The sequence below is a fragment of the Microcaecilia unicolor genome, chromosome 2 (genome assembly GCF_901765095.1).
Source record: "Microcaecilia unicolor chromosome 2, aMicUni1.1, whole genome shotgun sequence".
Lineage (NCBI taxonomy): Eukaryota > Metazoa > Chordata > Amphibia > Gymnophiona > Siphonopidae > Microcaecilia > Microcaecilia unicolor.
In genome coordinates this window covers 307,472,451-307,544,539 of record NC_044032.1, presented here as the reverse complement: position 1 = coordinate 307,544,539, position 72,089 = coordinate 307,472,451, and the positions used below count along the sequence as shown (strand labels likewise).

Sequence of the window (72,089 nt, the reverse complement as noted above, 5' to 3'; positions counted from 1 at the left end):
GCTACACCTGCTACCAAATACTTTTAGGATTTGCGAAACAGCTGCTATTAAGCAGCACTCAACTGGAGGTATTAGAGGGGTTTCCCCCTTAATCCCCTAGTGGGTTTTGTCCCCTCAAATCCAACAGGAAAGGGAAACCAGTCATTATCACAGCATCAGGATAATAACTGGTTATGTTTCTAAGATCACAAAAATAACCAGTTATATGCCAGCTTGGAAAACATCAGAATATTTCTAAACCAGACATTTTTTCTTCCTGCATTCGGTGCATAAAGCCTATTTCTCTGTATTTTAGAACAGTCTCTACATCTGCAGATTCTGTTCTAAACTAGTACTGAAACTTTGGATGTCCTAACCTGGATGTCTCAGTTCTGACTTGAAGATCCTTTCTAAACTAGGGCTGATTGTGTGAGGTGGCCCATGGGCACTTGGCTGCCCAGGTCATTGCTATCAGGGGCCATCTACATACTGTACATATGTAGATGTTTACCACTTCAGCCAAAGCCTGTATGGATAGCACTGTACAGATAACACTGGGACCTTTACGGTTAGTGCTATACATATAGCACTACATGTTTAGTGCCGCTGCTAGAACCTTGCTTGTTTTTTTCCCATTCAGGCACTAGATAGGCATCTTCCATGGTGAGGGGACTATGCAGATGCTAATTAGTACATATGTAGGGGCAGGCATGCATGTGTTTGCACGTGCAGAACTGGTTTCTATGCAATAGTCAACCTTTAAGAAAATTCTAGTATTCCATGTTTACCATTGAGATCGATGTTTATCTCCAATACATTTTTTCAAAACTTTTTTTAGACGTCTTGGTGTATATAGATGGATGAGGGGTGGTTCAGATCCACTGATTTTGCTATATGCTTATGCATATAGCCCTGGTAATCTAAAATGTGTTACAGACTCAGCACGTTTTCACTAAAACATCTAAATTGTAACATCCATGACTTGTCTAAAATGGTGCTGCACATGTTTTATTTTTGTCTATTTGGGAGTGAAGTCTGAGACCTTATTCAAGATGGGAAAAATTGCAGGAAGACCTTAAGAAATTGAAGACTGGGTATCCAAATGGCAGATGAAATTTAATATGGGTAAATGCAAAGTAATGCACATGGGGAAGAATAATCCAAATCATATACTCACAGGGTCCACCTTGGGTGTCTTTGTAGACAATATGCTGAAATCTTCAGCCTTGTGTGTGGCAGCAGCCAAAAAAGCAAACAGGATGCTAAGAATTATTAAGAAAGGGATGCAAAATAATACCAAGAATATTATAATGTCTCTGTATCGCTCCATAGTGTGACCTCACCTTGAGTATTGTGTTGAATTCTGGTCGACGTATCTCAAAAAATATATAGTGGAAATAGAAAAGGGTCAAAGAAGGGCTACCAAAATGATAAAGGGGATGGAACTCCTCCCATAAGAGGAAAGGCTAAAGAGGTTAGTCCTCTACAGCTTGGAAAAGAGACAGCTAAGGCAGGATATGATTGAGGTCTAAAAAAACTTAGTGGAGTACAACGGGTAAAAGTTAATTGATTTTTTTACTCTTTAAAAAAGTACAAAGACCAGGGGACACTCAATGAAATTACATGGACATTTTTTATTATTTATTTCTGTATTTGTGCCCCACACTTTCCTACCTAATGATAGGTTCAATGTGGCTTACAGTTATCTAAAAGTAAAGAGGGTATGATTATTTGTTACATTTGCATCCCACATTTTCCCACCCATTTGTAGGCTCAATGTGGCTTACATAGTACTGGAGAGGCTTTTTTTTAAAATTTTTTATTTGTACCCTGTGCTTTCCCACTCATGGCAGGCTCAATGTGGCTTAGATACTTATTTGTACCTGGGGTGATGGAGGGTTAAGTGACTTGCCCAGAGTCACAAGGAGCTGCCTGTACCTGCAGTGGGAATTGAACCCAATTCCCCAGGACCAAAGTCCACCACTTTAATCACTAGGCCACTCCTCCACTTTGCAGGCTCCAGTGTGAACAAATATAGGGTGATGTTGTGGTAAGATCAAGTTCATGTGGCACAGCCACATTAGGGAATCGGAGAACAGAAGAGTTGTGTTATGTCCATTACGTGCTGTAGTTTGGTTGTGTTGCAGAGATTAGGCATTTAAGTTGGATCTGTGGGGTATGCCTTTTTAAACAGGGTAGTTTTTAGTGATTTCCTGAAGTTCAGGTGGTCGTACATCATTTTCAAGGCTTTCAGTAGTGCGTTCCACAGTTGTGTGCTTATGTAGGAAAAACTAGATTTATTTATTTATTGCATTTGTATCCCACATTTTCCCACCTCTTTGCATGCTCAAAGTGGCTTACAATACATCATGAGTAGTGGAAGATTGCTAGAAAATAAACATTTAGTATTACAGAAGGATCTTGGTCAGCATGATGATAATAAAACAAAGTAATAGTATACAAGCAGATATTATGAAACAGTTCTGAATATAAATGGGCGAGTTGTGCGTATTCACATTGGTTGATCTTTATGCTACGCTTTATTAAAGAGATGGCTCTTCAGTAGTATGCAGAAGTTCGTTCTTTCGTAGATCGATTTCAAGATGCGCGGCAATGCGTTCCATAATTGTGTGCTCAGGTAGGTAAAGTTTGACGCATGCATTAGTTTGTATTTTATACCTTTGCAGTTGGGGAAGTGCAAATCAAGGAATGTGCGGGATGATCTTTTGGCATTCCTAGGTGGTAGGTCTATCAGGTCTGACATATAAGCTGGTGCGTCACCATGGATAATTTTGTGAACTAGTGAGCAGTTCCTTGTCATCAAGCAGATGAAGCCATTACGTATGGGTTGTGTCCATCAACCAGCTGGGGGAGATAGAGAGCACTCAACTTTTCACAGTGCCTCTTGGCCAGTCAGCTCCACTGCCTCTTCAGTATTCTCTATCTCCCCAAGCAGGGTGGCTGCAGCTTCTTTGAGCTCCATCAAAAATCTGCCTGGGGGTGGCTCCTGGCTTGCCAGTTGTTAGCTGGGGTGTTAGAGGCTATAGCAGCTTCACTTTGAAGGCACATAAGTTAGCCCTTTCCCTGCCTTACCCATGCTCCCGTGGATGTGGACATATTAGCTTGTTTTTCCCTGTCCTTTCCCACTCATTGGATGCAGGCACATTGGTTCGCCTTTCCCTGCCTTTCCCACTCATCTGAGCCTCCGGAGTTCTTATTACCTCTGCTTTCCTCACAGCGTTAAAAAAAAAAATGGAACAAAGGTTTTCCTTTGATTCTTCTATGGGACCGGAGCTGTGATACTCGGTCCGGTGAGGTAAGAGTGTTTTCTAACTCCTCTGGGGTGGGCCCGCAATCGGGGCGTTTTTGGCGCGAAACTGCCATTTTGAATTTTCCCGCCGTTTTCGGCGATGGCTGCAGAGAATGTAAAGCGCTGTTCCCGGTGTGGCAAGCGCAAATCAGCAGCGGGGCTCTATGAATCGTGCTGTACAGGTGTAAGAGCCGGCCCGAGCATGGCGAGCGATGATTCTTCCCGCTCAGAGCTGGCAGCGGACGCCATTTTGAATTCTCCGCATGGCGTGGCCTCCATAGAGACGGAGAGCCCTGATTCCGGGGGGGGGGGGGGGGGACCTCGAATTGAGGCTATTCAGGGAGCGGCTAGCCCCGGACTGGATCTGGGTGCCAAGGGCGAGTTTTTCTCCCCTGATTTTGTGTTATTATTGCATAAAGCATACATGCTGAAAAGAGCTCTCCCTCAAGGGTCGTCTGAGGCCCCTTCTATTGTCCCCCCCCCCCCCCCCCCGGTGGATTCTGGCCTGGGACTGCCCGCTGAGGCTATTTTCCCTGATAATTGGCATAAAGAAAAGCATAGAAGGGCTAATTCCCCTTCAGATTGTGGTGCACCTCCCCCCCCCCCCCCCCCCCCCGGTGGTCGGGCTGTGAGGATTCGGAGAGTTCTGGCAGGCCTTCGTGGCCTGAGGAGCCAGAGTCAGGTGCAGAATTACCACAGGATCTGGATGATCCCTCTGCGGTGAGGATTTTCCACCGTGATGAGTTGCCAGTGCTTATTTCAGATGCCCTACAGGTCCTTTCTATTGAAGAGCCTGACAGTGGCACGGCCTCCTCTGTGAATCCTAGGATGGCTAGTACCAAAAAGCCTGCTCGAGCCTTTCCTTTGCATGACTTCATCCAAGAGCTTATTTCCGCTCAGTGGGCTGACCCCGAGGGACCTTTGAAAGTTTCCAGGGCTATGGGGCAATTATACCCTCTGCGTGAAGAGCATTTGGCTCGCTTTGCAATGCCTAAAGTAGATGCCCTAGTCACTGCGTTGACAAAGAGAACTACCCTCCCTGTGGAAGGAGGAGTTGCCCTGAAGGATATACAAGACCGTAGGCTGGAAGCAGCACTTAAACGGTCCTTTGAAATTGCAGGTCTTACTATTCGGGCGTCTGCATGCAGTTGCTATGCTGCTAGAGCCTGCAACAGGCAGTGGAACAGCCCGGAGATGGAGCGAAGCCCTTCTCGGATGTGGCTCCGCGGCTGGAGTCGGCCTTGTCCTTTTTGGCTGATGCCCTTTATGATATTGTCAGAGCTTCGGCTAAACAAATGGCAGTAGCAGTGGCGGCTTGCCGTCTTATTTGGCTACAACATTGGGCAGTGGACATGGCCTCTAAGCAAAGGTTGGTGAAGTTGCCCTTTCAAGGCCTTCTCCTATTTGGTGAGGAGTTGGAAAAAAATTGTTAAAGGCCTGGGAGATCCTAAACCCCAGCGCTTGCCCGAAGATAGGCCAAGGCCTTCCTCCAAGGGCCAGGCGGTCCACTCCTCTTATAGACCTCGCTTCCGTGAAGCTAGAAGGTACCGCCCGGGGCGTTCTGCTGGGTTCACTGCTCGTGCCCGTTTTTCAGCAGAGGAACTCCTTTCGCTCAGACAAGTGTTCCGCAGACACCGGCTCTAGGCCTGGAGTTCAGGGGCGACCCTCTCAATGATGGTGTGCCGGCCCCCTCCTCGCTTCCTGTCATCAGAGGACGTCTTTCCCTCTTTGCCGAGGAGTGGGCCAATATTTCCTCAGACCAGTGGGTTCTGGACCTGATCAGAGATGGCTACAGAATAGAATTCAATGCCCCAGTAAGAGACGTGTTTGTGGAGTCCCGATGCGGTTCTGCCGCCAAATGGGCGGCGGTAGAGGAGACTTTGCAAGGTCCGATTCAGTTAGGGGCCGTGTCCCCGGTACTTCCCGCCGAACACGGCTAAGGCCGATACTCCATCTACTTTGTGGTGCCGCGAAAAGGTGGGTCTTTTCGCCCTATTCTGGACTTAAAAAGAATTAAACAAGTCCCTGAGAGTGCGGCATTTCCACATGGAAACCCTGTGCTCCATCATTGCTGTGGTACAGCCAGGAGAGTTTCTCACGTCTCTAGACCTGAAAGAAGCTTACTTGCACATACCAATTTGGCCCCCGCACCAGACGTTTCTGAGCTTTGCAGTGTTGGGAAAACATTTCCAGTTCTGGGCCTTGCCTTTTGGCCTCGCCACAGCTCCCCGAACCGTTTCGAAGGTAATGGTGGTAGTAGCTGCTTTGCTCAGGCGAGAAGGTATCAGGGTTCACCCGTACCTAGACGACTGGCTCATCAGAGCAGACTCTGTAACAGAGAGCTATCAAGCTACAGCCAGAGTGGTCTCAGTACTTCAATCTCTAGGCTGGGTCGTCAATATGGCCAAAAGTCACCTGACTCCCTCGCAATCTCTAGAATATTTGGGTGCCAGGTTCGACACAGACTTGGGCTATGTGTACCTACCCGAGCTAAGGCAGTGCAAGCTTCAGAATCAGGTCCGTCTGCTCTTGAGGATGCCCCGCCCGCGAGCTTGGGACATTGTCCAGCTGCTGGGATCGATGACAGCCACATTGGAAATGGTGCCCTGGGCAAGAGCGCACCTGAGACCTCTACAGTATTCCCTACTTCAAAGATGGTCTCCAGTTTCTCAGGATTATCAATGCAGACTTTCTTGGCTCCCTGCGGCCCAACTCAGCATGGAGTGGTGGCTCTCAGACAGCATGCTGCGGCGAGGAATGCCGCTGGCACTCCCCGATTGGTGTCTAGTAGTGACAGTTGCCAGCCTGAAGGGCTGGGGCGCACATTGCAAGGGGAAGCATGCCCAGGGTCTATGGACACCAGAGGAGTCGGAGTGGTCCATCAATCGCCTGGAGTTGAAAGCGGTGTTTCAGGCGCTTCTGGCCTTTCAAGTGACCCTGGAAGGATTGGCTGTCAGAGTGATGTCGGACAACACAACAGCAGTGGCCTACATAAATCGACAAGGCGGCACTCAGTGCAGAGCACTGGCCACGCAGGCCGAACAGATTTGCCACTGGGCCGAGCTGCATCTTCAGTTTCTGTCGGCAGCTCACATTGCAGGTCAGAGCAACGTGCAAGCCGATTATCTAAGCAGGCATCAGATCGATCCAGCAGAATGGGAACTAGCAGACAAAGTATTCCTGCAGATATGTGCCAAATGGGGCAAGCCCGTGATGGATCTTATGGCGACAAGTTCAAATGCCAAAGTCCCGTGCTTCTTTAGCAGACGGAGAGATCCTTGCTCGGCAGGGTTGGATGCCTTGACTCAGCCCTGGCCTCAGGGCCTACTATATGTGTTCCCTCCGTGGCCCTTGATAGGGTGCGTGCTCCTGCGGATTCGGCTGCACCCAGGAGAAGTGGTCCTCATCGCCCCGGATTGGCCCAGGAGGCCTTGGTATGCGGACCTCCGACAGATGCTAGTGGAGGCTCCCCTTCCTTTACCTCTGGTACCGAACCTGTTGTCACAGGGCCCGGTAGCCATGGAGGACGCCTGCCGCTTTGGTCTTATGGCATGGCGATTGAGAGAGCGCAATTGAGGGACAAAGGCTAATCAAACACAGTCATTTCCACTCTCCTGCAGGCCCGCAAGCGTTCCACTTCCGTGGCTTATGCCAGGATTTGGCGCCAGTTTGAGTCTTGGTGTGCTTCAAAAGCGATCACACCCATGTGGGCTCCTGTCTCGCCGATTCTGGACTTTTTGAAGGATGGTGTACAAATAGGCTTGGCCTATAATTCCCTGCGGGTGCAAATGGCAGAGTTGGCCTCCCTTCATGGTAAGGTTGAAGGTGTGTCTTTAGCTGCTCATCCAGATGTGGCACGGTTTCTTAGTGGGGTGCTTCGGCTCCGGCCGTCCGTGCGAGCACCCTGTGTCCAGCTTGGAACCTGGGGCTAGTTTTGAAGGCCCTGCAGGCTTCTCCTTTTGAGCCGCTTCGGCGAGCATCGGAGAAAGATTTGACACTAAAGGCCATTTTTCTTGTGGCCATTACTTCGGCGAGACGGGTGTCAGACCTCCAGGCGCTGTCCTGTAGAGACCCATTTCTGCAATTCTCAGAGTCCGGGGTCACGGTTCGGACCGTGCCTTCCTTCATGCCTAAGGTGGTTTCAGCATTTCACCTAAACCAGCCTATTTTCTTGCCCTCCTTTGATAAGGAGGAGTTTCCAGAATCTTTTGGGCAGTTGCACCTGTTGGATGTGCGCAGGACTCTATTGCAGTATCTGCGAGTTACTATCTCTTTCAGGATCTATGATCATCTGTTTGTTTTGCTATCAGGTCCTCGCAGAGGGTCTCCAGCATCTAAAGCCACTATTGCCCGCTGGCTCAAAGAAACTATCTTTTCAGCTTATCTGCTTGCCGGCCGGTCTCTGCCTGTAGCCTTTAAGGCGCATTCTACCAGAGCGATTTCTTCCTCTTGGGCTGAAACTGGAGCACTCTCTCGTCAAGAGATATGCAGTGCAGCAACATGGGCTTCTAAGCTCTCTTTTGCCCGACATTACAGGCTGGATGTGGCTGCTAGGAGGGATGCGCGTTTTGGAGCACAAGTGCTAGCGCGTGGTGTGACTTGTTCCCACCCTATATAGGGATTGCTTTGTTACATCCCATACGTAATGGCTTCATCTGCTTGATGACAAGGAAGGGAAAATTAGGTTCTTACCTTGGTAATTTTCTTTCCTTTAGTCATAGCAGATGAAGCCATGAGCCGTCCCTGTATGATTGTCTGTATGCTGTGAATCTGTTTCAGGTTCTGTTCTTGTTTCCTGAAGTTCCTTCCTTGGGAGAAAGTTGGAAAACAGTCTTCAGGATTTATGTTCACTTATAGGAGGATGAGTCCATTCCCTCCAGTTTATGTTTTGGAGGATGAGTTTATTCCCTCCAGGAGGTTGCGTGTATCCCCTCCAGTTATACAATAAGGAGGACGAGTTTATTCCCTCTAGATGTGTTCATTCCCTCCTTTTGAGTTCATGCCCTTGTTAAGGGGTCATCGTTCGCTGTGAGGAAAGTTCATGTTATTCCCATTGCGGTTTGCCATACTGCTTTGGAAGCTTCAAATACTGAAGAGGCAGTGGAGCTGGCTGGCCATGAGGCACTGTGAAAAGTTGAGTGCTCTCTATCTCCCCCTGCTGGTTGATGGACACAACCCATACGTAATGGCTTCATCTGCTATGACTAAAGGAAAGAAAATTACCAAGGTAAGAACCTAATTTTCCCATTTTGAACATGATGCGTTCCTTAAGTGGGAGCCAGTGTAATTTTACTCGTAAGGGCTTAGCACTTTCAAATTTTGTTTTGCCAAATATGAGTCTAGCTGCAGTGTTCTGGGCTGTTTGAAGTTTCTTGATTATTTGTTCTTTGCAGCCGGCATATAATGCGTTACAATAGTCTAAATGACTGAGCACTATTGATTGTACCAGGTTGCGGAAAAAGCTCCTTAGGAAAAAAAGTCTTATTCTTTTTAATTTCCACATTGAGTGGAACATCTTCTTGGTTGTGTTTTTCACGTGGTTCTCTAGTGTTAGGTGTCGATCAATGGTGACTCCAAGAATTTTTAGGGTTTCTGAAATAGGAAGGTTTAGAGTTGGTGTGTTATTGGTGTGAATTCTTTCTTGTTGTGTTGAGAGGTGAGTATTAGGCACTGGGTGTTTTCTGCATTGAGTTTCAATCAAAATGCGTCCGCCCAAGAATGCATGATATGGAGACTTTGGTTGATGTCATTGGAAATTTCTTTTAGGTCTTGTTTGAATGGGATGTAGATTGTTACGTCATCTGCATATATGTATGGCTTAAGTGGAGTGGAGGAGTGGTCTAGTGGTTAGGGTGGTGGACTCTGGTCCTGAGGAACTGAGTTCAATTCCCACTTCAGGCACAGCTCCTTGTGACTGTGGGCAAGTCACTTAACCCTCCATTGCCCCAGGTACAAATAAGTACCTGTATATGTAAGCCACATTGAGCCTGCCATGAGTGGGAAAGCACAGGGTACAAATGTAACTAAAATAAAAATTAAGGATTTGATAGTAAGTTGTTTTGTATTTAAGTCCTTTGCAGCTTGGGTAGTGCAGATTTAGATAGGACCGTGTTGATTCGGATGTATTTCTAACTGGTAAGTCAATCAAGTCTGTCATGTAACTCGGGGCTTCTCATAGATGATTTTGTGAACCAGGGTGCAGATTTTGAAGGTGATGTGTTCTTTGATTGGGAGCCAGTGTAGTTTTTCGTGGAAGGGTTTTACGCTTTCAAATCGCGTTTTACCAAATATAAGCCTAGCTGCAGTGTTTTGAGGCTTCATCTTTAAGGTTTGTTCTTTATATCCCACATATATTCCATTGCAGTAATCTAAGTGGCTTCAGTGAGGTATACAGTTCTCTTAGACTAAGTAGGTTATGGTTATGAAGGCTCAATGAAGTATACAGTTTTCTTAGGTTTAACATTTATCTTTAACATTTATCTTTAGGTAGGCTGATTATGTATAATAGTGCCATTTGAGGTGACTCAAGCTTGATTCAGTTCTATTCATTGTCATGATTGTGGAGTGTTTTCCAGTGATGTGCTTTGCTATGCGGGTTCATCGGAAAGGAATTTTCTGAATAAGTGGGCTTTCAAGTGTTTTTTGGAATATTAGGTAATTTTTCATGAATTTTAGGTCTCTTGGTAGTGTGTTCCAGAGTTTGGTGTAAATGTATGAGAAGCTGGTAGCTTATGTAGATTTATATTTTAGGCTTTGACATCTAGGGAAGTGAAGGTTTAGTTATATTGCAGATTGGTAGGTCTAATAGGCTGATCATGTAGCCTGGTGAGAGGCTGAAGATTATTCTGTAAGCTAGTGAACAGATCTTGTAGGCTATGCACGCTTTGATAGGTAGCCAGTGTAATTTTTGGAGTAAAGGTCTAAAGCTTTTGAATCATTTTTTTTCCGAATATGAGTCTTACTGCTGTATTTTGTGCTGTTTGAAATTTCTTTAAGACTTGTTCCTTACATCCTGTGTAGATTCCATTGCAATAGTCAGCGTGGGCAAGTATCATTGTTTGGACAAGTTTTCAGAATACATGTCTTGGAAAGTAGTGTTTATATGTTTGAGTTTCCACATTGTGTGGAACATTTTCTTTTCAGTGTCTGCTGCCTGGTAGTTGAGGGATAAGTCGTGATCTATAGTGATTACTAGGATTTTCAGTTTGTCTGCTACTGGGAGAGATGATCCCATGGTGTTGATGGTTGTGAAACGTTTTGTATTGTGTGGAGATGAGATTATCAGGCAATGTGTTTTTTCCCCATTCAGTTTCAGCTTGAATGCTAATGTCCAGGTTTCCATGATGTTTCTGCTGTTTGTGATTTTGGATATAATTTCAGATAGATCATAAGTACATAAGTACATAAGTAGTGCCATACTGGGAAAGACCAAAGGTCCATCTAGCCCAGCATCCTGTCACCGACAGTGGCCAATCCAGGTCAAGGGCACCTGGCACGCTCCCCAAACGTAAAAACATTCCAGACAAGTTATACCTAAAAATGAGGAATTTTTCCAGTCCATTTAATAGCGGTCTATGGACTTGTCCTTTAGGAATCTATCTAACCCCTTTTTAAACTCCGTCAAGCTAACCGCCCGTACCACGTTCTCCGGCAATGAATTCCAGAGTCTAATTACACGTTGGGTGAAGAAGAATTTTCTCCGATTCGTTTTAAATTTACCACACTGTAGCTTCAACTCATGCCCTCTAGTCCTAGTATTTTTGGATAGCGTGAACAGTCGCTTCACATCCACCCGATCCATTCCACTCATTATTTTATACACTTCTATCATATCTCCCCTCAGCCGTCTCTTCTCCAAGCTGAAAAGCCCTAGCCTTCTCAGCCTCTCTTCATAGGAAAGTCGTCCCATCCCCACTATCATTTTCGTCGCCCTTCGCTGTACCTTTTCCAATTCTACTATATCTTTTTTGAGATACGGAGACCAGTACTGAACACAATACTCCAGGTGCGGTCGCACCATGGAGCGATACAACGGCATTATAACATCCGCACACCTGGACTCCATACCCTTCTTAATAACACCCAACATTCCATTCGCTTTCCTAGCCGCAGCAGCACACTGAGCAGAAGGTTTCAGCGTATCATCGACGACGACACCCAGATCCCTTTCTGATCCGTAACTCCTAACGCGGAACCTTGCAAGACGTAGCTATAATTCGGGTTCCTCTTACCCACATGCATCACTTTGCACTTGTCAACATTGAACTTCATCTGCCACTTGCACGCCCATTCTCCCAGTCTCGCAAGGTCCTCCTGTAATCGTTCACATTCCTCCTGCGACTTGACGACCCTGAATAATTTTGTGTCATCGGCGAATTTAATTACCTCACTAGTTATTCCCATCTCTAGGTCATTTATAAATACATTAAAAAGCAACGGACCCAGCACAGACCCCTGCGGGACCCCACTAACTACCCTCCTCCACTGAGAATACTGGCCACGCAATCCTACTCTCTGCTTCCTATCTTTCAACCAGTTCTTAATCCATAATAATACCCTACCTCCGATTCCATGACTCTGCAATTTCTTCAGGAGTCTTTCGTGCGGCACTTTGTCAAACGCCTTCTGAAAATCCAGATATACAATATCAACCGGCTCCCCATTGTCCACATGTTTGCTTACCCCCTCAAAAAAATGCATTAGATTGGTGAGGCAAGACTTCCCTTCACTAAATCCGTGCTGACTTTGTCTCATCAGTCCATGTTTTTGTATATGCTCTGCAATTTTATTCTTAATAATAGCCTCCACCATCTTGCCCGGCACCGACGTCAGACTCACCGGTCTATAATTTCCCGGATCTCCTCTGGAACCTTTCTTAAAAATCGGAGTAACATTGGCTACCCTCCAGTCTTCCGGTATTACACTCGATTTTAGGGACAGATTGCATATTTCTAACAGTAGCTCCGCAAGTTCATTTTTTAGTTCTATTAATACTCTGGGATGAATACCATCAGGTCCCGGTGATTTACTACTCTTCAGCTTGCTGAACTGACCCATTACATCCTCCAAGGTTACAGAGAATTTGTTTAGTTTCTCCGACTCCCCCGCTTCAAATATTCTTTCCGGCACCGGTGTCCCCCCCAAATCCTCCTCGGTGAAGACCGAAGCAAAGAATTCATTTAATTTCTCCGCTACGGCTTTGTCCTCCTTGATCGCCCCTTTATCATTCTTGAAGGGGATGAAGATAGATACATTATCAGCGTAAATGAAGGGGTTGAGACCTTGTTTGGATAGAGACTTGGCTAGGGATACCATCTTTAGGTTAAAATAGTATTGGAGAGAGAGGTGAGCCTGGGTGACTTTGCACTCTGCTTTTCATGGGGGAGAGATTTCTGAGTTTGCCTTCACTTGATAAGATCTGGTGGTCAGGAAACCCATGAACCATGCAAGTACCTTCCCTCCAATTCCAGATTTGTTTAGAATTCTATGTAGGATTTGGTGGTCAACCATGTCAAATGTACTAGACATGTCAAACTGAAGGAGGATGTTTTTACCTATTGAGATTTCCTGTTTGAATTTAACCAAAAGTGTAGTCAGCACCATTTCTGTGCTGTGGTGGGTCCTAAAGCCTGATTGGGATTCATATATTATGGAGAATTTGTTGATGTAGTCAGTTGGCCACAATGCCTTCCATTATTTTTATCGTTAGTGGTATGGATGATACTAGCCTATAGTTTGAGATATCTTTGGTATTTTTCTTGATGTCTCTTGGGATTGGTGTGAGCAGTATGTTAACCTTATCCATTGGGAATCAACCTTCCCGGAACATAAAGTTCATGTGAGATGTGAGTTGGTCAATGAAGTGATTAGGGGGGCTTTCATGATGTAATTGGGGCATGTGTCTACAATGCAGTATGCAGTGGAGAAGTTACTTAGCACTTGCGCTACTATTTCATTGGTGAGCTGGGCAAAAGTTGTCCATGACCTGTCTGCTTAGGATTCTTCTGGGGTTTAATCAAGTTTGTTTATAAAGGTTTAAAATTAGTGTCATTCTAGGGTATGCTTTTCTGTAAGTTGATGATCTTCTCTTCAAAATATCTGGCCAGTTTCATTGCTGGTGGGGGATCATCGTTTGTTGTCAATGATTTTGTATCAAGTAGGTTGTTTACAAGCGTTATAGTTTGTTCATTTCTAGCTTAAAATGGTCAGACCAAGGCGTTTCTGTCCATCTCTGATTCTGTATTTTTAAAGTTCTGGTTCAGAATTCAAAATGGCTGCCGAGTAGAGCAGACGTGTTACAGGAGCTTCTGCAAAATTTTCTTTTTTAAAGGGCTTTTCGTAATAGCCATACCTTAAACATGCCTAAGAGAAGGGTGAAAGCTGCTGCCGCAGCCTCCCAGCGGCTTAGTACCCCAACTCAAAGTGGCCCAATTGATTCCTTTTTGCAGCGGGTTCTGGACGCTAGAACGCCGGTGAGCGGCTCACTGTTGTCTCCTGTGTTGGTTGAAGGAACGCAGGAGACCTTAGAGCTGGAAGTTTCTCTAAGCCCCGATGCGCGAACACCTCCTCCTCCTCCAACGCCGTGCGAGATCGGAGCTCAAGGAATGGTGTCCCCGATTCTAACCCCGGAAAGGGAGACAGATGAAGGACGATGGGGGGGTGAATAAAGACCATGAGGGAGCTGGGCTGACCGCACAGACCGGAATATCGATGGAGGAGCAAAATGTCTCGACTATGGAAGGAATTTCCTTACAACAACAAACGGGGGTAGGAGCCTTTTCACTTGCAGTTTTTCAAGTTAAACCTCCCAAAGTTACGTTAGACTGTCTGTGGACACTTAATGCTGATTTGGGTAAAGCATTAATTCCTCAGATTCAAAAAGTTAAACAGGATGTTGACTGTGTAGAAGAGAAGGTAAAGCAACTGAAAGTAAAAGTTGAGAAACAAGATAAAGAAATACAGCAACTGCAAGAAGTTCAAAATACTATGGTAAAAGATTTAATTAATCTAAGAAGAAAGGCAGAGATAATGGAAAATTTTTCAAAAAATAACAACTTGCGATTTATAAATTTTCCTCAGTTGAGTACCACGGCTCCTAGAGAGATGTTAAAAATATACTTTAAAGACATTCTTCAGATAAATGAGGAAAATATACCCCCATTTGCACAAGTCTTAGTAATACCAGCCACATTGGTGGCTACAGTTGCTTTGTCCCTGGACAAACTTTGGATATTAAAATTATTTTATAAAAATCGTGAAAAACTTTTCAAGGGTTTAAAAATCAGTGTATATCCTGATGTATCGAAAGACACACAGGTGCGCCGGAAAAGATTTCTTCAGAAGAAGCAGGAAACGATTCAATTGGGAGCAACTTTCTTTTTAAAGTTTCCATGCAACTGTTTAGTCACCTACCAGTCCGAAATAAATTGTGTTTTATGACCCATCCCAACTCGAAGCATTTATTACATCTAGAAGGACAGTTGGAATAGCTACTCAATGTTGTTTGAAATTGAAATATAGTGCCCTCTGTACACCTCTCCTACTCTTTTGAAATTATGTTTGTTTCCTAGTAATAATCTTCAATTATGTTGAATTTTGAACTTCCCTTGTGGACTTGTATTGGTTTTGAGGAAAGTTTATAAATGATATATTTCTTTAAAAAAAAGTTCTGGTTCGTTGCGAATCTGTATGCTAGTAGGTCTAGTGCATGACATTTTATGTGGGTTTTGTTTACTGATGGCTGTTGGAAGTCCCATAGTTGAAGGAATTTGTGGCACCTTCTGGTGCTTTCTGTGCTTTGATCTTCTAAATGCTGATAAATATCTCATATTATCATCATGTTTGCGTTTGATATACTCTCCAGTTTCATGGGGGTCTGTAGAATAGAATGCAGCATAGGTAGCGGTGCAGGGATTTATCCTTTATTCTAAATGAGGTGATTTCCAGTTGTGGTGTTATGGGTTCCACAATGGTTTCCGCTGCAAAGAAGGATCTGTAGATTAATGCAATACACCCTCCCATTTCTGGTCCAGTGCAGAATTTAATAGACTGGAGGACAGAGGTCTGAGATTATAAGGTCTTATTTGTCATGGATCCGTTTCATTAAGGAAGACCGGTCCCAGGTCTTTGTCCACTATCCAGTCTTTCGGTTTTATTTACTGCTGATCTAGCATTGATGTATTCCACTGGTATCGGTAGATAGTTGTCCTCTGTTAGCGAGACTTTGGGTATTTTGCACTATTTGACGCTTGCTTGGCTTTTTCAGTTGGTTTGTTCTTTTTTTTTTTTGTCTGCTGTGTTTGGACCATCGGTGAGTCTCTTCGCCTGTTTGATCAGGTTCTTGTGTGCATGTGATTATTGTGTTCTTGTCTTTTTGTATTTTTTACTGTGACAAAAGAAGATTTGCAGTCTTTGTGTGCCTCTTTGGTTGTTTAGGTGACATGGTTGTTTTTTTATAAGTTGTATTGATTTTGCTATATTGATTGTGTGGGATAGTAGATCTTGTGGGTGAAGGCATTAGGGATATTTATCTATGTGGTTTTTTTTTCTTTCTCTTTCTCCTCTGCTAGTGGAAGGATTTGTTTTACCTGAAGTGCTGTTCCCCAATCAGGATTCCACGTATGTTGGATTATCTCATCTAGTTTTTATGTATATTCGGGTTGCGAGGAAGATAATTCTCTGATCATCTGCAGAGATGTTGGGTTGGAAGTGCCAGTGCCTGAAGCCTCTCTCCTCTGCCTACTGGGCAATTGTCCTCCTTGGTTCTGCGCTGTTCTCAGTGCCTGGATAGGCTCTCCTCAGTCTGGGGTGCAGTTGGCCTCCATTGTGCTTGCCAGTCTCAGCAAGTCATTCCAGGTCAGACATCTGGAAGGGCATAGAGTGGACATGGGCATCACTATTTCTTGGGTTGGTCTGACCATCCACCGGTGCTGTCCGGCAGAATGCCCTGATTCTGCAGATTGGCCCAGTCCTTTGGTTTCCTTCCTCCCTTTGGCAACCTCCAGCACCGCTTCACATGCAGTCTGGATGTCTACACAATTCACAGCACTCAGGAGGCAGTCCAACCACACCGTTGGCAAGCTGGGGCTCCTCCAATGGTGACCGAAGGAGGCCAAGTGGGAGCTCACCTTGGTCGGGGCTCTGCTCCTGCTCCAAAGTTTGCGCCATCTGGTGTGAACCGGTGCAGTGGCTCCCCGGACAGTGCTGAGTACGGCTATAAGGGAGTTACCTCACGATCTGATTCCAGACCAATTCCTGTGAGTTGACCTGCATGGTCCATCTCCAGCTTGAAGAGGCTGCGGCACTTCCCCCTACCCTGTTCCTACCCTGTTGCGTATCCAAAGAGAGCCAGGTCTTTGGGTATTTTCTTACTGATGGGTTCTTGTTCATGGAAATACTTTAAAAACAAATAGGAGGAAATATTTTTTCACTCAAAGAATAAATAAGCTCTGAAACTCGTTGCCAGCGGATGTGGTAATAGCATTTAGTGTATCTGGGTTAAAAAAAGGTTTGGACAACTTCATGGAGGAAACGTCCATAGTCTGCTATTGAGATGAATATGGGGAAGCTACTGCTTGCCCCAGGATTGGTAGCATGGAATGCTGCTACTAATTGGGTTTCCACCAGGCACTTGTGATAATAATGAACCTGTCTGGGCCTTCTATGAACCAAACTCCTGAGGCCTAAAGCTGTTTGCTTGTTCTAGAAATCATGTCCTATATCTGACCCAGAAATGGGTTTTTGTGACAAGCTAGCTTTGCTGCTTGCAGAAAGAGGAACCTAGTGCAAAAATGTTCCAGCCAGGGGTGGAGGACAGAATGTATATGGGGGCTTTGTAAATTATCTGTATATACAGGCGATGGAAACATGAGATAGCAGGTAGCTGGTGAAGTGGACCATGAAGCAAGAAATAAACATTGTTATCGGTATCATGTTGCTTTGGACCACCCAAAATAATCTTGATCAGCTTTTGTAGAAAAGAGGAAGATAAAAAGGCAGGACTAGTGACACGTCTCCCATACACTCAATGTTAAGTTTTCCATATATAAGTGACTGAAACTCCTGCTTCTATGGAGATGTACTTAGAGACTGCACTTTGCAGCTTGTGTGCACTCCAATGAGAAAAGCATTGTAGACTTATTGGCTGTCTGTTTTTCTAACTTGGTAAGTTAATAAAAGTTCAGTATTTTCTCATATATTTGTGGCGTCCATTCTGTTTCTCTTTAGCCACAGGAGTGTGTGGAGCATTCCTCTGGGTTGGGAAGAAATAAATAAATAAACACTTGTTACCTGGGTTGGCCACCATTGGAAGAAGGATACTGGGCTAGATGGACCATTGGTCTGACCCAGTATGGCTATTCTTATGTTATTATGTTCCACATAAACCCTTCAAATCCAGTTCTGTTAACATAATCCTCACTCACAGAAACTGCCCCAGTTGTTGAAGCAGAACTAGTATGGTTTCCATTATTACTCAGCAGTCACAAGAACGAAGTTAGTCAAAAGAAGGAGGAGTCACCAGAGATCATGCAGCAACAGTATATTGAGGGATGACCCAACCTGGCCAAATTTCAGCTAAAAAGCCCACATCAGGGTTTTTTTTCAGTTTTAGGTCAGAAGTTGCTTTGCAGGGGTGCAGAGGATTTATAAGGAGTGACAAATGTTTTCTGCCTGGATCATGTAATTTTGAATGCCATAGAAATCTGGACAACCCCTGATGCAGTCTGTTTAGATGAAACTTAGCCAGGTTGTGTCATCTCTGAATAAACATTTGCTGCATGATCTCTGGTGTCTCACCCTTCCTTTGTCTGCCTTTGTTCTTGTGACTGCTTTATGCTCTGCAGAGGTTTTCTCCTTCCCGTATTACTCTCCATACAAAACAAAATTGCAATTCCTATTTCACCTCTGTAATAATGCTACATACTCTCTTCCCTTTTAGGCAACCTTGCAGAAAAAGAAGCTTTATAGCAAACCTGATACATCTAAACAGTGCCAACTGCCAGAATTCTAACAACAATACTCAAATATATGAAAAGTATTTCAAGAGGGGTGCATTGATGTTATTACACCTCTTGAAATATTTTTTTCCTAAGAGTAAGCAACATAAAGATTTCTTCACAAAACTGATATACTAGCAAAATCCCTCAAGTCTCATATACAATTTTTAAGACTATGCGGGCAGGGAAATAATTTGTATATCTAAATGTAAACCAGAACAAAACACAGAGGGAATTACCAAACATGACAAAGTGGGTGATCCAGAATAAAAATGTCCTTTAAAAAGTGATATAGCACATCAATATTCAATGGTTGAGTAACATAGTAGATGTTGGTAGATAAAGACCTGTATGGTCCATCCAGTCTGCTGGATAAGATAAACTCATAGCATAAGGTATAATGTGCTACTACATATGCATACTTGATCTTGATTTGTCCTTCAATTTTCAGGGCACAGACCATAGAAGTCTGCTTGGCATTAGCCTTGTTCTCCAACTACTGAAGTTGTCATCGAAGCCCCACTCCAGTCCATCCAAATCTGTCCCACCACAATCAGGGTACAGACCATATAAGTCTGCCCGGTACTGGCTTTGCTGCCCAATTACTGGAGTTGCCATCTAATCATCGCTAAGTTTGTTTGGTCCCATTCTTTCCATACAGAATTCCTTTGTGTTTATCCCACACATTTTTGAATTCCATTACCGTTTTCAGCTCCACAACTTCCTGTGGGAAAGCATTCTAGGTATCTACCACCCTTTCCATGAAAAAGTACTTCCTGATGATATTCCTGAGTCTGCTCCCCTGCAATCTTAATTCATGTCCTCTAGTTCTACCACCTTCCCAGACTCTCGACACAGGCTTTGTTTAACCACTAATGCCTGCATCAGGAGTCCATAAAAATTGTGATGATATGATCCTATGCACATCTGCAGCATGCATCATACACAATATTTTATGCCAAAGGTGGGAAAATGTGGGATACAAATGCAATAAATAAATAATAAAATAAATAAAGCGCTGATAAGGAATGCAGAGAGAGACTTTGAAAAGAAGATGGTGTTGGAGGCAAAAACATATAGTAAAAACCTTTTTTTAGGTATATTAAAAGCAAAAGAATCTGTTGTACCTCTAGATGACAGAGGGGTAAAATGGGGCACTCAGGGAAGACAAGCCATAGTGGAGAGATTAAATGAATTCTTTGCTTCATTCTTCACCGCGGAATATGTAGGAGAGATACCTGTGCCATATATGGTATTCAGTGCTGATGAGTCAGACAAATTGAATCAAATCTCTGTAAACCTGGAAGATGTAATGGGGCAATTTGACAAATTGAAGAGTAGAAAATCGACTGGACCGAATGAACTTGCAGAACTATTGTTTACTCTTTTCAAAAATACTAGGGGCACGCAATGAAGCTACTAAGTAGTAAATTTAAAACAAATCAGAGAAAATGTTTCTTCACATGGTGTGTAATTAAACTCTGGAATTTGTTGCCAGAAAATGTAGTAAAAGCAGTTAGCTTAGCAGGGTTTCAGAAAGGTTTGGATAATTTCCTAAAAAAAAAAAAAAAAGTTTCATGGACTTAGGAAAGCAGCATAAACTGTTTTACTCTTTTGGGATCTTGCCAAGTACTTGTGACCTAGATTGGCCACTGTTGGAAACAAGATACTGGACTTGTCTATCCCAGCATGGCTTTGCTTATGTTTTTATGTTATATATTTTCTAATATAGAAAAAAAAACCTCAACACCTACCACTATAGCAGAACCCTACTGGGATCAACCCCCTCTGGTTCTCAGAGTCCAGGCTCTCTGCCCTCCCAATGGGTCTGAACCTGGCACTTGCAGGGGTAACTTCTCAGGTGGTAGCTTCAGTACGTGCCAGCAGACTAGGTGTTAACACTACACCAGCTACCAGTCTACCACAGAAACAGCTGCACTTTCACACCAGCTCTGCTCCATGCTTTTTTTAAAGACACTGGTGCTACTGAAGCTGCAGCTCCTGCGTGCTGCAAACATGTGACTTTCAGAACATTGAGTCCGTCAGCATGTGCACTAGTGTTTCGGCCTTCTGATTCTCTCAATGTGGCCAACTTGGCAGACAGTGCAAACATTCAAAAAAAGCAAGTCCGACAGCATCCATACGCACAATAAAACGTCTCCTTCCCTTAAAGCCACCGCATATTCAGAGTAGGAGCACAAGAAGTCGCTCGAAAGACCACCTCCAGCAGGCCCCATAGCTTCCACAGTAGAACATGAGAAACTCAAGTTCATTGCGCTCACCCCATACCTATTTTGCAACCATAAACATCCCTTCCTGCACCAACCTTCACGAGGCATTCTCAATCAGTTGTACTGCAACTCTGTCAGGTACAACTTGTGGAGAGTTCATCCTTATCCTTATTACAGAACTCCTCTGACCCTCAAAACACTTCCCTAATATCTCAAGAACCTTAACAGGAGGTGATGTCCAGTTAAGGACCAGACAGCTCTTGAGGAGCTCCCGTGCTGCTAACCACAAACTGCTTAAAAAACTGAGTCAGGGCCAGATTTTAGACTGCATTTTGTTTATACAGTCTTCACAGATAAGACTGGAGGCTAAAAAGCTGTTAGATGTACAGCATCAGCAGCTAAAACAGGAAAAACAATCTAGCAATAAACCATGGCTGAGTGCATGGGATCCTAAGATACTGGGAGGCAGCTGGCCACATCCTTGCTGGCAAACTCAAGTACGGCTCTCCCTGGTGAGATGAAACCCCCTTCTCCAAAAGTACATCAGATGACATCGACTGATAATGAAGATGATTCTGTCCACCATAGTAGAAGGTATGGTGCTGTTACAGGGTTCTCTCGTCCAGATACAGGCAGACCTTAGGGGAGCTCATGCTGAGATAAGGAACGCTTTTGAAAGCATTGAGAAAGTGGAACAAAAAATATCTGTGGCAGAAAATGATATAACAACTCTTCGACAAGAAACATTGTCGCAAAGGACAATGCTACAAAGATTTATAAGTAACATTCATGACTTAGAGAATAGATCATGTAGGTCAAATATAAGAATTGTGGGCCTACCGGAAGGAGTAGAAAATATCACCCAAAGGCATTTTTGAAATTCATGTTTAAAAACTTGTTCACAGCTGCTGCCCCTCTGACAGACCTGTTAGTCGATAGGGCTGATAGAGTTCCAAGGTAACCTCCACCAGTGAGTGCTGGACTGTGCCCATTGCTAGCAAAAGTTTTAATTTATAAGCACAAAAGGTTATTGCTACAGATGACAAAAAAGAATGGGCCCTTGAAATATAGACACACCAATATATACTTGTTCAGGAATACAACACAGAATACAACACAGAACTGGACGGAAAAGATGTTCTACTCCATGTGGAAACTCAAAAGAGTAAAACCGTTCTTCCCGAGACACATCTTCCGTACCCTGGTACAGTCAATGGTAATAAGTCTTCTGGACTACTGCAACGCACTGTACGCTGGCTGTAAAGAACAGACTATCAAAAAACTCCAAACTGCCCAGAATACTGCCACCAGACTCATATTTGGAAAAACCAAATATGAAAGTGCAAAACCCTTAAGAGAGAAACTTCACTGGCTCCCACTTAAGGAACGAATTGCATTCAAGGTCTGCACGATTGTACACAAAATCATTCACGCAGACGCCCCAATATACATGCTAAACCTCGTGGACCTACCTCCCAGAAACGCCATAAGATTATCCCGCAAATTTCTCAACCTGCACTTCCCCAGCTGTAAAGGACTAAAATACAAGCTGATGCATGCCACTACCTTCTCTTACATGAGCACGCAGTTATGGAATGCACTACCTACAGACCTGAAAACAATCAATGAAATAACCATCTTTCGCAAAGCCCTGAAGACATACTTCTTCAACAAAGCCTACAATGAGAACCGATAACTTCACTAATCCACCTCACCAACCTACTCAGTTATGAAAACCCACCTTCTATAACTACCCTAATCACTCCCTTCCTCTTCTCTCTTCCCTACTTAATCTCAGCTAAATACTAACTGTATCTGATACCCTAGAATGACAATGTTATTAAAACTATGTAAGCCACATTGAGCCTGCAAATAGGTGGGAAAATGTGGGATACAAATGCAATAAATAAATAAAAATAAATGCCCTGAAATCTGTTTCTGTTATTCTGCTGCAGATTCACCTGTTTTCTGAGCTTACACCTGGGGCCCCAGGTGCCTTCTAAAGAGGAAGTGGTAAGTGCTCCATTAGCACAGGCCAGAAATAAAACAAATAGGAAAAGGCCCACTAGAAATGTGCTTAGTGTGTGGGAAAGGCCTGTGTAAGGATACGCTAAGTCTATGTCTTAGTGCAGCTTAGTAAAAGAGTCCCCATAGGCAGTTAAGTGCTGAATATCGACATTTAACTACATAAGTGCTGAGTGGAGGAGTAGCCTAGTGGTTAGTGTAGTGGACTTTGATCCTGGGGAACTGGGTTCAATTCCTACTACAGTGCCTTGTGACACAGGGCAAGTCACTTAACCCTCCATTCCCCCAAGTACAAATAAGTACCTATATAAACCACTTTGAATATAGGTGCAAAAACCACAGAAAGGTGGTATATCAAGTTCCATTCCCTTTCCCCTTCACCTCCCCTCCCTGCTGAATATCAGTGTATAGCCCTGCATGAGCAATTTAACTAGCTAGGAGCCTCTCCTGGCTGGTTAAGGGGCCCTTTTACTAAAGTTTAGCATGCGCTAACATTTATTAGCTTGAGCTAAGTACTACATGACATATAAGTATAACATATGATACACAACATTTAGGATACATTAATGTCCATTAGGGCACACTAAGCTTTATTAAAAGGGTCTCCAAGGGTACTTTTACTAAGGTGTGCTGAAAAATGGCTTGCGGTAGTGTAGGCACGGGTTTTGGGCTTGTGCCAATCCATTTTTCAGCACGCCTGTAAAGACCTTTTTTATATTTGCTGAAAATGAACATGCGGCAAAATCAAAATTGCTGCGCCTCCATTTTAGGTCTGTGACCTTACCGCCAGCCATTGAACTAGCGGTAAAGTCTTATGCAGTAATGGGTTGTAATGACCTACACGTGCCAAATGGCACTTGGTGCACGTCCGAAAATGAAAATTATTTTTCTGCCGCGAGTATTGGATGCATGCTAAAAATGAAATTACTGCAAGAGCCATGCAGTAGCCGTGCAGTAAGTCCATTTTGGCATGTGTTGGGCCCCTTAATTGCTTTGAATATTGATATATACCCCCTAGTGGTGGAGTAGAGAATTACTATAAATAAATAGTTTGATAGAAATGTCACAGTTTCTGGTAGGGTTACCAAATAAACTTCACACAACCATGGGATTTGACAAGAAAAATGTTTAGATATTTTATTAGGTAGCAATAAATGGAAGCACTTGGATATGTTTCTTTAAGTTGGTACCACTTGTTAAAGTTTAATGGTATTAAAGAAAATGCTTTGCAATAAATTACAAAAGCAATAAGATGTTCAAGTTTGCAATTAAAGTTACCACAATTTCAATGTAACTTCTGTAATAACATAAAATATCCCAAATGTTCACACAAAACTTAGTTGTTGCTTTGTTCCCTCAGTACCTCAGCTACTGGAACTCAGTAACTCGGCAACCAGCAGCTTTCAAGGACCACAGCATCAAATTAGCACATAGAGGGGCATAATCAAATGGGGCTGCCCATCTATAAGGGCGACCATCTCTAATGACGGCCCCGTAAAGCGGCATACCCGACTGTATTGTCGAAACAAGATGGCCGGCCATCTTTCATTTCGATAATACGGTCGGGGCCAGCCAAATCTCAACATTTGGGCCGCCCTTAGAGATCGCCGGTGATAGAGATGGCCGCCATTGGTTTTCACTGATAATGGAAACTAATGGCAGCCATCTCAAACCCGGCCAAATCCAAACTATTTGGTCATGGAAGGAGCCAGCATTTGTAGTGCACAGGTCCCCCTCACATGCCAAGACACCAACCGGGCACCCTAGGGGGCACTGCAGTAGACTTCACAAATTGATCCCAGGTGCATAGCTCCCTTACCTTATGTGCTGAGCCCCCCAAACCCCCCCAAAACCCACTACTCATAACTGTACAACACTACCAAAGCCCTAAAGGGTAACAGGGGGCACCTAGATGTGGGTACAGTGGGTTTCAGGTGGGTTTTGGAGGGCTCACATTTACCACCACAAGTGTAACAGGTAGGGGGGGGTGGGCCTGGGTCTGCCTGCCTGAAGTGCACTGCAGTACCCACTAAATCTGCTTCAGGGACCTGCATAGTGCTGTGATGGAGCTGGGTATGACATTTGAGGCTAGCATAGAGGCTGGCAAAAAAATGTGTTTTAATTTTTTTTTGGGGGGGGGTGAGAGGGGGTTGGTGACCACTGGGGGAGTAAGGGGAGGTGATCCCTGATTCCCTCCGGTGGTCATCTGGTCAGTTCGGGCACCTTTTCGAGGCTTGGTCGTGAACAAAAAGGGACCAAGTAAAGTCAGCCAAATGCTCGTCGGAGCCGACCTTCTTTTTTCCATTATCGGCAGAGGCCGGCCATCTCTTAACCACGCCCCTGTCCCGCCTTCGGTACACTACCGACACGCCCCCTTGAACTTTGGCTGGCCCTGCGACAGAAAGCAGTTGAAGCCGGCCAAAATCGGCTTTCGATTATACTGATTTGGCCAGCATTAGGAGAAGGCCGGCCATCTCCCGATTTGTGTTGGAAGATGGCTGCCCTTCTCCTTCGAAAATAAATAGGAAAGCTACATTTTTGCCTTTACATAATTTTAATTCTATCCACAAGGAACCAAATTCTTTGTTCTGAAGTCTAAATTTTCCTTTACAGGTTTCAGCAGATTCATATACACCCCAATCTCCCTCAGGCAAATATTTTATGGAGAATGTGAACTGGTAGTTAGTATACTCAGATCTGAGATATTTTTATTGAAATAAATTCATGGGCACACAATGATATTATATTAAGTTTTCGCTAGCATTGCAGCTGACTTGTGGTGAGTACCTTAGGTGTCACCAAATCCACATCTCCTCAGGTATCAATGTCAGCTCACTGGCTCAGGAACTCCAGGGTACATATTATGCTACTCAAAAAACACTCAAAAAGAGTAAACCCTGACTCCCTGTTCTCAATGTATCCACCCTAACCTCAGTCACTATCTTCTTTGACAACAGAGCCTTGTGAACTAACTGAATTTAAATAAAAGGATAAGCGAGAGGAATTCCTATCTAACTCTCCCAGCACATACCCTCTTTTTCCACCCGTTTTATATAGGTGGGGGGGGGGTTGGGGTCAGGTCAGTGGGTGGGGGGGTCAGCAGGGGGTTCAGGTCAGGTCATGTCTATGCTGATCTACAGCAGTGTCAACTGCATTTCACAGCTCCGAGTTGCAAACAGCGACTGATGCACAAAGGGGGATCCGTGCATTGGCCCCTGAGTTGTAGAATCAATTTATAGCAGGATAACAGAATATTCTGGAGGGAATTAAATATCTGGCACTTTCTTACACAAGTTGAGAATGGTAGGTTAGAATTAGATCTTTTACTGATGTAAGCTTTTTTTTTTATTTCTTTTTCTGTCTGTGGATAATGGAAGGGAGAACAAAGCTGTGAATACTGACTGTTTAGGTTTTAAGTTTAGGCTTAATTTTAGTATGGTATATTTGATAATTTTTATAATGCTGCATACTACTTTTGACATTTTTGGAAAGTGGGATAGGTGTTTTTAAATAAGTAAGTTCCAATCTTTCCCGTCTCCATACAGGGAATAGAACGAGAGCGAGAGAGAGAGAGAGAGAGAGAGAGTGTAAAGTTACCGAATTAATGTATAACACTAACACTCCATTATGTTTATTTGCCCTGTCATTTTGAAATAATTTGTACTCTGGTATCACAATGTTCCATTAATTATCCCTGTGTGTATCTTATCCTTATCACTGTCAACACACCTCTACCACTTACCTCTATTCTTCTGCTCCTTCTTCTCTCACATTATTTTCAAATTCTGTTTAAGAGGCAACCTTGTGTCTAAAAATCCTTAGGCCCTTTTACTACAGTCCTTAGAATCTAAGCTCAGCATGTCTTAATGCCAGACTTTCCTGCAAGCTATGACCAGATTTAATGTAGCAGGATGTAGGGCTTATTTTTTTATTTATTTATTTTTGCATGTCCTGTGCTAATCTTTGTGCTAGTACAAGGTACTTGCAAAACATTAATGCTGGATGACTCACTTTAAGTGCTCCTGTATTGACTCAGTGTTAGTTAGTTAGTGCATGCTAATGCGAATGCACTAGCTGGTTAATGGTTCCACACCCATTCTCCACCCATGGTATGCTCCCTTCCATAAATATATGAAAAAAATAGCATGCATTTAGCACACAGAAAAGGGGATTACTGCAAACTATTTCAATGCATTTTGTGGTAAGTGTTTTCTCAAATGTAAGTCCACATTAGGGCTAATTAGTAAACGGGCCCCAATTTATTTTCTATCTGATCAACAGTGCATTCATTTCATTTTGATTAAATCGCCTCATGGAAATTCACCCTAATCAATAGACAATTTTTCATAGGGTCTGTAAGCAAAAGATCCTGAAATATATGTCAAGAATGTTTTATTTTCTAGAGAGGAAGTAGTCACAGTACAGAAAAATACATGGACAGTAAATTCATAAGAGGATTCCTAAAACTTTCCAAAACAGAGACTAGTTTATAAAGGTATATATATGTGATCTCAAAGGTAGCCACAGTAGCGTGCAATACCCCTACACAAATTTATACCCCCATTAAGGAAATATGTGCATGTATATTATCCCCTGGATTCTATAATCAGTGACTAAAGTTGCACATGCAAATCAGCACACGTAGCTGATTTTTGAGCGCAACTTAATTGCTTAACAAGCTAATCAGCGCCAGTAATTGGCCACTAAGAACCAATTATTGGCATTAATTGGCACTAATTAGAATTTATGTGCACCACTTTCTAAGCTTATTCTCTGAAGTGGTGCACATAAATTCTAATGCATGGACCGCAAAAACGGGACGTGGCCATGGGAAGGGCATAGGCGAGTCATAGGTGTTGATGAAAATTATGCACACTGTTAGAATATACCTGATCTGTGCCTAATTATGCATGGGCATTTATACCAGGTTTTAGTTGGTGTAAATGGTCATGCCTACATTTTAGTCATGGGGACAGGCACTACACACATTCTATAAACTGCTCCTAACTATATATGAGGTTTACAGAATAGCACTAAGCGTGTTTCTTTTCGGCACCAATTTTTTTGGCACCATATATAGAATCTAGCCCTATGCATGTACGTGTATATCTTATAAAATAAAAAGTTCAAAAACAATATTCCACAGAATAAATAAAGTTTAATCTAATGGTCTCAGTAGTGCTGCTTTCAGTATCTCTATTATATACCAAAAGTCTTATTACACCTGACTCGTCAGTGACCAATAGATCAACATTAATAAATTTACTTTTCTCTCTATATAAAGCAATTTAAACCATTTTTGAAAATTAATTAGTACTCATCTGAAAGATGAAATTCAATTGTTGAATCGGAGACATTGGATCTTCACCCCTGCTCCTTTCAAACTGTGTTCCTGAGAATTCCAATTCATGGTATACACAATTACATGGAAAGCTCACATTTTTTTACACATTCAGCAGCACAATTTTATCAAAGCCCTTTTCTATATACATAGTAACATAGTAGATGACGGCAGAAAAAGACCTGCATGGTCCATCCAGTCTGCCCAACAAGACAAACTCACATGTGCCACTCCCTGTGTATACCCTACCCTGATCTGTACCTGTCCTTTCCAGGGCACAGACCGCACAAGTCTGCCCAGCACTATCCCCGCCTCCCAACCACCAGCCCCGCCTCCCACCACCGGATCTTGCACAGACCGTATAAGTCTGCCCAGCACCATCCCCACCTCCCAACCATCAGTCCCGCCTCCCACCACCGGCTCTGGCACAGACCATACAAGTCTGCCCAGCACCATCCCTGCCTCCCTCCACCGGCTCCGCCACCCAATCTCGGCCAAGCTCCTTAGGATCCATTCCTTCTGAACAGGATTCCTTTATGTTTATCCCACGCATGTTTGAATTCCGTTACCGTTTTCATTTCCACTACCTCCCACGGGAGGGCATTCCAAGCATCCACTACTCTCTCCGTGAAAAAATACTTCCTGACATTTTTCTTGAGTCTGCCCCCCTTCAATCTCATTTCATGTCCTCTCGTTCTACCGCCTTCGCATCTCTGGAAAAGGTTCGTTTGCGGATTAATACCTTTCAAATATTTGAACATCTGTATCATATCACCCCTGTTTCTCCTTTCCTCCAGAGTATACATGTTCAGGTCAGCAAGTCTCTCCTCATACGTCTTGTATCGCAAATCCCATACCATTCTCGTAGCTTTTCTTTGCACCGCTTCAATTCTTTTTACATTTTTAGCAAGATACGGCCTCCAAAACTGAACACAATACTGCAGGTGGGGCCTCACCAATGATTTATACAGGGGCATCAATACCCCCTTTCTTCTGCTGGTCACACCTCTCTCTATGCAGCCTAACAACCTTCTAGCTACGGCCACCGCCTTGTCACACTGTTTCGTCACCTTCAAATCCTCAGATACTATCACCCCAAGATCCCTCTCCCCGTCCATACTTATCAGACTCTCCCCACCTAACACGTATGTCTCCCGTGGATTTCTATTCCCTAAGTGCATCACTTTGCATTTCTTCGCATTGAATTTTAATTGCCAAACCTTAGACCATTCTTCTAGCTTCCGTAAGTCCTTTTTCATGTTTTCCATTCCCTCCGGGGTGTCCACTCTGTTACAGATCTTAGTATCATCTGCAAATAGGCAAACTTTACCTTCTAACCCTTCGGCAATGTCACTCACAAATATATTGAACAGAATTGGCCCCAGCACCGATCCTTAAGGCACTCCACTACTCACCTTTCCTTCCTCCGAGCGAATTCCATTCACCACCACCCTCTGGCGTCTGTCCGTCAAGCAGTTTCTAATCCAGTTCACCACTTCGGGTCCTATCTTCAGCCCATCCAGTTTATTTAAGAGCCTCCTGTGGGGAACTGTGTCAAAAGCTTTGCTGAAATCTAAGTAGATTACGTCCATAGCTCATCCCTGATTCAATTCTCCTGTCACCCAATCAAAGAATTCAATGAGATTTGTTTGGCACGATTTCCCTTTGGTAAAACCATGTTGTCTTGAATCTTGCAACTTATTGGCTTCCAGGAAATTCACTATCCTTTCCTTCAGCATCGCTTCCATTACTTTTCCAATAACTGAAGTGAGGCTTACCGGCCTGTAGTTTCCAGATTCTTCCCTATCACCACTTTTGTGAAGAGGGACCACCTCCGCAGTTCTCCAATCCCTTGGAACCTCTCCCGTCTGCAAGGATATATTAAACAAATCTTTAAGAGGACCCGCCAGAACCTCTCTGAGCTCCCTCAATATCCTAGGGTGGATCCCATCCGGTCCCATGGCTTTGTCCACCTTTAGCTTTTCAAGTTGTTAATACACACTCTCTTCCGTGAACGGTGCTCTATCCTCTTCAATCTCATTAGTACTTTTTGCAGTCCATCGTGGTCCTTCTCCAGGATTTTCTTCTGTGAAAACAGAACAGAAGTATCTATTTAGCAAATTTGCTTTTTCTTCATCATTATCCACATAGCTGTTTGCAGTATCTTTTAGTCTCACAATTCCCTTTTTAGTCATTCTCCTTTCACTAATATACCTGAAGAAAATTTTGCCACCGCTTCTTACATTTCTAGCCATTTGTTCTTCCGTTTGCGCTTTCGCCAGATGTATCTCTCTCTTGGCTTCTTTCAGTTTCATCCAGTATTCCTCCTCGTGTTCCTTTTCTTGAGGTTTTTTGTATTTCTGGAACGCCAACTCTTTAGCCTTTATTTTCTCAGCCACTTGCTTGGAGAACCATATCGGTTTCCATTTTCTCTTGCTTTTATTTACTTTCCTTACATAAAGGTTCGTGGCCCTATTTATAGCTTCTTTGAGCCTGGACCACTGTCCTTCCACTTCTCTTATTTCCTTCCAGTCCATCAGCTCCTTCCTCAGGTATTCCCCCATTTTACTAAAGTCAGCATGCTTGAAGTCCAGGACTTTGAGTTTTGAGTGTCTGCTCTCCACTTTAGCTGTAATATCAAACCAAACCGTTTGATGGTCACTGCTGCCCAGGTGGGCTCCCACGCGGATATTTGACACGTTATCCCCATTTGTGAGCACCAGATCCAGCGTCGCTCCCTTCCTCGTGGGTTCCGTCACCATTTGTCTGAGCAAAACACTTTGGAAAGCATCCACGATCTCTCTACTTCTTTCCGATTCCGAAGATGGAACCTTCCAATCTACATCCGGCAGATTGAAATCTCCCAGCAAGAGCACCAATTGTGTCGGAGGTCTGTAAACAACACCCACGTGGACAGAGTTTCTATTATCTCTTTTTAAGGTGATCCATATCGCTTCTTCCTTTCCCCAGTTCCCTGTCATTTCGGTCGCCGTGATATCATTTCTCACATATAGAGCTACTCCTCCACCTTTATGCCCCTCTCTATCCTTCCTAAATAGATTATAGCCTGGTATGTTTGCATCCCATTCATGGGAACCATTTAGCCACGTCTCTGTGATTGCAACAATGTCTAAGTCTGCCTCCAACATCAGGGCTTGAAGGTCATGAACTTTATTGCTTAGACTGCGAGCATTTGTGGCCATCGCTTTCCATGTACATTTCCTGGTATGTGCTTCAACATTTGTGATTTGGGGTTGTCTTTTCTCTTTGGGTACCATCATATCCTTTTGTTCTAACTTCATTTCTTTCTCTTCTGCCTCAGTTCTATTTTCAGGATCATCACCATGCTGTAATGGAGCAAAAGAATTCTGTAGGGGCAACACTTGTGAGGGCGGATGTTTTTGTGTCACATAACGAAGTCTGCCTGAACCTACTGTGAACCATCTATTCTTAGGTAGTTTTATTCTTTGAGGCCGTGGTGAGAAGTTGGTATGATTCTATATGTACAACCGTCATAGAAAGCTCTATAAAATTACTCTCATGCATGTATGTGTATACTGTATAAAGTAGAGAGGTACATCACAACTCCATCCCAATTGTGTTCAATCTAAGCCACTAAGAATGCCTATATGCAGATCATGCAAAAGTAGGATGATCTTTCAGTAGGGTATCTGCTTTTTACATGTATAAACCCTTGCACAATATGTAAAAACAATTGCCCTCTTCTAAAACATGCTTTAAATATAGAAAATGCTTTATAAAATTATCCCCAAATGACCATGGAGGTGATTTTACATACTTTTGAATATCAGTAGGATTGTGTTCAACAACTGTTTTGTTAAATAGGTTGGAAATTGTAAATTTTCCAAGTTGGACATTCCATTTCTGACCTATGCATTCTAAATAAAATGAGGCTTCACATCTTCTTTTCATACAGTTTGCTTTATATCTTGCCACTTCTTTGAAATCAAAAATGTTAATGTTAATTTTATTTTCTCCTATTAATTATATACACAGCACATACATTTATAAAACATTCCACCTCTGATTTTCTCTTCATGTTCTTGATTTTATCTTCCAATAGCCAGTGTGATTGACAGTCTCTTCTTTCTAGTTCTGTGCACTAATATTTGAAAATGCTAGAAATTGTTTCCAACTGAATACATTCACCAAGTGAGAAATCACAGTCAGAACCAAAAGAAAATTGTAATTAACTTATGCTAACTTCTATTATCTTTAGGTAAAGTGTGACATAAAGAAGAAAGAACATGTGAACAATAGAACTTTTAACTTAGGTAAATGTTTTTTCTGGAGAAAAACTACTGGGCTTCGGATCTGAGCTTAATATATTTTAATGTGGGACTTGCCTGCACTTTAAGCCCAGATTTTAGGGCATTTTTAAATAATTGTTTTTTTGCAGGTCCCACGTTCAATTTTCAATTAGCATGTAGGACCTGCAAACAATTAACACTAGAGCACATGGAGGGGCATAATTGAACGAAAACATCTATCTCCATGGGCGTTTATCTCCGAGAAAGGGTCTGTGAAGGGGCGGACCGAACCGTATTTTCGAAAAAAATAGACGTCCATGTTTTATTCGACAGTTTGTGAGCTGGGCGTTTTTGTTTTCAGTGATAATGCAAAATGAAAGTGCCCAGCTCAAAAACGAATAAATCCAAGGCATTTGTTCGTGGGAGGGGCCAGGATTCGTAGTGCACTGGTCCCCCTCACATGCCAGGACACCAACCGGGCACCCTAGGGGGCACTTTTACAAAAACAAAAAAAAAAAGGTAAAAGAGCTCCCAGGTGCATAGCACCCTTCCCTTGTGTGTTGAGCCCCCCAAATCCCCCTCAAAACCCACTGCCCACAAGTCTACACCATTACTATAGCCCTAAGAGGTGAAGGGTGGCACCTACATGTGGGTACAGTGGGTTTGGGGGGGGGGGGGGGGGTTGGACAAGTAAGCATTAAGCAGCACAATTGTAACAGGTGGGGGGGGGGCTGGGTCCACCTGCCTGAAGTCTACTGCACCCCCTAACAACTGCTCCAGGGACCTGCATACTGCTGCCAGGGAGGTGGGTATGACATTTGAGGGTGAAAATAAAAAGTTGTGAAACATCATTTTTTGTGGTGGGAGGGGGTTAGTGACCACTGGGGGAGTTAGGGGAGGTCATCCCCGATTCCCTCTGGGGGTAATCTGGTCATTTAGGGCACTTTTTGGGGCCTTATTCGTGAAAAAACAGGGTCCAGGAAAAGTGCCCTAAATTCTAGCTACAAACGCATACTTTTTTTCCATTATCGGCGAAAGGCACCCATCTCTCCTCGGCCGATAACCATGCCCCAGTTCCACCTTCGCCACGCCTCCGACACGCCCCCGTCAACTTTGTACGATTCCGCGATGGAGTGCAGTTGAAAACGTCCAAAATCGGCTTTCCATTATACCGATTTATTCGTTTTTGTGAGATAAACGTCTATCTCCCGATTTGGGTCGAAATCTAGGCGTTTTTCTCTTTCAATTATAAGGTGGATAGTATCTTCTATTTAGGAGGCACCAAGTGCTCCCGCATTATTCAGTTAGCATGTGCTAATGTGAATACACTAGCTGGATAACACTTCCATATCCATTCCTCATCCAGGGAATGCCCTATCCCCCCCCCAAATAACATAAAAATAACACGTGATTAGAGTGCACTGCCAAGCAAACTACCGCATAATCAGAAGTATAGCCAGGTTGTGATACCAGGGGAAGCAGCGTGCGCGCACTGTGTAAGCACGACAGACTACCTACAAAATAGGCGCTGGTACTGTCTGAAGTCCATTTGAGGGAACGTTTGCTCCCCTGGTGCTTCATCTTGCTACACCCCTGCAAACAGTGCTTTAACAGATTTTGTGGTAAACCTATTTTGGCATAATGCCCTTTAGGAAAAAGGTCTCTAAATTAGATCCAGATATTATGCCAGCCCTATATGTGTACTAGAAGTGAATATCTAGGTCTTTGTCAGTGCCCAGAAATTGTATATGGCCGATATTCAGTGCTCTATACAGATATGTAACTGGGCAAAGTTAAGACAGCATTATATGCAATCCTACTTGCCCATTTATTTATCTGGGTAGAAGCACTGAATATCTGCAGTGTCCAGATAATGTGCATGTCTGCCACAACTCTGTTCCTGGACTCACCCCAGCACTGATTAGGTAGGTGCCACTGAAAATCTGGTATGGTCCGGTCAGCAGGACCTATTCAGGCAGAAGTATCTCTTACTTGGATAAGTCACACTGAATATTGATCCACTAGGGCCCAATATTCAGACCATGGGTGTTAGCCCGGCTAACTCTCATAGTGGCATGGAGCCTGGATATTCAAAGCTGGGCTATTTCTGGTTTTTCCAGCTATTGCCATTTAAAAAAAAAAAAAAAGATATATGTTTTCTGGTTTGAAAATGGCTATGTTCCTACTGGATTTTGGGCCTGGAGGGTGTTTCTGTAGGAGTGTCCCTGGTGTGTCACCTTGTGTGAAACTGAGACCTATGTCCACATACAGGCCTGAACCTGAATCATCTGTGTGAACAAGACGATTATGGCTGCTTGGACATTTACTGTTTCTCTATCAGTCCAAGGACATCTGCACTTTATCTCATGGGGTGAAGCTGGACAGATTTATAACCCCAAAGTGTGTGAAAATGTTTGTGGACCCATTTTCAGCCACTAATATGCTCATGGAGTGTCTGGATCAACCCTAGACTTCTTTGTCTTAGAAGACCTGGATTCCATCTGCTGGACAGCAGGAATGTGTGTCCTTATTGGGCCAATACAGTTACCTGAGGACAGTGGACTGCGGTCCAGTCAAAACATTTTGTAAGATAAAGAAATTAGAATTTGTGATGTACGAACCAGAGTGGACACATCTCTGAGAGCTCTGGAGAGAAAATTTCTTCTTGTGACAAATCCCTGAGCTTTATGGTATAACCTTTTTACAGGAAAGTAAGCTAAGGATCATGAATGCCTATCTGTGCTAAGGACTAATTACCTAGGCTAGTTGAAACTGTCTCTCCTTCCTATAATCAGCTTGAATATGGGATCTTTTGAAATCCGTTTCTGAAGGGAAAAAAGACTAAACGTCAGCCGGCGTGGCTAAACAGTAAGATAAAGGAAATCATTAGAGCCAAAAAACAATCCTTCAGAAAGTGGAGAAGAGAACCAACTGAAAGTAACAGGATAGATCATAAGGAATGCCAAGCCAAATGCAAAGCGGAGATAAGGAGGGCAAAAAAGGACTTTGAGAAGAAATTAGCGTTGGAAGCAAAAATACATAGTAAAAATTTTTTTAGATACATTAAAAGCAGGAAACCGGCCAAAGAGTCGGTTGGGCCGCTGGACGAAAATGGTGTTAAAGGGGCGATCAAGGAGGACAAAGCCGTAGCGGAGAAATTAAATGAATTCTTTGCTTCGGTCTTCACCGAGGAGGATTTGGGGGGGACACCGGTGCCGGAAAGAATATTTGAAGCGGGGGAGTCGGAGAAACTAAACAAATTCTCTGTAACCTTGGAGGATGTAATGGGTCAGTTCAGCAAGCTGAAGAGTAGTAAATCACCGGGACCTGATGGTATTCATCCCAGAGTATTAATAGAACTAAAAAATGAACTTGCGGAGCTACTGTTAGAAATATGCAATCTGTCCCTAAAATCGAGTGTAGTACCGGAAGACTGGAGGGTAGTGTTTTCAATTACCTCTTCTTATAGACCTCTTTCTGACTCTGTCATACGGGGGACTAAAGGTACTTATTTCATATAACAGATTCTGTATAGTTTCTCTGACCTCCATTGTCACCCAATCACAAGGTCTATTCTGGGGTGGCATTAGGAGCCGTAATTGAAAACTAATTCCCATAATTACTGCTTTCTGTTTGTTTTCTGGATCTAGATATACTCTGGGCCATTTATGTTCCCACATAAATCTTATTAAACATCTGTCTAAGTTTCTGCAAAGACTGAGTGTCACTTGTATATGATCTACCTTGTAGGCTAAATGTAAGGTAAAGAGAAGATAGAATCAATAAAAATAAAGACAGAGATAGGTTTAGATAGATAGATACATTTTATTTCTTACCCAAACACAGGTCTTCAAGTTGATACAAATACAGACATCAGATTCTGGTTTCAGCCGCACAGGGCTTCGCCGTCTGACAGAGGCTTTGGAGAAGACTCTCAAACTAAGCCAAAATCTGCCATCTTTTATACTCTATCCTCTCCATAGAAGTGAATGGTGAGAAACCTTGCTCCTAATCTTTCTCACTTTCTGAGATCATACTTTCCATTCGATCTGCTATCTGATGTGCCCACCTCCTTCCGTTCTCAGCTACTGCTAATTATCAACATGTTTTGGGAAGCGTTGAGATAACAGTTTCACATCTTCCGGCTGCAATACTTTTCATACCTTCTCATGAACTCTGTATTACCTCTGTATCATTGTATACCAAAACTAATAAGCTCCATTTTATTCATCTGATCTTTCATTACAGGTGCTATATTTGAATTAAAAATTGTACCAATTTGTGCCAGGATTCATTGTTCAGACCTGCTTTTTGCAGATTCTCAAATATTAAATCATTTCAGTACTTTTTAGCAGTTTAGGCTGTTTAAGGTATGTAAATTGACCCACCACTATTCCAGTGGATGGATCCCAAGCGGGGACACATATTAACTTACAGGAAATGCAAGTCCTTGCTCAGCCAGTCATAGATTTTTAAACCTAGCTGGTATTTTTACAGCCTGAGTCCTAAAATCTGGCCTTCCACCCTTCCGGTGGGCATCCAGTGAGGGCCTCTTGCTGTAGTATAATTATACATTCCCCACTTGTCACCCCCTCTGGAGAGGGGTGACACAAAGCTCGTCAAGCTCGTCATCATCCATTCCAGAAGGTGGCAAGCTATCAAACGAGAGGGGGAGTTTTGCTCTTATGCATTGCTAGCAGATATTATGCCAGACAGAAAACTTCATTCGTAGGTGGTATATTTTTGGGCATATGGAATTTCCTTTATATTACCCAAACCCTTGGGCTTAATCTTGATGTTACCCCTCTTGAGGCGTACTCAAACCTGTAGTGAGAGAGGTTTTATGATTGGAACAAAACCATGAGTTCATCTACAAAATCCCATGAAGTATAGGTATGCGGGTAATAGCAATTTCAGGTGGATCATACTAATAAACACTTTCAGGTCTTGCTATGACTTCTATTGTATCTGTTGCATAGTACATGGGGAGATAATCTAATGTATCTATCTCAGTGGTCCTCGGAAGGAACAGTGGTTTTGATTAAGCATTGTTATGGGCTCAACAAATATGTGATTAGTATTCAGATTGCAGGCTGTTGTAGGTATTCAGAATCCTTAAACAGGTCGGGATTCCTGGACCTTACTAGTACTCATCATTGGCATCCAATCATGAGCACTAATAAGTGGATAGCAAGTATGAGGTTGCCTCATACAGCAAAAATGGTCAATCCTAGGAAAATTTATATTAACCAAGGTCATGCATGGATCTTGACATATGCATAATGACCTGGAAGTATGGGAAGCATTGTATATATCCGTTACCCCTCTTGGAGCTTAGTCAAACCTACAGAAAGACATGCAGCTCAAGTAAGCCTGCACCAAAGTTAAACAATTGCATAACAGGTTGATACTAACAGAGTTTACATCTACATTATGATATCTTAGCCAGTATTAGGGTTTGATGTTACCCTTGTATCTGAACAATATCAACTTCAATTTAAGTTACATAAACAGAAATGACGGGGAAACTCGTGGAAAAACAATTAGAACAATTAAAGGAAAGAATAGGAAAATAAAAATAAAACCTTTTCAATATCTAGACAGGACTGCTGCTAAACTGAAAATAAAACATAATATGAATCTATAATGTCCATAAACAGCAACAGTAATTCTCAAATTAAGTATCAGTTCTAAATTCTCTTTCATCGATCATGGTTGAGGCGGTGGAAGCGTTGAAGAATCTGGACGGAGTTCTGGAAGATCCAACAGGGCTGGGAAGTGGCCGGTCTTGAGATGGTTAGGCTGGTAACATCTGGTTCTGCGGCTGAGTAAACACGTATATCTTTCACATGTGGTCCAGTAGTTTGCAAGGTGTAAAGATTATTGCCACAACCTTGGGGGATCTAACATCATTTGGGTCAGGATAGATTTTGAAGACGTACTTGTGGTGTACAAAGTGGGATCTTTTCATGTCTTTATTCTAGGCATACACCATCATAATCAGTCCATCAAGAGCCAGAGGCTGGCAAAGGAATAAGCAAAATAACTGTATGCCTGAATGATACATTGCTATATTTTAGTGGGCATAATCAGTGTGAATTGAATAGACATGAAAGACAATGTCAACATGGAGAAAACAGTGCTAATTAGGTGTAAAAGCAAAAGGGAAACCAGAAGGGTTCAATAATGAAAAGCCAATTTACATAAATGCAAGACAGATTGGTAATTATTACAAAGGCATGATCAAATAACAATGGTAAAGTATATGGAACAAAAGAGAAGATTAAAAAAACAATTAAAATTTAGAGATGATGGTAAATGTTCAATTATTGATGTATGGAGGGCAATGCATCGCAATCTATCGCCAATAGATATGGAATCTTCACCTACGATGACTACCATTCACCAAGGGTTGAGCCCTCAGCTGCAGGAGGCCAGCAGGACTTACGAGCTAGATGATTCAGAAGGAAGGGTAGAGGCCAAAGCTTTGTGTAACTCCAGCAAGTGGAGAGCCTATCTCTTTTGCTCATGGACCAATTGATGCATCTGTCGAAACTCACGCTGAATAATGTCTCGTTTCTCACACCAGGTAATGTTGGGGTCTGTGCATCTGTCTTTTAATTTAGCGATTCTTTGCTGCAACATAGCCTTCAGATCAGATACATTATCGGGTAGCTCTTCTTTGCTAGCAGTCGTCTTCTCCATCTGGGGAAAGGCAAAACTTAAACAGTAGTGCAATTTATGTGGTTAAGTTATTGAATGAAGTCATAATGCTAGGAGGAGGGTCGTGGGTATAAATGGGGGCCAGGAAAGAGGCTTGGTAAGAAACAAAGCATCGAGAGTGAAAAAATTAAAAAAATTAAAAAAGCACCCTGAAGGGTGTAAGATAAAAATAGGCTTAATAATAAAAAAACAAAATATGATACATCTGAATTGCAGTAAGGCATATTCAGAAGGCAATGCCAGAAAAAGGTTCCTTGAAAAAGACAAATGAAAAAAAACATTCAAAAGTGCAGACACCAGTGATTGACCTTCACATAGAGTTTAAGTAACCCTTTTCAATCAGACAAAGAAGTAGGAAGAAGCATATCGCTTCAAGACAAATCCACCACGCGGCAAGAGTTAGTTGAAGCAAGGTGTTAGTTAAATACACAAAGCATGAATTCCAGGACCGTTGCACCCAAATAATCTACACCAGTTTGTCTCACAATCACTCGCAGTGAAAGACAGACAGATAAAAAAAGCAATAGTTGGGGTTATTGTGATTACCTGTTGTAAATAGAAAGGAATTAAAAAGTGGAGTGCATAATTTTCCTTATTCATGTCCGAAAGCTTCACCAATTCTCTGTTCAAGAATACTACAAATTGTATGATCAGCGCAAATGCTCCCCCAAATGGCCAGTTCAAGGGAACATTTCTCGCATTCATTCCATATAACAGATAATGGTTATTAAATATTTCTTCTTTCTTAGACAAGGAAATAATGAAAAGCTTTCAGATGTCACACATATCATAGAGAGATTTCAAAAATGAAGGCTTTATATTCATAAAAAACTAAAGAAGTAAATGTCACATCAATTTAAACAGCTTAATAGTTAAAGCAGAAAACATTTTAACAATGAGCAATATACAGCTTTTATTTAAAAGGGATCTCGTATAAAATAAAATGGCATAAATAAGTCAGTTCAGGTATATATATAAAAATAGACATAAAATGAATATCCTCTGGGGATCGCTCACCCCTGCAGTTGATAAGGACTCCCCAGGGAAGGTATGCATAGAAACAACTAAATAACTTGCTGACTCAGTTAGGTCATTTGTATGGTACCATAAATATACACTTGAAATTAAACCAGGAGAAATATAAAATAAAAACATGTTACCTGCAATAGAAACAGAAACATCACACCAACACATATACAGAGAAATGGTTTCTGGATACTAAATGAGGAGCTGAGTACTATGAGTAACTGTGAACTACAAAATCAGATCGGGTTCGGAATACGCCTAGTCATTATGGACGGGTGGGGTGGGCGATTTTGATTTCTGGGCCAATGTTGAACTGGCAGAAGACATTTAGATGCATAATGTCCAATTTGACGGCAACGGAAACATGTCACACTAGCACGGCGATAGGGACTAGATTGGGAATCCTGGTTTCCAGCTTTAAGGCCTCTGCGATTGTCAGCATACCTGAATTGGGGGTTATGTTTTTCATAATCTGGCAAATCAGGGTAAACACGAGGGCAAGTAGTAGGTGAACTGGAACTAAGGATAACAGGGTACCTAGTGCCATGAGGAGAGGAAAGCAAATATAGGGTGGACGGGGTGCTAGAACTAGAAGGTGTGGAGGGGCTGATCTTAGAGGACATCTTAGCCTTCAAATCAGCAATCTGCAACATTGTGAGATTCCTGTGCAAAACCTGGTCCCGGCGGACCTCTCTTTGCCTATTCTCAATTAGTTGCCTACAATAGTGAAGGACATGTTCCCGAACCTGTGGCCATTCCATGTGTTGTAAACCTATCGTCTTATCTAGGTTCTTCCTGACCTTAGAGGGTAAGGTCTGTTTAAGTAAGTAATAGAATACAGGGAGAGCATTGTCTGAGTCAAATCTTTCCTCAATCTCATCATGAAACAACTGCTGCATCCTAATTAGGTAAGCTTCAATCAGTTCTGACCCCACCTCCCATCGTTGTGAAGTGATGACGGAGAAATCTTTCTGGGCAGGGAAGGAAGTACGTATCTCTTGAAACAATTTTTCTTTAATCACTGTCAAGGGGGCACTATCATACTGATTCTCAGTCACAAGTTCAGCATAGCCTGCTTGTGTGAACAAATCAGTGATGCTAGCATGGGCGGTCCTGCCCAATATGGCCTTCATATTTCCTACTGAAAGAGCTGTCCCTAGAGTGGCCTGTTGTAGTTTTAGTAGCCACTTGTTCCCTCCTTTAGTAATATTCGGGAGTCGCAGAACAAGGTCATTCAGCTCAGTTGCAGACAGGGGAGTAGTAATATACTCTGTATGAGGAAGACCAGCTGACATTCTATTCAGCAGGGGGAAAAGATTTGCAGCTCGGGAAAAGTTTAGCACCCTCTCCCCAGGAGGGGGTGGTGTGAGGGTGATCATATTGATTAAAATATCCAATGGTGGAATTTCAGCAATGATCTAGAACGTAGGTAGATAACTGTGGGCTAGAGCAAATATACATGAAACCCAGGCCTAGAACCAGTGGTTTGAAGCCATAAGTTAAGGACGGGACAAAATAAGTATCAGTGATAGTTGTATAGTTGTATAATAGTGAAAATAAATTATATAATAATTTTTTTCAGAGCCGCTATAGAACCCGATTTTGAACACAGTCCTAGGACCAAGGTTTCAGAGAATACAGTAGAATTATGAAAAGAGCTAGGGGCGGTACGCCAATAGTTTACAAGAGCATGCGATACTCACGTGTCTTCTATTATACTCAAATTCTGTGTAGGAGGTCTAAAATATAAATGATCAGTCGGCATAAAGATCTACATACTAGTCGACATACAGAGGAGAGGTATAGATAATTCATATTAAGATAAAGGTAAAGATAAGAATATACGCTAGTGTGTATGCAACTATGTATAAATACTGCCTTCCAGGGTAAGCCTCTGGTCAAGAGCCAAATAAGCGCCTCATCAACCACTCTAGTCAAGAGCCCACTAAACGCTTCATCAACCACCAGGAGCCAAAATACACGCATCCCCGGTGCCAGGAGCCACAATACACGCTCACTGGTAGAGCCCTAAATCAGGGAGTGCACCCATCAAGGGATTCAAGTACCCGTGAAAAAGGTACAGTGAATCCGGAAGGCAGTAACCCAATGAGTTTTCACGTGCTAGGAGCCTTAAACGCATCAAAAACGCATCAACTGTGACAAGAACCCTAAACGCTTCAACCAGCTCCCACTGGGTTTTCAATTAATCAAACTATAAATTTACGACCTCTGATTAGACTAGCTAGTAGGAAACGGTACAGAGGCGTCCCTCAGGAGTACCGGTGCTACAGGTTCTAGCCTAATTGGAAAAGAGGCAAGTGTTATAGACTGGGGGGCCGGGCACACCCTGAAAACTGGGTGGTATTAATGGCCCAATCCCTAACAATTTAGGTACCGTCATCCATCCAAGGGACAAAAATTTTGCCCCGTAGAGGGGTGTAAGCCCTTCCCCTTACCTTTCGCCGGGCATCGGTACGTAAGCCAATGGTTCTAGCGTAACACAAATAGGAATGAGAGTAAGGGTATAGTATGTATCAGGGAAGAGTCCCTAAAATATACTTCAGAAAAGGAAAAGAGGGGTGGGTGTGGATCATTAAAAGGAGTTTAGCCTGTAACAGGAAAAAACTTTTGGGCACCTTATGGGCGGCGGCCGATCCAGAAGACTTTAAGGATCCAGCCACGAAATAAAAATAAAGTGTACATATTATATGGAAAAAACTGGGCCTACCTAATTTGTAATGTAAGGCCAAAATAAGCTGTAAGGGTAGGTTGGGAGCTGTATATGGCATCTAAATATAGACTTTAAACAAGACATGAAACTACTACATACTATAATAAGAGGAACAGGGGAGAACCATATATGTAACTGGAACACCGATTTCAACAAAAGGCAAGAAAATGTATACTAACAAAGACATTATAACATGTGTAGTCGGGAGTTATAGCCCTAGAATAACTGAAATAAAGTTAAATACATATTAAATGCTTTTGGGGCGGGTACCGGATAGGTTGGAAGTAGCATCTAAACAGGAAAATATAAGAGAAGCATGTAATTCAATAAATTGTCAAACAGGACGCCAAAATCGTGGTGCAAAGATGACAAGTTAATACCTATAAATATGACAAATTACACTCAGAAAAGGAACATAATAAATAAAATAAACCCGAATGCAATGGCAGGAAGCTTTTGTGGCTAAACAGGTGAAAGGGAAAAAACAAATTAAAACATGTGATTCTTACACCAAGAACTTCTAATGATTCGGCATAAAACATACATAGTCAGTGACTGAAATGATATGTCTAAATGATGACAAACAGAACAGCTGCAGCATTAGAAGGAAAGAGAAGGTTGGGTTATAAAGAACCAACAGGAAATAACTTGAGATGTGAAGCAACGCTGTATTATCATGGCACGCAGCCATCATCTTCTCAACCAAAAAGGTAAAACTTATTTTATATGCATATCTATTAAGGTAAAAGTAAAGGAATGCTTCTATATAGTACATAATACTTCTACTATCATATAAGTTATACAAGGGATTATCTAGCTCTTAATGTAACAATAAACCACTGTAATTTTATGTGACTTTCTGTGTTGGATCCCGGTTTACAATGCTGTCGAGTAAAAACAGAAAATTTTTTATAAAGACTTACACACTTTAATACATTATAGAACCATATTATTTAAAAGTGATTGTCATTCTTAGAACGTGGAAATATTCATCAAGAAATATTATAACCTAGCTCATTATTACAAGTGTTTAAAATAAGCCAGGACGAAAATCACAATGCAAGCGAGGAAGTGTAGTATTTCTTGTAGATAACGTTATAATATAGTCCTTAAAATGGGACTTAAATATGAGGACAATTTATAATTCTGACAATCTATAATACTGTTCAAAAATCAATGTTTCCTGAAGATAAGCAGGCTTGTATTAAACTAACACCTCCTCACATCTAGCGCAGTATAACACAAACAGTAAAATAGATAGTGCAAACAATAGAAGTTGATGGGCGGGGATAGCATAACCCCTAGCTTATAACGGGAGCAGGATATAATCTATATAGCCTCAAGTTTACAGTATATAACATATTGAATCAAGCAGTCCAAGGAGACAATGCTTAATGATTACCAACAGCACAGGCTCAGCAGTTGAGGGAAGGGGGGGTGAAAAGTTATCGTTTTATTCAAAGGCAGTACTGTGAAAAAGATTCCGTTTCAGCATGGCTAGTACAGGAAGTCAGTACCATCTGCGTTTGGAAACTACAGCTTTTAATATAATTTAGCAATAATATTGTAAAGACTTTGAGAAAAACCAAAACATATTCCAAAAATCAAGGATATATACAGAAAATTATTATAAGGATTTAATGTTGATATAGGTGTTATAGGAAAAGGAAAATAAAAACCAGAAGGGAAGTGTGCTTCCTGCGCTTAATTTGAGTTTACTGCTCACTGCAAGCATTGGACATTACGGCTACTGAAAATAGAACTATACAGCACATAAAAACTGTAAGTTTAATTTTTCATATTAAAACTTTCTGCTGTTATAATTAATCAGGATAGGATTTTATCAGATCAAACGTATTGCAGTTCTTAGGAACTATTGTGTAAGGAACCAGGGAGTTAATGTTTGAGAAAGTATGACAATTCTAACTGCGTTATTACTTTACTTACTCAGATAGACAGCCGTAATCATTATGTGTTCATATGAAAGCTGAAACTGTCAATTCTACACTTAATACGACAGCTCCTTTAAGGCAAAAATTTCTAATGTCTTCTACTGTGTTTTTTAAAATAACGGCAATCTAAATTTCATTACTACCAGCATATCGCTTGATTCTGTTAAGTAAGGGTTAATTTTTAGTTTCCGGACTAAGGCTTCCTAGAAGCATTGTAATGTGATCACAGGAAACCACACTAGGACAAAGAAGGAGAAAGCTGGTTTTTTTTAAGGGGAAAGTCAAGTAATGTATGTTTGAAGGTGTGGCACGATAAGGTCTATCAAACTGTCACTTGCAGCACAAAAAGAAAGAAAAACCTGTCTCGGGGTTAAAATCATGGCTCAGAGACAAAAATGAGAAAGCATTAGAGTCTCAGACGGTCTATTGTTTAAGGGAAATGAAATAAAATAGAGGGCAACGCCCAAAAGTTCAGAAATTTTGGGGAGTGGGAGACAACCAGAGAATCAGATAATCTCATCGGCGTTAAGGGAAGGACCCTTGCATAAGTCCACCAATTTCGAGGGGAAACCGGATTTGAAAGATATGAAAAAGATGGATTCAGGAGCAATACAGTTGACAGAGGATAGACAGTGAGAGGTTAAAAAGAATATCTGTGTAAATGACTGTTTAACTTGTACCACTTCAGCATAGAACAGGGACAAAAACGAACGGAAAAGAGGGAGAGAGGGGAAAAAAAAATCACTTTCTTAGCTTTTAAAAGTGAACTGTAGAGCCTCCTCTGCCAAAGCAGTGCTGGACTGATAAGGTAGCTAAAGTGGGCAATCTTCCCAGATTCTCATGACCTTGAGATAGTGAACTACAGCACTTGTTAGGGAAAACCTTTAAAAGCTACCGAAAGAAATGGCAGTTTCGGAAGCCTGGACAAGGATATTAAAAAAATGTGAGAAAAAGGGGTTTAGAACTTACAACTCTTCGGGCAAGTTTAAATAGATTTACAAAGGCAGATTCGAAGCCCAAGAGGGAGTATATATTTACTAGTAATGTAATAAGCTTTGTTCCAGAAAGAGAATCAAACCTCACAGCACATGGGACTGAGAAGGAAAAAGAAAAGTTTTCTAGGAAATCAAAAAATAAAAAAAAAATGATTTCTGGTTTGCACAAGAAGCCAAAAAGGTGTATGTAAGGTATTAAGTTACCCCAATTGGTACCGTGCGGGCCACACCCTTATAAATTTTACACGGACCACAGACATATGGTGTAGGAGTCGGTAGAGCATCAGAGAGGAGGGCAGGGAGGATTATTGTGGCAGAAAAAGGGGGACAAGAACAAAATGTTGTGGAGGAAGGGATTCAGATTGGACTTAAGGAAAGAAAAATGGCTATGGGGGTGGGGTGAGAGCACAGGACTAAACAGCTGTGAAAAAGAGCAATCAGTTGAACTACGCAGTAAATAATAAAGATTTTGACAGGTGGAAATGAGAAATAAGAAAAGCAGAGACGGCAGACAGAGTGCAAAGACACACACAAAGATGCAAAAGGAAATAGAACGGAATAAGAGATACTACGCAGTTATTCATGCTGCGCTATGAAAAAGAGCCGAGAAAAGTGTGGACAGGAAGGGGGGGCTGCGGGCTGTTAGGGGGAAAGCATAGTGCAGAAGACTGAAAGAATACTTAGAGAGATAAGGGGAAAAACAGCAATTGGACGACGGCAATCAGCTACAAAGTTGAACACCGTAATTACTGTTTTCAGCAAAAAAGAAAGTTGTAGGAAGTCCAATAGAAAGAATGAGGAGGAATAGAGTCGCACACACAGAGTGAAGGCAATAGCAGATGTGAAAAGGTGGGGGCTGTCAGTTTTGAGGAGTGGTTATAAGAACAGAGAAACCAGAAGGATTTTAGAGGAGAGCAATCTGAAAGCGTGCTGTTCTCCTAGAGTAAAGGAAATTCCCTCGATACGGGAACATACAGAAGAGAAAAGAGCAGGATTAGACCCAGGGGACTAATAGGAGAGGTAGGTAGAAGAAGTTAGGATGAAGGAGAACAGGAAAAGGTATTAGGGAGGAAAGTAAGGTCGACAGAAGAAGAAAGAACAGAATACATAGTGAGAACAAGGGGACAGGGATTTGAAAAGGAGGGATTAAGACAGAACACAGGGTGGGATTGGAAGCAGAAAATGCGCAATCTCTAAGGATTGTTAAGCGAGAATTGCTAGCATAAAGACCAATCCAAAGATTTTGAACATTGAAATAAACTTACAGCAAAACCCAAATCGCAGTCGCCTGGATTCGTTGTTATGCTTCATTCACACAACAAGCACACTCTTGCGCACATCACGCAAATCAAAGAAAGGAGACAGAAAAATAGAAAAGTAGATAAAAGACAGGGGTAAGAACAAGAAAATTGGACAGAACAATAGTGCCCAATACCCCTAAAGTGGGCAGTGTCCGTGATAGGGAGAAGGAGAAAAAGGAAGAGGAACAAAATGAAGGAATAACAGCAGGGAAAGATAAGAGAAAGAAAACATAGAACCTTTGAACGCACAAAATTAAGTATCCCCTCTTGCGTTCAAAAGAAGATAAAGAAGGATAGCGAGTACTGTCAGCGTTCGGGGCTCACCACTGTTTTCAATTACCTCTTCTTATAGACCTCTTTCTGACTCTGTCATACGGGGGACTAAAGGTACTTATTTCATATAACAGATTCTGTATAGTTTCTCTGACCTCCATTGTCACCCAATCACAAGGTCTATTCTGGGGTGGCATTAGGAGCCGTAATTGAAAACTAATTCCCATAATTACTGCTTTCTGTTTGTTTTCTGGATCTAGATATACTCTGGGCCATTTATGTTCCCACATAAATCTTATTAAACATCTGTCTAAGTTTCTGCAAAGACTGAGTGTCACTTGTATATGATCTACCTTGTAGGCTAAATGTAAGGTAAAGAGAAGATAGAATCAATAAAAATAAAGACAGAGATAGGTTTAGATAGATAGATACATTTTATTTCTTACCCAAACACAGGTCTTCAAGTTGATACAAATACAGACATCAGATTCTGGTTTCAGCCGCACAGGGCTTCGCCGTCTGACAGAGGCTTTGGAGAAGACTCTCAAACTAAGCCAAAATCTGCCATCTTTTATACTCTATCCTCTCCATAGAAGTGAATGGTGAGAAACCTTGCTCCTAATCTTTCTCACTTTCTGAGATCATACTTTCCCATGCGATCTGCTATCTGATGTGCCCACCTCCTTCCGTTCTCAGCTACTGCTAATTATCAACATGTTTTGGGAAGCGTTGAGATAACAGTTTCACATCTTCCGGCTGCAATACTTTTCATACTTTTCATACCTTCTCATGAACTCTGTATTACCTCTGTATCATTGTATACCAAAACTAATAAGCTCCATTTTATTCATCTGATCTTTCATTACAGGTGCTATATTTGAATTAAAAATTGTACCAATTTGTGCCAGGATTCATTGTTCAGACCTGCTTTTTGCAGATTCTCAAATATTAAATCATTTCAGTACTTTTTAGCAGTTTAGGCTGTTTAAGGTATGTAAATTGACCCACCACTATTCCAGTGGATGGATCCCAAGCGGGGACACATATTAACTTACAGGAAATGCAAGTCCTTGCTCAGCCAGTCATAGATTTTTAAACCTAGCTGGTATTTTTACAGCCTGAGTCCTAAAATCTGGCCTTCCACCCTTCCGGTGGGCATCCAGTGAGGGCCTCTTGCTGTAGTATAATTATACAGTAGCCAATGTTACTCCGATTTTTAAGAAGGGTTCCAGAGGAGATCCGGGAAATTATAGACCGGTGAGTCTGACGTCGGTGCCGGGCAAGATGGTGGAGGCTATTATTAAGAATAAAATTGCAGAGCATATACAAAAACATGGACTGATGAGACAAAGTCAGCACGGATTTAGTGAAGGGAAGTCTTGCCTCACCAATCTAATGCATTTTTTTGAGGGGGTAAGCAAACATGTGGACAATGGGGAGCCGGTTGATATTGTATATCTGGATTTTCAGAAGGCGTTTGACAAAGTGCCGCACGAAAGACTCCTGAAGAAATTGCAGAGTCATGGAATCGGAGGTAGGGTATTATTATGGATTAAGAACTGGTTGAAAGATAGGAAGCAGAGAGTAGGATTGCGTGGCCAGTATTCTCAGTGGGGGAGGGTAGTTAGTGGGGTCCCGCAGGGGTCTGTGCTGGGTCCGTTGCTTTTTAATGTATTTATAAATGACCTAGAGATGGGAATAACTAGTGAGGTAATTAAATTCGCCGATGACACAAAATTATTCAGGGTCGTCAAGTCGCAGGAGGAATGTGAACGATTACAGGAGGACCTTGCGAGACTGGGAGAATGGGCGTGCAAGTGGCAGATGAAGTTCAATGTTGACAAGTGCAAAGTGATGCATGTGGGTAAGAGGAACCCGAATTATAGCTACGTCTTGCAAGGTTCCGCGTTAGGAGTTACGGATCAAGAAAGGGATCTGGGTGTCGTCGTCGATGATACGCTGAAACCTTCTGCTCAGTGTGCTGCTGCGGCTAGGAAAGCGAATAGAATGTTGGGTGTTATTAGGAAGGGTATGGAGTCCAGGTGTGCGGATGTTATAATGCCGTTGTATCGCTCCATGGTGCGACCGCACCTGGAGTATTGTGTTCAGTACTGGTCTCCGTATCTCAAAAAAGATATAGTAGAATTGGAAAAGGTACAGCGAAGGGCGACGAAAATGATAGTGGGGATGGGACGACTTTCCTATGAAGAGAGGCTGAGAAGGCTAGGGCTTTTCAGCTTGGAGAAGAGACTGCTGAGGGGAGATATGATAGAAGTGTATAAAATAATGAGTGGAATGGATCGGGTGGATGTGAAGCGACTGTTCACGCTATCCAAAAATACTAGGACTAGAGGGCATGAGTTGAAGCTACAGTGTGGTAAATTTAAAACGAATCGGAGAAAATTTTTCTTCACCCAACGTGTAATTAGACTCTGGAATTCGTTGCCGGAGAACGTGGTACGGGCGGTTAGCTTGACGGAGTTTAAAAAGGGGTTAGATAGATTCCTAAAGGACAAGTCCATAGACCGCTATTAAATGGACTTGGAAAAATTCCGCATTTTTAGGTATAACTTGTCTGGAATGTTTTTACGTTTGGGGAGCGTGCCAGGTGCCCTTGACCTGGATTGGCCACTGTCGGTGACAGGATGCTGGGCTAGATGGACCTTTGGTCTTTCCCAGTATGGCACTACTTATGTACTTATGTACTTATGTATCTGCTCTCTCTTAGCAGGTCATAAAGAAGGGCCCAAGAGATAGGCAGAGCTCCGGAGTCTCACTGCATGGATGAGATGATGGTGCAGGGAGGAGGGTTTTTAGATTTGTTAGGAACTGGGCAACATTCTGGGGAAGGGGGAGCCTATTCCGAAAGGATGGGCTCCACCTTAACCAGGGTGGGACCAGGCTGCTGGCATCAGTGTTTAAAAGGGAGATAGAACAGCTTTTAAACTAGAAACTGGGGGAAGGCCAACAGTCGCTCAAAAGCACATGGTTCGGGATAAGGTATCTTTCAAAGATATCACCAAAACAGGGAAGATAGGGTATCCCTATAGTGAGGTTGCAAAAGAGACCGTAGTAGATCAGGTGTCCTTTAAATAAAAATAAAATTCAGATAAAAGATTGCAAATTAATACTGTCAAGCACTGAGCATGATGTAAATAGGAACAACAAACGTAGTTTGAAATGTCTATATGCGAATGCCAGAAGCCTAAGAAATAAGATAAGAGAGTTAGAATATATTGCACTAAATGAAAAAATAGATGTAATAGGAATCTCTTAGACCTGGTAGAAGGAGGATAACCAGTGGGACACTGTTATAACAGGATACAAATTATATCGTAGTGATAGGGTAGATCGAATTGGTGGAGGGGTACCATTGTATGTAAGGAGAGCCTTGAATCAAATAGATTGAAAATTCTGCAGGAAAAAAAACACTTCTTGGAATCCCTATGGATTGAAATTCCATGTGTAAAGGTGGAAAGGATAGTAATAAGAGTGTACTACCGTCCACCTGGCCAGGATGAACAGACATATGTAGAAATGTTAAAGGAAATTGGGGACGCAAACAAACTGGGCAACAAGATAATAAAGGATGATTTCAATTACCCTGATATTGACTGGGTAAATGTAACATCGGGGCATGCTAGGGAGGTAAAATTCCTTGACGAAATCAAGAACTGCTTTATGGAGCAGCTGGTACAGGAGTCGATGAGAGAAGGAAAAATTCTAGACCTGGCCCTTAGTGGAGCGCATGATTTGGTGCGGGAGGTAAGGGTGCTGGGGCCGCTTGATAACAGTGATCATAATGTGATCAAATTTGATATTAGCTTTGAAGTAAGTATACACAGGAAATGCAACACATTAGCGTTTAACTTTCAAAAAGGAGACTATGATAAAATGAGAAGAACTGTGAAAAAAAAATTAGAGTACCGGCTTTGAGGGTCAAAAATTTACATCAGGCATGGATGCTGTTCAAAAATACCATCCTGGTAGGCCAAATATATTTTGTGTATTAAAAAAGGAGGATGGAAGATCAAATGACAGCCGGCATGGTTAAAAAGTGAGGTGAAGGAATCTATTAGAGCTAAAAGAAAATCCTTCGGAAAATGGAAGAAGGAACTGACTGAAAATAATAAGAAACAGCATAAGGAATGTCAAGTCAAATGTAAAGTGCTGATAAGGAAGGCAAAGAGGGACTTTGAAAAAAAGATTGCGATGGAGTCAAAAACACATAGTAAATTTTTTTTAGGTATATTAAAAGCAGGAAGCCGACAAAAGAATTGGTTGGACAGCTAGATAACTGAGGGGTAAAAGGGGCGATCAAGGAAGAAAAAGCCATAGTGGATAGATTAATTGAATTCTTTACTTCGGTCTTCACTGAGGAGGATTTGGGAGAGATACCGGTGCCAGAAATGGTATTCAAAGCTGATGAGTCGGAGAAACTGAATGAAATCTCTATAGATCTAGAGGATGTAAAGGGGCAATATGACAAATTCAAAAATAGCAAATCTCCTGGGCCAGATGGTATTCATCCCAGAGTACTGATAGAACTGAAAAATGAACTTGCGGAACTATTGTTAGTAATATGTAATTTATCCTTAAAATCGAGTGTGGTACCAGAAGATTGGAGGGTGGCCAATGTAATGCCGATTATTAAAAAAGGTTCCAGAGGAGATCCGGGAAATTATAGACCGGTGAGTCTTACGTCGTGCTGGGCAAAATGGTAGAGATTATTAAAAGAACAAGATTACAGAACATATTCAAAAGCATGGATTAATGAGACAAAGCCAACATGGATTTAGTGAAGGGAAATCTTGCCTCACCAATCTATAACATTTTTTTAAAGGGGTGAACAAACATGTTGATAAAGATGAGCTGTCAATATTGTGTATCTGGATTTTCAAATGGCATTTGACATAGTACCTCATGAAGCTGGAGAAGGGTAGTTAGTGGGGTTCCCCAGGGGTCTGTGTTGGGACCGCTGTTTTTTTAACATATTTATAAATTATCTAGAGATGGGGGTAACTAGTGAGGTAATTAAATTTGCTGATGACACAAAGTTATTCAAAGTAGTTAAATTGCGGTAGGATTGTGAAAATTACAAGAACACTTTAAGAGACTGGAAGACTGGGCTTCTAAATGGCAGATGACATTCAATGTGAGCAAGTGCAAAGTGATGCATGTGAGAAAGAGGAACTCGAATTACAGCTACGTCATGCAAGGTTCCACGTTAGGAGTCACCGACCAAGAAAGGGATCTAGGTGTCGTCGTTGATGATACGTTGAAACCTTCTGCTCAGTGAATAACACAAAGTTATTCAAAGTAGTTAAATCGCAAGAGGATTGTGAAAAATTGCAAGAGGACCTTATGAGACTGGGCGTCTAAAGGCAGATGACGTTTAATGTGAGCAAGTGCAAAGTTATGCATGTGGGAAAGAGGAACCCAAATTATAGCTACATAATGCAAGGTACCACGTTAGGAGTCACAGACAAGGAAACTGATCATTGATGATACATTGAAACCTTCTACTCAATGTACGGTGGCAGCTACAAAAGCAAATAGAATGTTAGGTATTATTAGGAAAGGAATGGAAAATAAAAATGAGGACATTATAATGCCTTTGAGTCAATCCATGGAGTGACTGCATCTCGAATATATGTGTGCAATTCTGGTCACTGCATCTAAAAAAAGATATAGTGGAATTAGAAAAGGTACAGAAAAGGGGGACAAAAATGATAAAGGGGATGGGATGACTTCCCTATGAGGAAAGGTTAAAGTGGCTAAGGCTATTCAGCTTGGAGAAAAGATGGCTAAGGGGAGATACGATAGAGGTTTATAAAATAATGAGTGGAATGGAACGGATAGATATGAATCGCTTGTTTACTCTTTCCAAATATTCTAGAACTAGAGGGCACACAATAAAGATACAAAGTAATAAATTTAAAACAAATTGGAGAAAATATTTCTTCACTCTACATAATTAAACTCTGGAATTTGTTGCTAGAGAATGTGGTAAAAGCAGTTATCTTAGCGGGATTTAAAAAAGGTTTGACTAGCTTCATAAAAGAAAAGTCCATAAGCAATTATTAAAGTGAACTTGGGCAAAACCCACTGCTTATTTCTAGGATAAGCAGCATAAAATGCATTGTACTGTTCTGGGATACCTGGATTGGCCACTATGGAAACAGGATGCTGGGGTTGATGGACTTTCGGTCTGTCCCAGTATGCAAATACTTATGTACTTATAGAATTACATTCAGTTCTGGTCACCACATCTCAAAAAAGATATAGCGGAATTAGAAAACGTTCATAGAAGAGCAGCCAAAATAATAAAGGGGATGGAATGCCTCTCAGATGAGGAAAGGCTAAAGAGGTTAGGTCTCTTCAGCTTGGAAAAGAGACAGATGAGGGGAGATATGATTAAGGTCTACAAAATCCTGAGAGGTTTAGAACGAGTAGAAGTAAATCAACTTTTTTACTTGTTCCAAAAGTACAAAGACCAGGGGATACTCAAGGAAGTTACTTGTAAATACTTTAAAAATAAATAGGAGGAAATATATTTTCACTCAACAAATAGTTAAGCTCTGTAACTTTTTGCCGGAGGATGAACTAACAGTGGTTAGCGTACCTGGCTTTAAAAAAGGTTTGAACAAGTTTTTGTATCATCTGCAAATTTGATCACTTCACTCGTTGTTCCAATTTCTATATTATTTATAAATATGTTAAATAGTACTGGTCCCAGTAGGATCCCCATGGCAGTCCACTCCACCCTCCTCCATTGAGAGAAATTACTTTTTTTTTTGTTATTTTTTGTTACATTTGTACCCTGTGCTTTCCCACTCATAGCAGGTTCAATGTGGCTTGCATATTATATACAGGTACTTATTTGTACCTGGGGCAATGGCGGGTTAAGTGATTTGCCCAGAGTCACAAGGAGCTGCCTGTGCCTGCAGTGGGAATTGAACCCAGTTCCCCAGGACCAAAATCCACCACCCTAACCACTAGGCCACTCCCCACCACCCTACCCTCTGTTTTCTGTCCAATAACCAATTCCTTATCCACATAAGAACTTTGCCCCCTATCCTATGACTCTTTAATTTTCACAGGAGTCTCTCATGAGGAACTTTATCAGAAGCTTTCTGAAAATCTAGACACACTACATCAACCGGCATACCTTTATCTACGTTTATTCACACCTTGAAAGAAACTAAGCAAATTGGCGAGGCAAGACTTCCCTTGGCTGAACCCATGCTGACTCTGTCCCATTAAACCATGCTTGTCTAAGTGTTCTTTATAATAGTTTCCACTTTTTTGCCCGGCACTAACGTCAGGCATACCGGTATATAATTTCCTGGATCACCCATAGAACCCTTTTAAAAAATCGATGTCACATTGGTCACCCTCCAATTTTCAGGTACTACAGACGATTTTAATCACAGGTTATATAATACTAACAAACCAACAAAAAGAAGGTCCAAATCTCCCGTAAAAGTAAAATGAAAACCACAAAAAGGGCGGACGATGAACCAAAACAGACCAGAGAAGGATCATAGGGAGTAAGAGCACCAGAAAAATTTTATTGGGACCCGTGTTTCGGGCAACAGGCCTTTCTCAGGGGTCCTGAATCTGACGTTTACAGATGCACCTCCGAGATACTCATGAAACGAAAAGCAAAATACTGGCAGTACTGCACTCTCTCCTTCTCCTGCTTCCACACAACAGGAAGGCCTGTTGGCCGAAACACGGACCGTGTAGGGTCCCAATAAAATGTTTCTGGTGCTCTTACTCCCTATGGTCCTTCTCTGGTCTGTTTTGGTTCATCTTCCGCCCTTTTTGTGGTTTTTATATAATACTAACAGCAGATCAGCAATTTTATACTTGAGCTCTTTGAGTACCCTTGGATGTATGCCAAGGGTCCAGTTGATTTACTACTCTTCAATTTGTCAATTTGGCTCAGTACATCTTCCAGGTTCACCGAGATTTCTTTCAGTTCCTGTGCATTGTCCCCCTCGAAAACCATTTCTGGTACAGGCAGATCTCTTACATCTTCTTTTTTTTTTTTTTTTTTTGAAAATATCTTTATTGAGTCAGAGGCATGACGCCCAAATATCAGCCAACAACATTCAAACTGCTTATTACAACACTGTTCTTACATCTTCTTTTGTAAAGATAGAAGCAAAGAATTCATTCAGTTTCTTTGCAATGGCCTTGTCCTCCCTGAGAGTACTTTTTGTTCCTTTGTGATCTAACGATCCCACAGATTCCCTCACAGGCTTTCTGCTTCTGATGTACCTGAAAAAGTTTTTACTGTGAGTTTTAGCCTCTGTGGAAAGTTTCTCTTCATATTCTCTTTTAGCCTTCTTTTTATTAATGTTTTGCATCTGACTTGCTTCTTATTTTCTTCATTTGGGACCTTTTTCTATTCTTTGAAGGACAATCTTTTGGCTGTAATGGCCTCTTTTACTTCACTTTTTAACCATTCTGGCTGATATTTTCTGTTCTTTCCAACTCTACAAAAATGTGGAATGCATCTGGACTGGGTTTCCAAGATGGTATTTTTGAATAACATTCATGCCTGATTTAGAGGGGCATAATGGAACAGAAACGCCTATCTCCATGGGCGTTTATCTCCGAGAACGGGTCCGTGAAGGGGCGGGGCGGATCGTATTTTTTAAAAGAAAAAGACGCCCATGTTTTATTCGTCAAGGTGTGAGCTGGGCGTTTTTGCTTTTCAGCGATAATGGAATATGAAATCGCCCAGCTCAAAAACGAATAAATCCAAGGCATTTGTTCGTGGGAGGGGCCAGGATTCATAGTGCACTGGTCCCCCTCACATGCCAGGACACCAACCGGGCACCCTAGGGGGCACTTTTACAAAAACCAAATAAAAGGTAAAAGAGCTCCCAGGTGCATAGCACCCTTCCCTTGGGTGTTGAGCCCCCCAAATCCCCCTCAAAACCCACTGCCCACAAGTCTACATCATTACTATAGCCCTAAGAGGTGAAGGGGGGCACCTACATGTGGGTACAGTGGGTTTGGGGGGGTTGGACGACTAGTAGCATTAAGCAGCACAATTGTAACAGGTAGGGGGGGGGATGGGCCTGGGTCCACCTGCCTGACGTCCACTGCACCCCCTAACAACTGCTCCAGGGACCTGCATACTGCTGCTTGGGAGGAGGGTATGACATTTGAGGGTGAAAGTAAAAAGTTGTGAAACATCATTTGTTGTGGTGGGAGGGGGTTAGTGACCACTGGGGGAGTCAGGGGAGGTCATCCCCGACTCCCTCTGGGGGTCATCTGGTAATTTAGGGCACTTTTGGGGGCCTTATTCGTCAAAAAACAGGGTCCAGGAAAAGTGTCCTAAATTCTAGCTCAAAACTGTTCCATTATCGGCGAAGGGCGCCCATCTCTGTTCGCCCGATAACCACGCCCCAGTTCCGCCTTCGACACGCCTTCGATACGCCCCCGTCAACTTTGTCCGCATCCGCGACGGAGTGCAGTTGAAAGCGTCCAAAGTTCGGCTTTCGATTATACCGCTTTATTTGTTTTTGTGAGAAGAACGCCCATCTCCCGATTTAGGTCGGAACTTGGGCGTTATTCTCGTTCGATTATAAGCTGGTTAGTGTCCTAACCTTTGCAGCCAATCCTTTTAGTTTCTTTTTAACCATTTTCCTTATATTATTATAGTGAGCCTTTCAAAAATTAAATGCAGCTACAGTAGATTTCCTTTGTTGCTTCATCCCAGATAGTAGCTCAAACATGATGATGTTATGACCACTGTTTCCCAGGGGATTCAAAACTGCCACCTCTCGCACCATGCCCTCCACGCCACTACGGACCAGATACAAAATGGCTACCACTCTCATCGTTTGCTAGACCAGCTGCTCCAAGAAGCAGTCATTTATTACATCTAGAAATTATATCTCCCTGGCACTCCCTGATATAACATCTATCCAATCAATATTGGGGTAATTGAAATCACCCATTATTATAGCATGCCCAATTTACCAGCTTTCCTAATTTCTGTAAACATATCTTCATCTGTATGTTTGTTCTGTCCTGGCAGACAGTAGTACAGCCCTACAAGAATACTCCTTCCCTTCACACATGGAATTTCTATCTATAATGATTCCATGGTACTATCTGTGACTGTGACATGTGATATATTTATTTTATTTGACTCAATTCCCTCTTTAACATATAGTGCAACCCCCTCCCCCCCCCCCAAATTTGATCCTCTCTATCATTGTAATACAATTTGTACCCTGTTAACACAGTGTCCCCATTGATTGTCCTCTTTCAACCAAGTCTCTGAGATGCCTATTATTATATCTACCTCATTATTTAGTGCTATATATTCTAACTCTCCTATCTTATTTTTTAGGCTTCTAGTATTTGTTTACAGGCAATTCAAATTATGTTTTTTCCTTTGATCTGCAAGCTGCTTAGAAGTTGAAGGGGATAATGTGCATCCTTTATCCTGCTCTCTAATTAAGCACACCTAGATTACCTTCAGCATTGTGGAAACCTCTCTGCTTGGATTCTCTAAATCTCCTGTTTCAATAGTATCCTGCAAGGATACTCCACACAAAACCATGCGCTCCTGGGCACTAATGGGTTAAAAAGCTACTCTATCTCCTTTTTAAAAGTTAGCATCAGCAGCCTGAGTCCATCCCAGTTAAGGTGGAGCCCATCCTTTCAGAATAGCTCTCCCCCTTTCCCAAAATTTCACCCAGTTCCTAACAAATCTAAATCCATCATCCATGCACCGTCATCTCAACCACTCATTGAGACTTCGGAACTCTGCCAGCCTCTTGAGTCCTGCACATTGAACAGGAAGTATCTTTGAAAATGCAACCCTGGAGGATCTGGGCTTCAGCTTTCTACCTAAGAGACTAAATTTGGCTTCCAGAACCTCCGTCCCATATTTTCCTATGTCATTGGTACCCATGTGTACCAAGACAGCCAGCTCCTCCCCAGCACTATCTAAGATCCTGTCTAGGTGACACGTGAGATCTGCCACCTTCTCACCATGCAGGCAAGTCACCAGGTGATCCTCACATCTACCAGCCACCCAGCTATCTATATGCCTAATGATTGAATCACCAACTACAACAGCTGTCCTAACCCTTCCGTCCTGGACAGAAGTTCATCATAGTACATCCCCTAGTGGGCAGGTTCTGGTTATAGGAGTACTTCCTACTTCACCAGGGTGATGCTCTCCTTATAGGAGACCTTCCTTCTCCAAGGCAGCACAGGAGCTGCCAGCCTGGAGATGGAACTTCTCTACAACATCCCTGTAGGTCTCCTCTATGTACACCTCTGTCTCCCTCAGCTCAACCAAGTTTGCTACTCTAGTCTCAAGAAAACGGACCCATTCTATGAGAGCTAGGAGCTCTTTGCATTGGGCACACACATATAACCACTCACCAAATGGGAGATAATCATACATATAACACTCAATGCAAAAGACTGAATAGCACCCTTCTCGCTGCTGGACTGCTGACTTCATCTTAGTATTTTTGAGTTTTCCAATAATTTAAAACTTGCTAAGGTATTAAGGATATTAACCTAATATTAAAATGTTTCTCCTATTGACCTATAAGTGCATCCACTCTGCCGCTCCCCAGTACTTCTCCACTCTTGTCTCTCTACGTCCCCCCTCGATTACTCCGTTCTGTAGATAAATCTCTCTTATCTGTCCCTTTCTCCTCTACTGCTAATTCAAGACTCCGTTCCTTTTATCTCACTGCACCTCACACCTGGAATAGACTTCCCGAGCCTATACGACTAGCCCCGTCTGTGGCCGTTTTCAAGTCCAGACTCAAAACCCACCTCTTTACCGCTGCTTTTGACTCCTAACTCACTTGCCCTGTCCTTTATGCTCACCTCTTTATTCCCTTACCCTTAATTGTTCTGTCTGTTTACCTGTCTTTCTAGATTGTAAGCTCTTTGAGCAGGGACTGTCTTTTGTGTATGGTGTACAGCGCTGTGTATGCCTTGTAGCGCTATAGAAATGATTAGTAGTAGTAGTAGTAGTTTATATGGTATATTGTGTGATTTATTGTTTTCTTCTTAGGATGTAATGAAATGTAATTAAAACTGTAAGATCACTCTTCGTTTGTTATCCTAATCACAATAATTGACTATAAATGAAGAGTTGTGCTAGGGGTGGGCAGGTGTTGGGGAAGGTGGCTGGGATGAAGACTAAACTGGGTCTGAATGTGCCTGCTAGAGGCTATCTGTTAATGTTGTGGTACAAAGTTCAAGCTTTAAAACTAAGGGGAAAAGAGTATAGAGATTAGTTGATTAGAGTATAGAAATTAGTTGCTTTTTTATATTTTTATTCTGCCTATCATTAGCCCACAATTCCTACTTTAAACCCCAATCTTTAAGTTCCCAAAGCACAAGGCAAAATAATGTTCACTTACCAGAGTAATGTCCTCTTCTCTCAGAACGTCTCTGAAAGAAAGTTAAGTGGGACCTTTCCTCATTATATAGTTTTGAATCTAAGGGGACTGCTTCAAACAGACCCTTTCAAACTAACTCAGTAGTCAGATTGCCCTTAGTAACCTCTGCAAGTATTCTACTGCCTCACACCTTAATTAACACTTAATTCAGGTCAATGGCAGTGCTACCTCTCCAGCAACCAAAGAACAGAAAATAACTGTATTTTTGAACAAAATTTGAACCTTCCTCCTATCCTTTTAAATGTCTTTGGCTGTTAAGTTTCTACCTCTAGAAAAAGTTTCATTTTAAAACTATGGGAAAAGTATCTACTTTTAGAGAAAAGTTCAATTTAAAACTATGGGAAAAGGGTTGTACACTATGAAAACTAGCTAATAATGCTTGCTCTTCTCTCCACAGGCTGTTAATGCTGTGGTGCAAAGTTCAAGTTTTAAAACTAGGGGGGGGGGGGAAGAGTATGGAGATTTGTTTGATAAAGTTTGCTTTTTTATATATTTCTCAGAAAGAAAGCTAAGTGGGACATTTCCTTTTTATCCCTTTGAATTTAAGGGGACTGCTCTGCACTTATTCTACTTCCTCATAGACTTTTGGATAAGGTGGTGTTTTTTAATCCTCATTCCAATATTCATGAATTGGGATTATCGACTTCTGTCATGCCTTGTCTGGAGGTCACTGATACCACCTTTAACTTGCTTGTCATTAGCTCTCAACCTGAAGATGTCACCATCTCTGCTTGGGAGCCTTTGGGATTTCTCATTGCTGGATCCTTTTCAGATGTTGAAGTACATCTGCCTCTCATTTGCTGGCTTCCTTCCACAGAGGACATCTGCCAAGGGGGGGGGGGGGGAGGGGGAGATGCTGGACTGTTAGGCATGTGCCTCTACCCAAGGGTCTGCCAGATAAATTAAATGAAAATGGAGCATCTCCTTATATCATGCATGCCATTGAGACATCTTCTCTTCAAGCCACCATTAAGCAAAAAGTGGAGATTCCATCCAATCAATCTCTTCCTGGGTTTGAAGACATGGAGGGGCATAATCGAAAGGGATGCCCAAGTTTTGCTGAGGACGTCCTCTCAAAACGTCTCGATGGAGGGGCGGGGAAATCCATATTATCGAAACAAGATGGACGTCCATCTTTCGTTTCGATAATACGGTTGGGGATGCCCAATCCTGAAATTTAGGTCGTCCTTAGAGATGGTCATCCTTAGACCTGGTCGTTTATGATTTTCGGTGATAATGGAAACCAAGGACGCCCATCTCAGAAATGACCAAATGCAAGCCCTTTGGTCATGGGAGGAGCCGAGCCAGCATTCGTAGTGCACTGGTCCACCTGACATGCCAGGACACCAACTGCGCACCCTAGGGGGCACTGCAGTGGACTTCATAAATTGCTTCCAGGTACATAGCTCCCTTACCTTGTGTGCTGAGCCCCCACACACCCCCAAAACCCACTCCCCCCAACTGTACACCACTACCATAGCCCTTACAGGTGAAGGGGGGCACTTAGATGTGGGTACAGTGGGTTTCTGTTGGGTTTTGGAGGGTTCACATTTACCACCAGAAGTGTAACAGGTAGGGGGGATGGCCTGCCTGAAATGAACTGCACCCACTAAAACTGCTCCAGGGACCTGCATACCGCTGTGATGGACCTGAGTATGACATTTGAGGCTGGCATAGAGGCTGGCACAAAATATTTTTAAAGATATTTTTGAGGGTGGGAGGGGGTTAGTGACCACTAGGGGAGTAAGGGGAGGTCATCCCCGATTCTCTCCGGTCGTCATCTGGTCAGTTCGGGTACCTTTTTGTGCCTTGGTCATAAGGAAAACAGGACCAGGTAAAGTCGTCCAAGTGCTCATCAGGGACACCCTTTTTTTACCATTATGGGTCTAGGACATCCATGTGTTAGGCACACCCAAGTCCCACCTTCGCTACACCTCTGACATGCCCCCGTGAACTGTGGTCGTCCCTCGGCAGAAAGCAGTTGGGGACGCCCAAAATCGGCTTTCGATTATACCGATTTGGGCAACCCTGTGAGAAGGAAGCCCATCTTCCGATTTGTGTCGAAAGATGAGCATCCTTCTCTTTCGAAAATGAGCCTGACGGTAAATCAACAGGTTGATCAATTTGATGCATGTACCACAGAGGAAGAAAAAGGCTCAGTTGAAGGACTTGTTGCACAAGTACAGGGACATTTTTGCTGTAGATTCCTATGAATGTGGGCTGACAGACCTGCACATCACCAAGATGTCTGTGGATTCCAACAATAAACCAGTCTTTGTGCATCAGTACAAGATTCTATTGGCATCCTATGAGTCGGTCCAAGAGATCATCAAAACCTTTGAGGCCTGAAGAATCATACAGCAATACAACAACACCTACAACTCACCTCTGTGGCTCATTGTGAAAAAGAATAACAACTGACCTCCAAAATAGCCCCCTCCCTCCTACCCTCTTCCCCCAGTCAGTGAGCATCAGCACCCCTCCCCTCCCCACAAATGAGCCCCCACCTCAAATCCTCCCTGGTGGTCCTAGTGGGGGGGTCAGTGGGGACAGGAGCAAAGCCCCCTTGCTCCTGCCCCTTGAAGCTGCACTTGAAGTACTGTCATGTAAAGTACTACTACTACTACTATTTAGCATTTCTATAGCGCTACAAGGCATACGCAGCGCTGCACAAACATAGAAGAAAGACAGTCCCTGCTCGTAAAGTGCCATTGAATAACTCCCACTGTAGCTCCTTGTGACCTTGGGCAAGTCACTTAATCTTCCATTGCCCCTGGTACAAAAATAAGTAACTGAATATACAGTATGTAAACCGCTTTGAATGTAGTTGCAAAAACCTCAGAAAGGCAGTATATCAAGTCCCATTTCCCATTTCCCTTTCCCCTTGCTCCTGCCTACTTAAATCACTTTGAATATTGGATGGCTATAAATTAGGAAGTTATTAAATAGATTGGAAATTTTAAGGCTGTAAGCCCAACTCTGATGAAGGAGAATTCTTTTCAACAGCGTCAATAATTAACTTTTAGTAAAATTATGTTTAAAGACACAAATTATTGTTTCATCTGAATTAAATAGAAAAGGAACTTCCCAGGTCTATCAAGAAAGTGATTATTTCCTTCTTGGTCACATTCTCTCTATTGATTTTGATTTTTTGTATGTTGACAAGGAGGAGGAAAAGGACTTCAGAAGTTCAGGATCTGTCCTGCCTTTTCATAGGACTAGTAACTGAATAGATTCCTCATAAGTTCTTAAAAAAAACTCCTTATTATCTTTATTCTTTTTTATCAATTATATTTTTGCATTTCTCATTTATAATAAAATCTTTGAACTCTTTTTTGAACAGCTATAAATAGCAGATACTTATCTCAATGTTCTTGCTAATATGCTCTTTTTACAGTACGCCACCGTTTCACTATTAGCTTCATCAAGAGAGTCATATAATTTCAGCAACCATGGTACCCTTGTGAAGGTTCTCAATCATTGACCAGAACACATCAATCATTTTTACTGGAGGTCTATTCAGAGGTTGCAAAGAGACCAAAGGTACTGGCAAAGAAATCAAATCTGAAACCACCATCTTCCTATAGTGTGTCCCTCCATGGCTTACGCCGTTTGAATATCAGACATTGGAGCTGGAACAATTACCTTCCTTGACACACCACAAAGGGTCATAAAATAGCTTGTACATAGTCTGCAATTAAAAAGAAATAATAAAGAGGAGTTAAAAGGCAAAGTAAGTGAAACAACAGACTAGGCCTAGGGTAGAAGTAAATCGATTTTTTACTCATTTCAAAAGTACAATGACTAGGGGACATTCAAGGAAGTTACTTTGAAATACTTTTAAAACAAATAGGAAGAAATATTTTTTTCACTCAATGAATAGTTTAGCTCTGGAACTCTTTGTTGGAGGATGTGGTAACAGTGGTTAGCATATCTGGGTTTAAAAAAAAGGTTTGTGCAAGTTCCTGGAGGAAAAGTTCATAGTCTGCTACTGAGACAGACATGGGGAAGCAACTGCTTGCCCTGGGATTTGTAGCATGGAATGTTGCCACAATTTGGGTTTCTGCCAGGTACTTGGATTGGTCACTGTTGGAAACAGGATACTAGGCTAAATGGACCATTGGTCTGACCCAATATGGCTACCCTTATATTCTTATGTTCTTATGTGGGAAGGGATGAGGGAGCAGAAAGGATAAGAGAGCAGGGAGAAGGAGAAAGAGAGTGATGGCAAAGAGTTTAAGCCAAAGGTCTCCTGAAAAATACCTCAGCAATGACTTGAATTTGGCATAGGAGGGTTCAAATCTATGTTTTTGAAGGGAGTTCCACAATTTAGAACCATAATAGCTGAAAGCAGTTGCTCAGGAAATCTGAAGGCATAATGATTGGGGGGGAGGTATTGGAGGGAGGTGGATGAGATCAGTTTGAGAGGAGCAGAGAGTGCAGTTTGTGACATAAGTGATAAGAATATTGTTGATATAAGTGGATGCAAATGAGTGACAGCCTTTGAATACTAGTAACAGAATCTTGAATTTAATCCAGGTAGTAACTGGGAGCCGATGTTCAAGTTTCAGAAGAGGAATGGCATGGTCAAAATGATGCATGTTATGAAGAAGTTTCACTGCAGTGAGGTTTGTCAAAATAAATATTTGTTCCAGACTAGGTACAGAAAATTTTATATTATCATTGGTCAAAATCTAGATTATAAACAGTGTACAAAAATGTTCTTGACTTTGATTAATGCTAAGATCTTTTGGGAGAAAGAAATTAAATTGATTTAGACCTTTTATCTGTATTATGATTCTGATATCCACTTATTGGCCTTGGCACATGCATAGTGAACAAATCCAAAAGTCATATCAAATGAATGATCTTTGGAGTGATTACTGAATTAACTATTGAGTCTTACATGGCTTATTTCTCTTTTTAAATTATTTCTTGCCTTCAGGAGTGCTTTACTGTAACCTTGATATACACAGATGCTGTCTGTGTACCATCACCTCAACTCTCAAAAGGGAAACTATGGGTGGCGCTGTTGAGCCACACATTGAGGTGGCTGCCTGAATCGACTGCTCCTCTTCTTCAAATAGAACATCGATCTAAGCGCACTTTTTTTGCATAGGCTTTCGCCTTCAAAAATACATCACTCTTAACCTTAACTCTTCTCATGATGTGAGCAACCAAAACAGGGAAAACGGAGACTGTAAACCTGATTCCTCCAGGCACGAAGCACATGAAGCACGATCCTCTGTCTCCGATCAAGATGATGGCAGGGAAATGTTCCTCTACATCCTCAGATGTGCTGGTAGAAGAATTCCATGCTTTGTGTGAACTTAGTGTAACCCTAAAGAAGTTAAAATAATCTTAACTGGGCTCCTCCAGAGGAAAAAATAAGGGTTTTATAGTGACATCACTATGGGACAACAGCTGAGCAAGCTGAGACCTGGTTGCCTTGGCAACGGCTTGCTGGTCAGTTGAGAGCTGGAGAGAAGGAGCTGAAGCAGAAGAGGAAGAGGTTGTGTGCTGCAGTATGTCTGTGACTGTCCAGCAACTGTGGTAGAGTTTGGGTTATTAGTGGACAGTGTGAAGAATTTGGAGAGAGAGAGAGGTGTTATGGTGAGAGTGTGAATCCAGAACCCCAAGTGCTCGAGGTTATTCCCTCCTTGGGATTGAGAATTAGGAATTTTAGGTTCTGTGTGTTTGAGGGGTAGCAGGGAAATAAATGATAGGAGGGGTTGGATGTGAACTAGTGGGGTATTAACTGTATAGTACCAAAATCCTGATTCAGGGGTGATTAAATGACAAACCAGAGCTAAAGTGTCTGTGTATGGCAGAAGGATTGGGGGATAGAATGTTATGTGAGCAAGAGTGAAGGAGAGTGCTGCAAAAGAAATAGTGTAAGTGCGCTTCAGGGCCGCTCCTGTTAGAGCAGGGTAATTAAGTGAGGTTAAGATTGAAAGGAGAGGGTACTTTTATTTAAATTTCATTTGGATTAGCAAGAGGCCACAGTTTTGATCGAATAAATTTAATATCACACACAGAGACGTACCACCAAGGAATAGGGAGAGAGGGTTTTGCCTCCTGTTTATTTTATTAAGGAAAGGTGTAGGAAGAAGAAAAGAGTCTTGAAAGCTGGTGTTTGGAGAAGTTTTGGGCCCCCATGCAAGAAAGGCTTCTACCTACATCGTTGAAGAGACTGAGTTAAGAGTGTTTCACAGCTAAGTGACATTTGTACTACTATTAAAAAGAGAGAAAAAGAAAAATACTTACCTGGTTGTTTAGCTGGGAAATACATTTTGGATGCCTGGAGAGGAGAGTCCTGCAAAACAAAATTGGTTGCCAAAGAATCAAATTCTTTATGCGTTTACAATAAAAAAACAATTACAGAATTCACAGAAAGTAGAGGTTCACAAGTTTGAAAGGTTGTAAAAGGGAAACAAATACGTATCTGATGTTTGGTGCATAGTTCAGCTGGAAAAGTTACCCTGAGAAAATAGAGAAACAAATGAAAATGGTCACATTTGTTAATCTCATATAGTTACAAACTGTCAATAGAAACCAACCGAATAGGGGGCAAGGAAACATAGTTATTCAAGTGCTGTTAAGTTGTCAGTGCATAAGTGTTACAGTCGTGGGCATAGAAAACAAACAGTAACTGAAAAAGGTGTATTACCATTAAATGTGCATTTCTATGAACTATTAAATTGTTGGGTTTTTTTAATTACCTTAAATAAAATAAGAAAAGAAAACTTGAAAATAGCTCTCTCTCTCTAGTTTTTTGTATCTTCTCTCCCCTATTGGGTAATGTGTTCATGGTACTCGGTCTAGACTACTTCCATCCACTGAACCAGAGCACATTGATATATCAGCTCAACCTAGGTGTGGAGGGAGGGGCTTACATTAGCTCAAAACACTGTGAAACTACAAATGAGTTGAAAACAGGTTTGCAAAATCTTTCTCTCTATCAGCTTTTCAAATGAGAGTAAAAAAACTTGAGTACAGGGTTGACCAAATGGATCTCCACATGGCACAACAGCATGAGCAGATCAGAGGCGTAGCCAAGTTTTGATCTCAGAGGGAGCAGAATTTTATAAAATAGGTGCTGATTGGTATTAGCTAGACAGCAGTGCCTGTGTTGTTGCTCAGGGGCTGTAGCGGGCACTGATTAATACAGGTTGTCTCTGCTGCATCCTGCCTGCAAGGAAACAGTAAGTTACATCAGGAGGCAGGATGACGAAGAGGTCCCTGGACTGGCCAGAGCAGGAAACCTGTCTTCTTAACTACAAAGTAAAAATATTCAAATCGTGACCATTACCTCAGGAATAGCACACACATTCCTTCCACTGCTAGACACCTTGTTCAAATCAAATGGGCTTTTGTTTGTGTGGTGACTCTACAGGATGTGAAGAACACTAGTCTTGAGCATTTTTATTTTGGGTGACAAAGAGGCATATTTTCAAAGCACTTTGGGAGGCTAAGTTCCATAGGTTTCTATGGAACTTTGGGAGGCTAAGTGCTTTGAAAATATGCCTCATAGAGGGGCATTTTCGAAAGAAACGTCCAAGTTGCAATTTGGACGTCCTTGCAAAATGGTGAAATCCAGGGGCGGGGAAACCCATATTTTCGAAAAAGATGGACGTCTCTCTTTCATTTTGAAAATACCGTCAGAGATACCAAAATCCTTAAATTTGGGCGTCCCTAGACATGGACGTTTCTGACTTTCGGCGATTTTCGAAACCAAAAATGTCCATGTCAAAAATGTCCAAATGCAAGCCATTTGGGCGTGTGAGGAGCCACTGACATACCAGGACACCGACCGGGCACCCTAGGGGGGCACTGCAGTGGACTTCATAAAATGCTTCCAGGAACATAGCTCCCTTACCTTGTGTGCTGAGCCCCCCAACCCCCCCCAAAACCCACTACCTACAACTGTACACAACTATCATAGCCCTTATGGGTGAAGGGGGCACCTATATATGGGTACAGTGGGTTTGTGGTGGGTTTTGGAGAGCTCGCTGTTTCCTCCACAAATGTAGGGGGGGCTATGGGCCTGGGTCTACCTGTCTGAAGTGCACTGCACCCATTAAAACTGCTCCAGGGACCTGCATGCGCTGCCATGGACCTGAGTATGACATCTGAGACTGGCATAAAGGCTGGCAATCAGTATTTTGAAAGATATCTTTTGAGGGTGGGAGGGGGTTAGTGACCACTGGGGGAGCAACAGGAGGTCATCCCAGATTCTTTCCGGTAGTCATCTGGTCATTTCGGGCACCTTTTTGTGCCTTATTCGAAAAAAAAAAAAAAACACGTCTGGGTGAAAACGTCTAAGTGTTCATCAGGGACGTCCTTGTTTTTTTCGATTATGGGTCAAAGACGTCCAAGTGTTAGGCATGCCCAAGTCCTGCCTTCGCTATGCCTCCCCCTTGAACTTTGGACGTCCTTATGACAGACTGCAGTTGGAGACGTCCAAAATTGGGTTTCGATTATGCCAATTTGGACGTCTCTGGGAGAAGGGTGTCCATCTTCTGATTTATGTCGAAAGATGGACATCCTTCTCTTTCGAAAATGAGCCCAAAAGGCCCCAAAGGTGGCCCTTGCCCCACAGCCTACTTTCAAATGGGGCTAGACACTGTGAAATAAGACAAACCCCTTCAATATCGCCTACATGGCCATATAAATGTGAAGTCCCCCAAGGCTCACCCCTATCCCTGATCCTCTTCAACCTCATGATGATTCCTCTGGCCAAATCCCTATCTAAATCCGGCCTAAACCCCTTCATCTATGCTGATGACGTCACAATATTCATTCCCTTCCAATCCAACCTCACAGAAATCTCAGATAAAATAATCACTGCCATGAACATCCTAACATCCTGGGCCAACGCTTTCAAGATGAAATTGAACAAAGAAAAAATTCAATGTCTAATCCTTTCATCACAACACTCTACCCTGCTCCCAACTACCCTGAACACCCCAGACGTTACAATCCCAATATCTGACAATCTAAAAATCCTAGGAGTAACATTAGACAAACACTTAACCTTAGACACTCATGCAAATGTCACGACGAAGAAGATGTTCAACATGATGTGCGTACTGAAAAGAGTGAAACCATTCCTCCCAAAGAAAACTTTCCACAACCTAGTGCAATCCACAGTACTTACCCATGCCGACTACTGCAACAGCATCTTCATCGGTTGCAAAGCCCAAATCATGAAACAACTACAAACTGCCCAAAACACAGCAGCAAGACTTATTTTTGGCAAATCACGATTCAAAAGCGCAACACCACTTCGAGAAAAGCTACATTGGCTCCCTATCAAGGAATGAATAAACTTCAAAGCCCACACTATGATCCACAAGATTCTCAATGGCGAATCTCCAAGCTACATGTCCAACCTGATCGATCTTCCAGCCAGGAACCGGTCCATCTCTTCTTGAACATATCTCAATCTTCACCTTCCCAACTGTAAATGCCTCAAATACAAAACCTATTACGCATCCAACTTCTCTGTCATAGGCAGCCAACTCTGGAATGCCTTACCTCGACATATCCGAAAAACCAGCGAACACCTACCCTTCCGAAAGCTGCTGAAGACTTACCTATTCAAACAAGCCTACCCAAACGACCCTACAAAGTCCCGTACCTAACCCACACCACAACCAATACCCACACTCCAACTCCTTTCCCCAAATCTCATACTATTGTCCACTCTTTTTAACTGTGTTATCTCCATGATACTTTGTACCATACTTCGTATTATCTCTATGATATTATGTACCATACTTTGTATTATCTCTGTGATACTATGTACCATACTTTGTAAGCTGCACTGAACCTGCTATTGAGCAGGAAAGAGTGGGGTATAAATGCCACAAATAAAATAAATAAATAAAAAGACACCCAAAACCTATACTGAAAATTTACCACACCATAACAGCCCTAACCCATGTAAGAAAAGATGGTGCTATAAACATTACAGTGGGACCTAGAGAACTATTTCCCTAGGTGGTCCTGTTGAAAGATGGATGTTCTAGGGCAGTGTTTCCCAAGTTGGTCCTGGAGTACCCCCTTGCCATTCAGGTTTTCAGGCTATCCACAATGAATCTGCATGAAAAAGATTTGCATGTAATGGAGGCAGTATATGAAAATCAATGTCATGCATATTTATTGTGAGTAGCCTGAAAACCTGACTGGCAAGGGGGTACTCCAGGACCAACTTGGGAAACACTGCCCTAGAACATCCATCTTTCGACATAACTCGGAACATGGACGTCCATCTCCCAGAGACGTCCAAATCGGTATAATTGAAACCCGATTTTGGACGTCTCCAACTGCAGTCCGTTGCAAGGATGTCTAAATTTGAAGGGGGCGTGTCAGAGGCGTGGTAAAGATAGGACTTGGGCTTGCCTAACACTTGGACGTCTTTGAGCCATAATCGAAAAAAAGCAGGGATGTCCTAAAGTAAAACATGGACGTTTTCACCCGGATGTGTTTTTTATACAAATAAAGCACAAAAAGGTACCTGAAATGACCAGATGACTACCGGAGGGAATCAGGGATGACCTTCCGTTACTCCCCCAGTGGTCACTAACCCACTTCCACCCTCAAAAAATATCTTTCAAAATATTGATTGCCAGCCTCTATGCCAGCCTTAGATGTCATACTCAGGTCCATGACAGCACATGCAGGTCCCTGGAGCAGTTTTAGTGGGTGCAGTGCACTTCAGGCAGGCGGACCCAGGCCCATACCCCCCTACCTATTACATTTGTTGAGGAAACAGTGAGCCCTCCAAAACCCACCACAAACCCACTGTACCCACATCTAGGTGCCTCCCTTCACCTTTAAGGGCTTTGGTAGTGGTGTACAGTTGGGGGTAGTGGGTTTGGGGGGGGGGTTGAGGGGCTCAGCACACACAGTAAGGGACCTGTTTTTCTTACGACTAAGGCACAAAAAGGTGCCTGAAATGACCAGATGACCACCGGAGAGAATCGTGGATGACCTCCTGTTACTCCCCCAGTGGTCACTAACCCCCTCCCACCCTCAAAAACATCTTTAAAAATATGTTGTGCCAGCCTCAGATGTCATACTCAGGTCCGTGACAGCGCATGTAGGTCCCAGGAGCAGTTTTAGTGGGTACTGCAGTGCACTTCTGACAGGCGGACCCAGGCCCATACCCCCCTACCTGTTACATTTGTGGAGGGAACAGCGTGCTCTCCAAAACCCACCACAAACCCACTGTACCCATATCTAGGTGCCCCCCTTCACCCGTAAGGTCTATGGTAGTGGTGTACAGTTGTGGGTAGTGGGTTTTGGGGGGCTCAGCACACAAGGTAAGGGAGCTGTGATCTTGTGAGGAATTTATGAAGTCCACTGCAGTGCCCCCTAGGGTGCCTGGTTGGTGTCCTGGCATGTCAGGGGGACCAGTGCACTAGAAATACTGGCTCCTTCCATGACCAAATGGCTTGCATTTATTCATTTCTGAGATGGACGTCCTTGGTTTCGAAAATCGCTGAAAATCAGAAACGTCCATGTCTAGGGCCAAACATCTCTAAGAACAACCAAATTTCAGGATTTGGACGTCCCTGACAGCATTATGGAAACGAAAGATGGACATCCATCTTGTTTGAAAATACATGTTTCCCCGCTCCTGGATCTGGACATTTTGCGAGGACGTCCAAATCGAAATGTGGACGTCCCTTTCGAAAATGCCCCTCCATGTAACTTTATAAGTCTAAGTGCTTTGAAAATACACTTCCACACTACTTTTGACTTAACGTAATTCCAATTCTGTCCACTAGGAACCTGATTCTTTGTTCTAAATCTTAATTTTCAGCGAATTCACACACACCCCAACTTTCCACAGGTAAGTATTTTACGGTGGGTGTGTACTGATACACTACACCCAGTGGTGTGCTGGAGCCGGCTCGCTCCAGCTCGCAAGAGCCGCTTGTTAAATTTTGACAGCTCTTGTGAGCCGGTTGTTGTTTGGGGCGAGCCGGCTCCATTGCAGGAGGTAAGCATGGCAGGAGGGCGCCATGCTTACCTCCCCTCCCGCTCCCAAACATGCCCAGCGATTGCCCTTCGCCCCCACTGTCCCCTCCCGCTCCCATCCATCTTTTTTAAATACCTCCTCGCCGTTGAAGCGCCGCATTAAAGCCCTGCTGCTGCTGCCCAAGCTTTTCCTCAGTTTGCTGTAGTTCTTCGCGTGAACTTCGTGCCCTTAGTCCTGCCTTCTGACGTATGTACGTCAGAAGGCGGGACTAAGGGCACGAAGTTCTCGCGAACTGCAGCAAACAGGGAGGGAAAGCTAGAGACGGGCAGCAGAACTTTAACGCAGCGCTTCAACGGCGAGGAGGTATTTAAAAAAGATGGATGGGAGCGGGAGGGGACGGTGGGGGCGAAGGGCAATCGCTGGGCATGTTTGGGAGCGGGAGGGGAGGGAGGAGAATCGCTGGACATGGCTGGAAG

The 72,089-nt window shown here is 42.5% G+C and overlaps 1 long non-coding RNA gene across 1 annotated transcript; it reads left to right on the top strand.

Annotated features, from left to right (window-relative positions):
- Nucleotides 1-49,201: 49,201 nt before the first annotated feature.
- LOC115462432 lies at nt 49,202-52,879 on the top strand. The gene is made up of 3 exons (XR_003940844.1): nt 49,202-49,233; nt 51,673-51,675; nt 52,790-52,879. It is a non-coding gene; the product is annotated as an uncharacterized LOC115462432 (long non-coding RNA).
- Nucleotides 52,880-72,089: the final 19,210 nt, after the last annotated feature.